Raw genomic sequence first — 72,089 nt, 5'->3', positions numbered from 1 at the left:
CAAACTTGATATATTAAATCAAATACTTTTGTGGTGATATATTAGTCATGATTTATTAAAGCTTGCCTGAGGATTCAGAAAGCAAAGTCAGCCACAAGCTACAGAGGTCAGGCGGTAGTGGCACACACCTTTAATCCCAGGTTCTGGGATCGAAGGCATGAGCTCTGTGACTCTTCACTCTTGAGTAGCCATGGTGGCCTTGAACTCACAGAGATCCATCTACCTCTTAATCCTGAGTCCTGGGATTAAAGGTGTGTACCACCACTGCCTGATCTCTATAGCTTGGGGCTGACTTTGCTTTCTGAATCCTCAGGCAAGCTTTAATAAATCATACATAATATATCACCACATACTTTGAAAGCAGACTTTTAGGTGACTATCAAAATGAGATCCTTGCTAACCAACTCAGAAAAGACAAAATGAACAGTCAACAAAACCAAGATCCCAGGAGGAAGAAGTAACACCAGTCAGTCTGGACTCACTGAGTGGGCCCTTGCAGGTACCTGGCTTCTGTTCATGTGACTCTTCAGTGGAAAGTGGATCATTCTCAGGGCCCCAAACTGGGCTCCCTAATTGTCAGTGCAAAAACCATAGCTCTAATCTTACAGGGAGTAAGAGATAGTGTATTCTGGAGCTGTTATGAGTGACCATAGCTCAGGAACACTAAGTTAGGTCACCCAACATTCTATGTCCCAACATGGAAGCAGTTTCACGAAGTTTTACACTTTTACAGAACCAAGACAGTCATAAACCAAGGAGGGTTTAGAATACATTGGAGGGTACATTAGAGACACAGGCACAAGAAAGATGGAAGAAACTTTTCTATAGGCCTAAGATGCTGTCTGGTGACGTTCTTAGCTTAGGGGCTGGTAGAAACTAGTGGTCTGCTAAGTTGATAGGTTCTAAAAAAATTGTCTATTAGTCACACACAGTATGTTAACTCTGACACTGAGGCCAGCAAGGAAGGACTGCTATGGGTGAATACAACTAGCTCAGGAGAAGGTAATCAGCTTCTAGACTTGCAGTGTTCCAATCTCTCAACAGTACTAAAATTTTAGTCAATCTCTTCAGGCACAACTATTTTTTAGGGGTTCTCATTCACAGAAGGAAGATTATTGGCTCACCGGGGAAGACATATATAAGGGATTGGTCACCCCTTTTCCTGAGCATCTTTATATATATGAAAACATGCAGAAGACAGTCTCAGGTAAAAAGCTGAGAAAGTCAATCCCAAAGGGACTGACCCAAAACATGTATTTTGTAGCTCGCACAGACAAGCAATCTTTCAGTATTAGTCAGGGTTTCCTAGAGTAACAGAACTTATAGAACATATCTCTCCCCTTTCTCCCTCCCTCCCTCCTTCCTTCCCTCCTTCCTGTCCTCCCCCCTATAATATACATATGACTTACAGTCTATGGCCCAGCTAGTCCAACAATGGCTGCCTATGTACTGAAGTTCCAAGAATCCAGTACTTGCTCAGTTCACAAGCTGGATGTCTCGGCTGGTCTTCAGCATGTGCCAGAATCTGGAAGAAGTGGGCTTTAATGACAGTGAAGGAATGGATGTGCTGGTTAGTGAGAGAGGGAGGAAACAGTCAAAGAGAGAGAACATCCGTCTTCCATGTGCTCTACATAGGCTGCCAACAGAAGGTGTGGTCCAGATTAAAGGTGAGTCTTCCCACCTAAAAGATCCAAATTAGAAGTTGATCTTCTCACTTCAAATGATCCAGTTAAGAAAAAAATTACCCCTCACAGTTGTGTCTGGACATTTTTGGGTTTTAGTTAATTCCAGATGTAGTCAGGTTAACAACCAAGAATAGCATCTCAGAAGGTATCCAAGAGGGAGGAAATGTTTGGAGATAAACTACAATCTGGTATTCTAGCCAGTTTTATGTGTGACAATTACTAACTTGCCAGTATCTGGAGAAATGAGGAGAAACATTTACTACCTCCACACTGGCTTATCTTGCCTGCTTGACAAAGTCCTAGGATTGTTTATTTGTCATAATATATGTAGTGCCAAATTGGCTTATAAGTAAGTGCTCATGTAAACTAAAGTTGTTAACTTTATCCAGATTTATTTTGGCTCATAGTAAAACTAAAATTTGAAGGGACAAAATAATGATAAAAGACAACGTGAGCACATAGGTAAATAGAGATGGCGACAATTGACTTGGGTTTTTAAGTTATAAAACTTAAATTGACTTTTAAGGACAAGGTACACATACTCACACAGTTCCGGTCAAGAGGGTGTTATTTCCTTGATCCTTATCCCAGCTCTGGTGCTACCACTCCTTTTGCTTGAGGAAGTAATTCAACTTTAAGAGATGTTGCTGTACTTACTGCAGGATGTGTTCTTCCTATGGACAACTGCCCTTGCTTGAGATGCTAAACTCTATTCCAAAGATTAAGAAAATAACTTATGTCTGTGCTTTTGTACATGCTTCATATACATATGAATGTGTATATGAATATAAACATTTTAATTGTTTTAAGGATTTTTTTTTACCAAACAAGTTTTTCAAGACCCTTATTTTAGCAAGGTCAATGTAAGGAAAAACCATAAGTATATTTTTAATTGTCATTTTAAAAACCTATTTTGATGCTTATAAATACATCATAGAGTTTGCAGATTAGCTTAGTGTTTTATATCACAAGGATATGTTTTACATTTTTTATCTCCATTTTTCATTTAAAAATGAAAATGATGAAGTCATAAATGACAAACTTTAGGTGCTCCATAAAAACTAATAAAAGTAAAATTTTTAACAAAATATTCAAGGTACCTGTAATAATAACTTAAATCTCTAGCAAGTAATTAATTTAGTTAAAAACAAAACTGCAAATGTACTTTACCTCTGTTTATAACTGTTATATATCTAAAGTACTATATGTCCTTTGTATTTGCATGTATGTGTGTGTGTTTTATATAGGCCCCCCAGCTTTCATTTAAAATAACCCCATTAAAATAGTTTCCTATATTTAGTACCCTTCTTCTAAACGAACTTTTAAAACCTATGGTTAAATTTTAGTTTTTTAAAATGGTTTCTCATTGTACAAAGTATTTGATTTTTGGATAGTCATCACTTTAACCAAAAACAAAACATAACAAAATCAAAACAAAACAAAAAAACAAATTCTGTTTAGAGAGTGATGCCTACTGTGGACAAAAATTCCTGAGAAATATCTGTGTCATGGGCTATGAGTGAAAAATTCCTGAAAGGAGATTGTGTCTGCAGAGGCTGATGGACCAATTGGAATTTCAGATTGGAATTTTGCAGTTTCAGAGGCTGTTTTATCTGGGACAGTGTTAGCCTCCTGGAATAGCCATTTATTATCCCACCCAGTTTTGGAACCAACATCTTGTGATAATAAATAAAAAAAAACCCTTTAGAACCTATTGACTTAGCAGACTTCAGCCGATCTAAAGCTAAGAATGTTATCAGATAGCACCTTAGCCAACAGAATAGCTCCCCCCATGCCATTGTACCTGCCTCTCAAATGTACCTATGTATTTTAAATTTACTTTTATTTATGACTTTCTTTGTTCTTTAAAACTATAAAAGCTTCATGAAACTGCTTCCACATTGGAATGTGGCATTTGGGGTAACTAGATCTGTGTTCTTGCAGCCACGGTCACTCAAAAGGGGTCCAGAATAAACTGTCTCTTATTCCCTTTAAAATGAGAGCTGTAGTTTTTATGCCAACATTACTTAGAATATTCCTTTTAAGTTACATAGTGACTGTAAAACTTGTTTTAATGGTTAAATACTTAAATCTGTTTTGGTCTGTTTATAAACTAATAATGAAAACTGATATTGTAAAAGACTTTTAACTTTGGTTACTAAAATTCAAAATTACAGAGTCTTTCTCAAAAAAAAATATTTCACCAGTTCATCAATTAAAAGGAAAAAAATGACATCACATCAAAGATTCCATTCATATTAAAAAAAAAAAACAGGGCTGTGTCCAGTTCCCCTCACCCCACTCCTGGGAGGCCAAGAACTTCCTCACATTGTCTGAGAGCACAGGTATGTGGATGTCAAGAATGCTGGGTGACACTCCTCTTTGTGCTGCTGACAATGTACCCTGAGTAACCAAATGTCTCTCTCACTGTTTCTTAGATTCCTGTGTGACCAGATTTAAAAGTGTTGAGATATTCAAATATTCCACCAATAAATTTTTAAGTGATAAAATAACCCTTGTCTTAAGAGAAGTTACAAGTGAAGATATTATGCCCTTTCATTTGATCATGCTGTTTGTTATGACCCTTTGTTTTCCCTAAACCCCTCTTACTCAAAACAAACATTTAAAAGATTAAAGTTAAACAAAATAAGAAATAAAAAAAGCTGGGCAGTGGTGGCTCACGCCTGTAATCTCAGCACTCCAGAGGCAGAGACAGGCTGACCTCTGTGAGTTTGAGGTCAGCCTGGTCTACCGAGTGAGTTCCAGGACAGCCTCCAAAGCTACAGAGAAATCCTGTCTTGAAAAACCAAAAGATTAAAGATTTTTCATTGTCTTTATAAATACATACACATGTACATACAAAAAATTTCATTATTCAGTATAATTTGGATAAAATTTTAAAAATCTGGTTTTTAAATTAAACGTTAATGTCCTTTACTCTAGCTGGAGATAACTGGTACTGGCTGGTCAACTTGACACAAACTAGAGTCATCAGAGAAGAAGGAGCCTCTGCTGAGGAAATAGCTCCATGAGATCCAGCTGTAAGGCTTTTTCTAGTGATCAGTGGGGGAGGATCCAGCCCATTGTAGGTGGTGCCATCCCCAGGCTGCTGATCTACAAGAAAGCAGGCTGAGCAAGCCAGTAAGCAGAACCTCTCCATGACCTCTGCATCAGCTCCTGCCTCCTGGGCCCTCCTTTCTTCCCTCCCTCCCTCCCTCCCTCCCTCCCTCCCTCCCTCCCTCCCTCCCTCCCTCCCTCCCTCCCTCCCTCCCTCCCTCCCTCCTTCCTTCCTTCCTTCCTTCCTTCCTGATGAATAGCAATGTGGAAGTGTAAGCTGAATAAACCCTTTCCTCCCCAACTTGTGTTTTGGTCATGATGTTTCATCTCAGCAATAGAAACCTAAGATATAACCAAAGTCTTGGAATTATTATACAAAAGGTAACAGTCTTTAATAATAACAACATTCATGTTGTTTTGTACCTTAACTACCGTGTTTCTGGATTTAATTAGTTTCTAAAATATTCTATAGTACAATTACCTAGGACTTTAAAAAATTTATTAAACAGTCTTTGTATTTTACAAATAAAAAGGGGGGCAATACTACAGTGATTCCTTCAAAAATTCCATGTCAAACAACTTAAATATAGGTTAGATAGCTTAAGCAGTACAAATAACTAAAAACATGGGAAATATAGTCAATCAAGTTAAAATATGTAAATTTTTGTTATTTTTAAATACATTGTTCCTTCATTTGTTTTTGCCACTCTGTGTATTCTTGATTACTCAATTTTAGGAATAGTCATCTTACTCCACATGTAAATGATACTTCAAATACAGAGAGTATAAGAAATCAGATCCAGATCATGAGCTAATTGTTTGGATGTGATCCAGGATTTTGAGTCTTTACGGCCTTTCCCAGCTGTTCCTCTCTCCTGAAGATTGCTGTGCTGGCCTCCTCAGTCTCACCCATATCAGATCCTAGGAATGAGCTTCCTGGTTGTAAGGGACATCATATTTAACAAATAATGTGTGGTCCCCACATGTGAAAAATGTGATTCTTGGCCAACAAGGAGATCTGTGAAGGGGAATTCCCCAAAAGCAGCTATGTCTGCAGAGACTGACTGACTAGAATTTCTGTGCTGTGGAGAGATTGGAATGCTGTAGGTCCAGAGGCTAATTACTTTATCTTAAGCTAGTTCTAGTCTCACCTTGAAATCAAAACTAACATCTTTCGACTAATGGATAAAAGCCTTTTAGAATTTATTAATTTACCGGACCACTAACTTCTACCAGTACCAAAGCTAAGAAGGTTATTCAATAGTATCTTGGGCCTACAGAAAAGATTTCCCCATTTCCATGTACCTACTACTCTGATGTACCCTTCAATGTATTTTAAACTTGCCTTAATTTATGACTGTCTTTTTTCTATAAAACTATAATACTTCATGAAACTGCTTCCATGTTGGAACACAGAATTTGAGGTAATCTAAACCTGTGTTCATGGTCCTTTGTCACTCAAAATGGCTCCAGAACAAACTATCATTTATTCCATTTAGAATTAGAACTGTGGTTTTAAGTCAATACTTCTGGCCCAAGAAAGAGGTACATTTGTTGGGTTTCCCTATGAGGCCATTGAACATCAGGAAGTATACTCCCTGATACCTCCATATTAACAGTTGGGAGGAACAAATGCCTCCTATCTTCAGTGTCTTTCTGATCAGATGTTCATCAAATCCCTATGCTAAGACTTATGGAGAATTAAGAATTTGAGGAGTGTTAGGAGACAAGAACCAAATGATTATTATATTAGACAGGGTTCTCTAGCCTAAGAGAAGTTACATAATGAATCTATCTATAGCAAGGGGGTTTATTAGAATGACTTACAAGCTTAGGTCCAGCTAGTTCAGCAATATCTGCCTATTAATTAAAGGTCCAAGAATCCAGTAGTTGCTCCGTCCTTGAAACTGGATGTCTCAGCTGATCTTCAGTGTATTCAGAATCCCCCCAAAGTAGGCTTGAATGCCAGTGAAAGAATGGGCATGGCAGCAAAGGTAAGAGCAAGCAGGCAAAGAGAGAGAGAGCTTTCTTCATCCATATGAAGGCTTCCAGCAAAAGACGTGGGTCAAATTAAAGTTGGATATTCTCACCTTAAATCTTGATTAAAAGTTTATACTCTCACCCAAAAGATGTGAGTTAGAAGCGGGTCTTCATACTTCAAATAACTAAATTAAGAAAAAAAATTCCTTGCTTGTATGCTCAGTCATTTGTGTTTTAGTTAATTCTAGATGTAGTTGACAATCAAGAATAGCCACCACAAGTCCACCCCTTGACATCTTGACACACAATCATATATCCTTATGTCATGCCTAGTTTCCAAACTAAAACAACACATAGGCCATAGTTACCCTAAACATGATATAACTATCCCTTGTACAATTGCAAACACATTATATATTTAACCAGGTCATAAATTATGCCTATCATGTTATTACTATCCCTCATACAACTGCAAATACATTATAAATTCAGAACAGGTGGCAATGTCCCTTGAGGGACAATCTTTTAGTATCTCAAACTTAAATATAACCACTGATAATCTCTTAATTAATGTTACATTGTATGATAAAGAAATTGAAGAAAGAAAACACATATTTGGGTAAACACATTCTTAAAAAAATACAGAAACACTCCTGTCAGTTATAATCCTCATTTCTGTAACTGGCCACAATAGCTTTAGCTGGTATATATAACTGCCTTCCTCTACTACCCATTCTGTATTTTTTTTCATCCTCAGGAGGTCTTAGCTTGTTTCCGGGATGAGTGACCATACCTTTATTACTGAGGGGTCTATGTCCTTTGTCATCATGCCTGGATTAGGCTATTATAACTTCCCATTGACTTTAATCATAGGCTATGGTAACATGAAGAGATGCACTCCAGAAATAATCTTACCACCATTGTGGAGGAAGAATCAGTTTCCACTTGGTAATCTGGATCAATAACCCCTCCTAACACTGCTGTTCCTTTCTTAGCCTGTGGGTTTAAGGGCATCAGAAGCTCAAGGTGGCTAGGGATAAATCTGAGCTTCCAGCTCAACAGAATGTTTATTGTGCCTTCTGGCAGGAGCACTTCCCTCTCTTGAACCAACATTTCTAGGTCAGCAGAACTTAAGCACACAGAGAACAGGAGGCAAAAAACATTTCTAGTGAGTCACTAGGGGTGGTAGAGAGTGGAACTATTTCTGTTTCCACCTCTTGATTCCTAATCTATTGATCTTGGACATGGGAGAAAACCATTACATGCAGGAAGGGCAAATCTATAATCAGGTTAAGTGTCTACTCCAGTGAGTATGAAGTGTTGTCCTTTCCATGGAGGAAATGATCAACCTGTTACCAAGTCACTGGCTGGTCACCCCCAGAGAATGGTGCCATATCTGGGGCTCAGTGTTGGTAGATCTCTGCTGTTGGTAGATCTGGCACTCAGCTGTGAACAGAAGTTTCTGTCCGTCCTGGTTTTGCAGCTTTCTAGGCCCAAATAAACAAATTAATATAACAGAGGTTATATTAATTATAAACCATTTGGGTGTTGGCTCAGGCTCTTTATTGGCTAGTTCTCTCTTAATTATCAACCCATTTCTACTAATCTACGTATTTCCATGTGGTCTTGGCTTGCTGGAGAATTCCCTTATGTCCTTCCCCATAGCTACATGGTGTCTCCCTAGTGACTCATTCTTTGCATTCCTCTTCCCAAAATTCTCCTAGTCTGGTAGCTCCACCTATACGTCCTGCCAAGCTATGTCCTGCCTGTCTATTGGCCAAAACAGCTGTATTCATCAACCAATAAGAGAAACATATCTTCACAACATACAGAAGAACATCACACAACAGCAGCTGTAGCCAGTTCAGCCTTGGTGAGTGGAAGTCTATGTTGTCAAGCCCATGAATAATCCCCATCTCTGCCATCAGGGCCACTTGTTTATGGGCCCATTGAACAATGACAGGAATGGTTGGGCAAAGAGGCTGTCCACAGAACAGGTTATCCTATCTACGTGATTACCGATCTCCTCCTCAGCTGAAGTCACCTTTTGATGAGCATTTACATGGGACACAAGTAACTTGATATTCTTTGACCACTTGGACAGATCTATTTAAATTATTTCCCCAGATGTCTTTCTCACCAATTTTCCATCACGTTCTTTCTGAGTACCTGAGTATCCAGCCAATCCATTGGCTACAGCCCACAAATCAGTGAGCAATCACACATATGACCATTTGTCCTTCCAAACAAAGCACATGACTGTGTGTACTGCTGGAAGTTCTGCCCACTGTGAAGATTCTCTACACTATTGTCTTTCAGGGTTATCTTAGAAAGGGGTTATAATAATGCTGCAGCAGTTCATCAGGAAAACAGGCCCTAGTCTTCTCTTCCTTAGCCAACTGATGAAAGAGCACACCCCATGACGCTGTAGGGGCATACTTGGCAGTAGAAACTATAGGCATTTGGCAAATTTCTACATGTAATTTGTTTGTACACTCAGGACCCACTTGGGCCCAACCAGTTCTGTTTGATAATGTATTGCTGCTGTATAAATCCACTCATGACTTGATGGGTCAGATACTACCCAGCTCGTGATGGGCAGTTCAGGTTGCATGGTAACTTGGTAGTCTACTGATAAATTTTCGGATTCCACTATGGCCCAATAGTGGGTCAAGAGCTGTCTGTCAAGGAGAAAACAATTTTCTGTAGGTATTGGTAGAGTCTTGCTCTAAAATCCTAAAGGTCTTTTCTATGGTTCATCTACAGGGGCCTACTAAAGGCTCTAAACAGCATCCCTATCTGCCACTGTCACCTCGAGTACCTTTGGGTCTGCTGGATCATATGGTCCAAGAAGTAGAGCATCCTGCACAGCAGCCTTGACCTGTTGAAGAGTTGTCTCTTGTTCCAGGCCCCCCTACAAAGATAGCACTTTTCTGAGTCACTTCGTGTATGGACTAGAGTAGTATCCTAAGTAAGGAATGTGCTGTCTCCGGAATCCAAACAGGCCCACTGAATATTGTGCTTCTTTCTTGGCAGTGGAGAAGTCAGATGCAATAACTTATCCTTCTCCTTATAAGGAATATCTCTGCATGCCCCACATCACTGGGACTCCTAAGAGGTAAAAGAACCTTGAATTTTGGTTGGACTTATTTTCTATCCTCTCATGTGCATTTTTGTTAGCAATGAGTCCAAAATGGTTGCTACCTCCTGCTCATCTGGTCCAATCAGCATAATGTCATCAATATAGTGAACCATTGTAATATTTTGTGGAAGAGACAGGTGATCAAGATCTCTTCTAAGAGTGACACAGGACTGGAGAGTTAATATATCCTTAAGGTAAAACTTTAAAGATACTTCTGGTCTTTTCAACTCAAAGCAAACTGCTTCTGGTGGTCCTTGTGGACAAGTACCAAGAAAAAGACATTTGCTAGACCAATAGCTTCATAATATGTGCTAGGGTATGTGTTAATATGCTCAAGTAAGGACACTACATCTGGTGCAGCCGCTGCAATTGGAGTCACTACTTGACTGCATTTTCGACAGTCAACTGTCATTCTCTGTGATCCATCTGCCTTCTGCACTGGCCAGACAGGAAAGTTAAAAGGAGATTCATTCAGACAAACTTCTGATAACTTTTTAAAACTATGAGACCTTCATTATTAAACCTGGAATCCCATTCAGTGGGCCCATATCAATAAACTCAACCTAATCTAGTTTTATGTTCCTTTCACCATTATCCTACACCCTTAAAATCCATTCCCACATGTGTCCCCTAGATTTCTGCTTGATGAGTCAGAAATCCATTAAGCTCTTTAATAGAGTAGTGTACTTCCTCATGGACTATACTTTCTACCTCCCCTCTAGGATCCCAGTTAGCCTTAAGTCTGGTTATAGGTCTAGAGACAACTATTGGTGAACCCCAAAGAACATTATCTTGCCTGGCCTTTTTATTCACAGAAATTAATTGTGGGCTTAGCAGACAATGAAGGATTAATTTCCTCACCCAAAGTCAAAAAGGGCAATATTTCAGGGGCTAAGAGTGTATGTACATTTCTGCTGAGTGTAGACAGGCTATTTCCTCTGGTGAGATAAAAACTTAAGAATCCCAGGGTTAGCTGGGCAGTGGTGGCACACGCCACTAATGCCAGCTCTCAGGAGCTGTGGCAGAGGGGGTTGGGGGCAGGAACTGGGAGGAGAGGAGGGAGAGGAAACTGCAGCTGGGATATAAAATAAATAAATCATTTCTTTTTAAAGAAAAAGAATGGGGTCCTATAACTTGGGATGCAGATGTATGAGAGGACCCTATTGAAGCTGAGAACTTTGAACACTCAGATTTTGTTTGTTTTGTTCTGCTTCCAAAAAAGGTTTCATTATGCAGCTCTGACTATCCTGGAACTTACTCTGTAGAAAAGATTGGTCTCAACCTCAGAGATCCAACTGATTCTGCCACAGCCCCAACCTGATCACTCATGCTCCCGTCCCCACCCACCCTCAGTCCATTTACAAAATCACTTGTATTTCCCATTCCAAGGGAGATCTGGGTGTCCCTACCACTGTTACCATCACAAACCCTCCTCGTTACCTAGCTTCTCTGGGTCTATGGATTATAGCATGGTTATCCTTTATTTTATAGCAAATATCCACTTATGAGTGAATACATACCATTTGTCTTTCTCAGTCTGGGTTACCTCACTCAAGATGATTTTTTTTCTAGTTCCATCCAATTGCCTCCAAATTTCCTGGTGTCCTTGTTTTTAACATCTGAGTAATACTCCGTTGTGTAAATGTACATTTTCTTTATCCGTTCCTTGGTTGCAGGACATCTAGGTCGTTTCCAGGTTATGGCTATTACAAATAGAGCTGCAATGAACATAGTTGAAGAAGATTATGGGAACCAACAGAATGGATTTTGTATCATTTTGACTTAAAGTCAGAAAGTTTATACCTGCCATTGCTCTTTTAAGGTCACACTGCAGAATGTTTGCCCTAATATGTGGATATTTCGTATCTTACTTTGATGTCTGGCCTAAGATGTGAATGCAACAGGACACTTGGCATAGGATGTGGTCACTGCATGTCCTGCTTGAACATCAGAATACTTAACTCAGGAGATAGTTACTTGATGTTTGGGGTATTGAGAAGGCAATTAAGCTTGCTTGTTCTTTGTATCTTGGTAAGGAAGTCTTTTGCCTTCTCCCCTTCTTTTGATGGTGGTATAAAAAATAATAAACATGGACAGTTCAATATTCACTGGATGCCCTCCTGACTCTGTGCTGTGTCTCTGTGTTTTCTTTAGTATCTTTAATTTTTCTGCCTGCCATTTATTAATCCACACACTTCCCTCCAAGCACAACCAAATGAATAAGCCGGTGGGACCCAGCTGTCGTGGTGTCCCAGACAAGGGATACTACAAAGATGAAGAAAACCCAAGGTAATGGGAATACCAGAAGATGTCACCTGAAGCCATGGAAAGAAGCAAGGGAGGAATAGGGAAGTATACTCAGTGTGTATATGCACTGCTATACTGGAAGGGCATGGAGAAACTATAACAGAGAGGGAAAGGAAGAAAGGAAGGAAGTTAGGGAGGAAGGCATTGTATGTACACTCCATATTCTGCCCTTATCCCTAGGGAAGGGAGGCAGGGATAGGAGAAAATAGAAACATTTTCTTCCTTCCCAGGAGACAAAGAAAATCCAAAGGACTTATGTACCTGGGGCAAGACAGAGTGATAAAGCCTGGTGATTGAGTCCTCCAAAGAGGGAACCTAGTAAAAAAAGAAATCACTGTAGGCTCGAGCCACCAGTAGGTGCTTACCTTTTATGGTTGCACATGTTACTGGGGACACTGGATACCTTTTCTGGGTTCTTGGTTTGCTAATAAAGTGAATTAAAAATGAACTTATTAGCAAACTAAAGGACCCTCTATTAGAGTTTGAGAGACACATAACAGGGCAAGCAAGTTGTACATCCCAGTAGTTACCAGGGAAGGAAAGTGGAGAGAAAGTCATACTTTTCACGATTGACAAGGAGGTCAGCAAGTGATTTAAAAGAATGAAAAGTCTGGAGATTGGGTAGGAGACTGGGGGGGCCTGGTGGGGAGGGCGGGGAAGGAGAGGAGGGAGAGAAAGCTGGGATTGACGTGTGAAACAAGTTTGTTTCTAACTTAAATAAAAAAAGAAAATCTAAAAAAGAAAGAAAGAAAATGGACCAGAATTATGAAGAAACAGAAAAAAAGAATGAGAAGTCCAATATAGAAGAATGCAGCTAGATCCATACCTATCACTTCCTACAAAACAACTCCAAATGAATCAGCATAAAATCAGATACACTGAACATGATAAGAGAGAAAGTGAGGTACAGCTTAGAGCCCATTGGCACAGAAGACTTTCTGAACAGACACCATCCACACAGGCAGTAAGATCAGCAATTAACAAATGGGACCTCCTGAAATATATAAAGAACTCAAGAAACTAGACACCAAAAAATAAATAAATAAAACCAAGTAAACAAATTAAAAATGGGAAACAGATTTAAACAGAATCTCAGTACAGGAATCTCAAATGGTTGAGAAACACTTAAAGAAATATCCAACATCCTTAGCCGTCAGGGAAACACAAATCAAAACTACTTTAAGATTCCATCTTACACTTGTCGGAATTGAAGGTCAATAACACAAGAGACAACTCATGTTAGCAAGACTGTAGAACAAGGGAAACACACCCCCATTGCTTGTGGGAGTGCAAACTTGTACAGCCACTGTGCAAAACAATATGATGGTTCCTCAGGAAGATGGGAATCAATCTGCCTCAAGACAAAGTTATACCACTCTTGGGTATATGCCCAAAGTATGCTTCATTCTACTATAAGGACACTTGCTCAACTGTGTTCATTGCTGCTCTATTCATAATAATCAGAAACTGGAAGCAACCTAGACGCCCCCCAACAGAGAGTGGATAAGGAAAATGTGATACATTTACACAATGGAATATTTATTACTCAGATGTTAAAAAAATGACACCATGAAATTTTTAAGATGGATGGAACTAGAAAAACATCATGCCAAGTAAGGTAACCCAGACCCAGAAAGATAACTATGGTATATATTCACTTATAACTGGATATTAGCCATCAAATATATAATAACCATAGACCCAGAGAGGTTAGGTACAGAGGAAGGAACTGAGGGGGCACATGGATCTCTCTGGGATGGGGAAATAAAATATATTTTCTGGGTGGGTTGGGGTGGATCTAAAAATGTTTTCTATCAATCTGCATTTTGCATTTCTTCACTTCCCTTAGGATTTTCTTCAAATGGTAACTTTTTGGTGAGGCCTATGACCTACAAATTTGAACCTGCAGTTCTCTTAGTCAGCATTCATGATCTACTGCATATTTTGTTGGATTATATTACTTACTATTAGGTTTCTCGTACTCTTGCCACATGAGTGGGTTCTTTTTCATGGACATAGGTTTGTATTTGCTCTGCTTTCCAAGGAATCCTTAGTCCCTTGGATTGTATTTAGCATGCTAATTGGTGCTGAGAAAAATATGCTTATCAATTCATGAGTCTTCATGACACTGGATTCACATATTTAAAAAATAAGACTGCATTTCAAATACAGCTGCCAATTACATAAATGGAATATTAGAACAAAATGTATGAGGAGCTTCTGGATTCTACAGAACACAGTTTGCAGACTCCTGCTCATTGCTGAGTCAGGTAGTGCTCACAACCCAACTGCACATTCGGTTAACCTGGAACATCCATTTTTCAAACAGCTAGGAATAAACCAGTTCTTGTTGGGAGCAATGGAAAGACAAGAGTCATTATATTTCTCATGTGATAAAGGTGAAAAGTCAGAGAAAAAATGTTTATTATAGGTCTTTATTTTTTCCTAACAGAAAATGCATAACCCTAAAAATGTGGGCGGAAATTGACACTGAAACTTGTTTAAGGAAAGGAACAATATGTATAATCTATCCATGTAAAACCAGGGCATGGGAATAATTCCTTTCACAGGTCAGGATTTTAGAATAAACGCTGGTGCTTGGCAATTATTCACCAAGAGTCAAGGCGTTCTAATTACCAATTGCAACTTGTAGCACTTAAATTTGGCCTTTTCGGTTTTACCTACTCTATTAGAAACAACTCATGATTAAACGCCAAGTCTTGTGTTTTTATATGGTGCTGTTCTCACAGTAACTATTGGATCCAGCCTTTATAATCAGAGTTATAATCTAAATGAAAGCAGAGCTATAAACATTAAACAGACCTATAAATTTAAAAATGCACTATGGCAAAATGCTGAAATGCTAGGTCTGCTTCTTGAGATTTTTATTATTAATTTAAAATTTTTAAACATTTAAATGTCTTACTTTGCCACGTGTTTTGCTTTGTCTTTGTTAAGTGGTCCAGGCTTGCTTCCACTCAAACAGCTCCTTTTTTCAACTTCCCGAGTGCTGGCTTTGCCGGTTTGTACCACCACAGTGGGCTGTCTTTGAAGTGTGTGTTTTTTTTAAAGTTATAATTTGATTACAACATTTCTCCCTCGTCCTTTCTCCCTCCAAACCCTCTCATAATACCACTCCCTGTTCTCCAAATCCACAGCCCCTTTATTTTCCGACCGTGATTGCATGCGCGTAAGCGTATGTGTGTACATATCTATCTACTTATCCATCTATCCATCTTTCTCATTGGCTTCCTACGTGGGTCTCCTGGGGGCTAGCTTTACAGGTATGTACCACAACACTAGGCTTCCTTTGAAGTTTTCAAAGCCAAACATGAGAGCAGAACTGGAGGCGCTGGCGTGGTTTCCTTGTTAACACTTAGATTAATTATGTTTGAACCAGTAGACGGGCAGCTCAAGGGCAGGAAAAGAGTGCAGCTATGTCAAGTGCCTGGCGTTGGAGGCAGCAAAGCTTCTGACTCATGTCTGGGATCAGCACGGTAGACAATGAAGAGGGCAGGCGTCACTTGGTGCTTTCTTCTCTCTTGCTTGCTGTATCACGGGGAGGAAGATCTAAATAACACACCCACATTTTGCATATTTACTTAGTAAATTGAGACGTTTGCGTATAGCCCTTGTGGCAGAGAAAGTGGTACAAAGTAAAGGGAGACTTAAAAATCCTCGAGATGAAGAGTGTGGCTCTGTGCTGGAACTCTGATCTAACATGCAGGGACTCCGAGTTTTACACCTAACACTGCCAACAACAAACATAAAATCGAGAAACAGCCAATGCGCTACAAAGAGGAGAATGTAGTTTCCTTTGTCTAACATAATTTGGATAATTCACATTGTACTAGCTTCTTACTTCTCTGAGAAATGCCTGATAAGCAACTTAAACAGAAAGGGTCGTTCTCATGTATCTTGTTGTTGCTGTTCTCACTCACAACGTAAGGAACTCAGTCCACCACTGATGGGGGAAGTTCTGTGTATATGTCAATAAAGCACTGTTGGCCAATAGGGAAGCAAGATAGGTGGGACTAGGAGTCCAGGAGTATGCTGGGAAGGAGAAACACAGGGCGTCAAGATGTAACCGCCATAGGGATAAGAAGTCCGGAAACTTTTCCGGTAAGAGAAATACTTAGATTAACAATTATGGGACAAATACTTAAGTCAGAGCTAGCCAGTAAGAAACAAGCAAGGCCAACAGCTTCATAATTAATATAGCCTCCTGTGTGTTATTTGGGGACTACAACGCGGCAGAGCCCAGGCGATTGGTGGTGAAAAACCAAACAGCTGGCAAGAAAAAGTCTTCTCTCTACACACCACTTCAGTGAAGGCAAGGCAGAAAAGCAGGCGGTCACACTACATCCACTGTCAGGCCATGAAAGCCGCTGCTCTGCCTTGTGGTGATATTTTGTTTGTGATCTAACAAATAAAACTTGCCTGAAGATCAAAGAAGCAAAGCGACCAGCCACTAGAGAGTTCTCACCTCTGCCAATGCTCAAACTGGAGGGGCGATCCACCGAACCTCAGACTGTACTGCTCTCCGCCAGACCTCAGAAGGCAATCAGCTCCCGTCTCCTCCCTTCTTATATTCCTCTCTAGTGCTGTGATTAAAGGCGTGGGATCCCAAGTGGTGAGATCTTCTCTGCGTGAGCTCTGTTTCTCTTTTAATACTGGGTCAATTTTGTGTAGATCAGGGTGGCCTTGAACTAACAACAGAGATCCGTCTGCCTCTGTCTCCCAAGTGCTAGGATTAGAGGTATGTACCATCACTGCCTGACCTCTGTGGCTAACTAGTATGGCTGCTGGGGTTAAAGGTGTGTGCCACCGCTGCCTGGCCTCTATGGTTGTGGCTAGCTTTGCACTCTGATCTCCAGGCAAGCTTTATTTGTTAGAGCATAAACAAAATACCACCACTCTTCCCACTTTGTCCTCTTTGTTCAGTGGGGAGCCCCATCTCAGGGCTGCCCCCACTCCAGGTAGGCCTCCTCGCAAATCGGCAGACACTATTTTTGCAATGGTTAATCTTCATTGACAACCTGATTGGCTTTAGATTCACCACGGAGGAACACAGCTCTGGTTACATTTAGGTTTGTCTGGACAGGTTAAATGAAGAGAGAATACTTACCCAGAGTATGGAGAGCCCTGGCCTGGGGCTCCAGACTGAGCAAAGAGGAGAAAGTGGGCAAAGCAGCATTTGTCTTCTAATTGTGGATGTGATGTGACCACCTGCCTGCCTTTCCATCCTACATTCAAGGATGGACTGCATTCTTTAAGCTGTGAGAACATCAGTAATATTATGTAGCCAGTCTCGTCTCTGGCTATCAGCCTCTGATGATATGGCATGGTATCCTGGTCCTTGAAGGAGTCCTACACTTGTTGTGTGACCAAAAGCTCAGTGAGTCCTGGCTGGATCTTTCTTGCTTCAGCAATCCAGGTGGTCACTGTTGCCTTTCTGTACATTACATAGGAGAAAATGAATGCTTGTTACTGTAAATCTGACCAAGAACCCATGGTTGTAGAGCACATGGGCCCAGGAGTGAACTTACTACTATTTTGCTAAATGGACATAGTGTCAACTGCTCCCTAAATTCTTACTCCTTCACTCAGTGATGCTGTCAGATCTCATCGGATAAGCTTCTTCGTGAAGTGGACAGTGGTAAAAGAAGCAACTGTCCAAAATGCAAATAAGTGTGAAGCGTTCATCCACCAATGGGACATCAATACCCCACCCTCCCCTAAGGCTCAGAGCCTGTCTTGGAAGAGGGGATGGAAACCCTGAAGGAACCGCAAGACAGGGAGGACCAGAATATAGCTATCTTAGGACTTGACAAGATGACTACACCCAGGGACTCGTAGCAGCTGTGGCTATCTGCACAAGACCAAGCCACACGTCTCTAGCAGAGGGGCTGTTGATAGTTGATGGCTTCCAGGGGTAAGGGGAGTAGGTGTTTCTTATGGTTTCTAGTGCTGTGAGGAGACACCACGATTATGGCAGCACTCATAAAGGAAAACATTTAATTGGGATGGCTCACTTACAGTTGAGAGGTTTAGTCTATTATCATCGCTGTGGGAAGCAAGGCAGCATGCAGGCAGGCATGGTGCTGGAGGTGAGAGTCCTTACATCTTGGTCCAAAGGCAACAGGAAGTGAACTGAGACACTGGTGGTATCTTTCGCATATATGAGACCTCAAAACCCACCTCCACAGTGACACACTTCCTACAACCGGGCCACACCTACCTCAACAATAATAGTGCCACTCTCTTTGGGGGCTATTTTCTTTCAAACCATCACAGGGAGTGTGGCTCCTGGAAGGCCAACAACCTTCCAGGGGATTCTCCACATCCATGAGTATATGGACAGCACAAATTGGATTTGGTGGGTTATTAAAAAAAAGAAGACATGAAGTTGGGAGAAATACAGGACAAATATGATAAAAACATATTACATATATGCATGTGTATGAAATTCTCAAAGATTATTAAATAAACACACATAGTAAAGACTGTAGTATAGATCAATGATTAAGAGCACTGATTACTTTTTCCAGAAAACCTGAGTTTAATTCCCAGCACCCACATGGTGCCTCAGAATTTGACAACTGACTGTAACTGCAGTTCCAGAGGATTTAGCGCCCTCTTCTGGCCTCTGTGGGCATTACACACATGTGGTGTGTAGACACACAAGCAAGAACAATATCCATACACTTAAAATAATCATGTACTTACTTATGTTTTTCTTTTTTTAATTTCACTTTACTTTCCAACCAAAGTTCCCCTCCCACCCACCACATTCCCCCAGCCCATGCCTCCCAACAGGTAAGGGCTCCCATGGGGAGTCAAAAAGTCTGGCCCATTGAGGCAAGCCCCTCCCCATTGTGTTAAAGCTGAGCATGTCATCCCACCATAGGCAATGGGCTCCAACAAGCTGGCCCAGCTGATAAAGGCTAGACTCACAACCAAAAATCATATATATTTCTAAAAGGAGAAAGGCTTCTCCTTGTGACACAAAGGAATCTCATGCATGTAACACTGCTCCTTTAGGTTTTTTACTGTATTTAAGTGGGGGCTCTGAATGCATTTGTACCTTACAAATGTGTATTTGGTCATTGTATGTGGGAACACTAAAACAGGACAATTGGTGCAGGGACTTAAACACGTCATCCAGTCGTATGGTGCATGCCATAAATCCCAGTAATTCGGACGTGGAGGCAGGAAGGTCAGAAGAAAGTTCAAGGCCAATCTCAGCTGCATAACAAGTTTGAGGCCACCTTGAGCTACACAACAGATAAAAATAAAGCAAAATAAAACACAGCAAATTCATAGTTGTATTCCCCTAGAGTAAATTAAAGTAGAATTCAGTGTATTAATTTCTCATGTAAGGGGCTTGGGATGTAGCTCAGTGCTTGGCTATTGTATATGAAGCCCTGTGTTCGATCCCAAGTCCACGTAAAAACTGGGTGTGGTAACATGTCTACAATCTCAGGCTTGGGAAAGTGGAGGCAGAAGGATCAGAAATGAGAAAAAAATCATTATCAGCTAGACCCCAAGTTCAAGGCTTGGACTATAAACCCCCAACTCCAAACAATTAAAAAGGAAGGAAGAATTGCTCTTTGACAAATATACCAATTACAATGCTGCTAAGCATAAATGAAATGCTCACCATAGGCATCTCCTCCAAGGAACACAGCCTAGAGAGATTCTTATGTCTTTGGAATGTTAATGCCTACATCTTCCTCAAACAAGAAATTTAAAAGCTTCTGTGATAAATTATAATGTTGAACTCAGTATAATGGATGAACATCTGTTTCCAATTTCTATATTACAAAAATGCTGCCATGAAATATAGCACACAGTTTTTTTTTTGTTTTTTTGTTTTTTACGAGACAGGGTTTCTCTGTATTGTTTAGGAGGCTATCCGTCCAGCCCGGCCTCAAACTCACAGAGATCCGCCTGCCTCTGCCTCCCGAGTGCTGGGATTAAAGGCGTGCGCCACCAACGCCCGGCTAGCACAGTTTTTAAGTTACAGGCAAATCGCTACGGAAATCATCATGACCCTTTCTCTAAGTTAGCTCAAAATACTCTGGAAGATGGAAATAAAAAAGATGATATGGAAATAAAAGGAATGACAGGACAGGCAAGAGTACATCTTGTTGAATCTGGTAGCACAGATGCAAATCCCTGCACTAAGGAGGCCCAGGTAGGAGGGCCACTTTTTCAAAACTGTGTTGGCAATTTAGTGAAACTCCGCTTCAAAATAAAAAGCAGTGAAAACTGGTCTGGAGATCCCCTTAGTGGCAGGGTGCTTGCCTAGACTTTGTGAAGCCCTACCTTCAATCCCCAGTATAAAAATTAAAAGTAAATTTTTTTTCCTACAGCTTCTTGACATTAATTGGCAAATAACTAAATTTTACTACTGTGGTGGTTTGAAAGAAAATGGCCCCCCAAAAGAGTAGCACTATTAAGAGGTGTGGCCTTGTTGGAGGAAGTGTGTCACTGTGGGGGCGGGCTTTGAGGTCTCCTTTGCTCAAGCTTCCTCAGTGTGACAATCAGTTGACTTCCTGTTACCTGCAAGGTGTAGCACTCTCAGCTCCAGCACCATGCCTGCCTGCACGCCACCATGCTCCCCATCATGATGATAACGGACTGAACCTCTGAAACTGTAAGCCAGCCCCCATCAGATGTTTTCTTTATAAGAGTTGCCACAGTCATAGTGTCTCTTCACAGCAGTGAAAACTCGAACCAAGGCAGCTACTAAGGAAGTCCCCAAGTCTTAAGTGACCTTAATTAACCCCTTTATACCATTCAGGTGACAGACACAATAAACACTGAACAATCTGGATGCCAAATAAGCAGAACAGGAGTTTAGGAGGAGTTCAACATGTGCATTTTATTCGGCTGTTTTCACCACTGAGACAGGTGACTTTAGTTTGTTCATTTACTCTAGCACATACATTTGAAACAATAGTCAAATTCACCACAAAGGGACCGTACCAAGTAGGACTTCGGAAAATTACAAAACAAATATCCACAGTCGTCCTTGGCGGTGCCGCACATCTACGTTCACATAGCCCAGAATTCTATAACACCATGGACCATTCCAACCATCCCGCAACCAATGGGAGCTGCCACAGAACCAACGGGCTTTATTCCACCTGTCAAGCGCAGCAGGCATGTTTCCGTTTCGCTTTGCTCATCTTGTAAAACCCAACTTGTTGTTCCTGCTTAGGTCATTCTCAGAATGAAACCCAGGAAACTCAGTGTGCCACAATCTCATGGTACCGTGTTTTACAGACCCAGGCATGTGGGGAATCCTGGCAGTGAAGGGAAACACAAGCGCTTGGCTGCAGTTGCTAATTCTAAACTTGAACTCCTCAGGTCCCACCTGGGAGCACTTTCTTACTGTTTTGTTATGATGAGATTAGTTCCATATCCGTTCTTAGAAAAATTAACTAATAATAAAATTTAAAATAATTTAAAAATTCAAATAATTTCCATATTTTAGATTACATGTATGCTGCTACCTCTTCAAAGTAAAAATTTAAGAATGCTGTGATATGGGAAAGTTCATATCATGTAATACAAAGAAGCAAAACTGATCCTTACTAAGGGACCTTTTGACCCTTGGGGGGGGGATGCCTGGATTTGAAGCAGTCAAAAGACACAAGGAATTCTAACAAATGAGCAGCTGACAGAGAGCATGACTATGTTTACTTCTGAACTGATAAAATGTTTATATATTTAGAATTGTAAAATATCATAATACTTTAAGGAACATTTCACCAAATGACTGGTGGCAACACAAAAAAGATTTTTTACATACTGCATGTAAATGAAAGGCACACATAAATATAACCAATGCACTTCCTGTATTACATCATTTATATCAAGCCTACACCCACATGGCAAACTCCCAGCTAAATTCACACTAAAAAGCATGTAAGAACAGTCCCTTTCTTTCCACTATTGTACCATTCGCAATAACAGAGGCATGTGTGTGTTCTTATCACTTATGATTATGATAGTATATTCTGTAAATTATATTTTAATATTGAGACTTAGAAAAGAAAGACAGGTTTTTTTTTTCATATCGACTTGTAGCTTTATTCAGGTTTGATCTTGACAAATGTGTGTAAAGAAAGCCTGTAGGAAAGGACACAGCCCAGCCCCTATGAGACCAGCACCTTTATCAAGCAAGACTGAATTAGGGTTTTAAATTTCCTCCAGGTAAAACCAGGTGTGGGAGTGTATGCCTATAATCTCAGCACTCAGGAGGCTGAGACACATCTATTCACACACACACACACACACACACACACACACACACACACACACACACCAAACCTCACCACCAGCACCAAAAATCTTTTCCAGCTGAAATAGGACCAAGTGCACCCAAGGCCATCATCTACAGATTCCTCCTCATCATATCTGGAATCCACCCCAATCTATCATTGACCATCAAGCCTCTGAACTCCACGAGTTCACTCTCAACCCTGGTTTCAAAGGCAAATAAAAAGCACGGGTGGCGGGGTGGAAGGTAGAGGGGTGTAGTAACACAAGAATTTAGAACAGAAACGTAGCCTACACACCAGAATGTCATTTTAAAGCTTGAGAATTTTGCTGTGCACATTAGTTTACAAGTTCTCAGTGCTCTTAAAAGCTGTTTTCATAATTCTGTCCCAACAACCGATTCAACAAGACAGCGTCTCAGCTCTGCTGGTCTTCTGTGTGTCTCCATTTCAGACAGTGAACACAGACTGCACTCTTTGCTGTGGGCTTTGCTTGTCTCCTGAGACAGGGTCTTGCTATATAGCTCATAGCAAATTCCAGATTCTTCTGCTACAGCCTGCTGCATGTTGGAACTGCACATGTAAGCTAACAAGCCTAGCAAATGTTTTTCTCTTCTCAACTAATGTGCACGAAAAGACCTTAAATTCTCTATTGAGCCTGTTCTAACTAGTATAGGCAAGTAAAGTTAAAATGTATTTTCTTCCATTCCCCAAAGCAAGAAGATGAGAAAATTTATTTGCCTCCCACTACATATTTAAAACAAAAGTTAAAGGAAGAAAACACATCAGACTTGAAGGCATACCTATTTAATTATTTTTCTCGTTTTTTTCCTCAAAATTCCAAGTCATTCTCAACATTCACTAATCTTTTCATAGCCCATAATTTTATATTCAAATTACTACACAACGTGGTTGCTTCTGTTCTTTGGTTACCCACAAAATAAAAAGTCTCTTGTAGACCTTTGTTGTTGATATTTTGTTTGGGGGAGAGATGCTGTGGTTCAGACTTCCCTGGAACTTGCTACATAGCCCAGGCTGATCTCAAAGTCACCATCACCATTATCTTGCCTCCTCCTCCCAAGTCCTGAGATTATAGGCACAGGCCATTGCATCTGGCCTCCCACACATACTTTTAATCCATAGTGGTTATCTACTAACTACCATTGATTCTTGACTACAGAAAACCACTCAATTTATTGAGTGTCCTTCAGGATAAATATATCAATAATTTAAAGCGAACTGATAAAGGCTCTACAAGTCTCTTCCCTTTAATTTTATATTACTTCAAAACATTTATACATTCATCACACATATACCAAATTTACATGATTTGTGAAAATAAACTATTTTAGGGATTCACAGTTTAACAGCAAATTTATATGTAGGTTAAAAAGGAGTGTAGTTTTACATTCCTAATTTATGTACCAAGCTGACATGCTTGAATATCCCTTTTAAAAAGATTTATTCTTCCTCATAAATCTCAGAAATGAGGAAAATAGAGAGATTAAAGCTCAAGCTATGTCTACAGCAGTGTGAGTCATTGTAATATTATCTTTACTAACAAATGACCCAACTTGCTTACTATGTGCATAAAATGTGATATAAACATACCACACACAAACACACAACAACCAACTTGCACACACAGTCAACAAACACAAACACTGTCAGCATGTCACTGTACATGTTTTGATCAGAATCTATACATTCTCCTCAGGGGATTAAGGGGTAGTTGGAGCTATATAGTATATTTGACTATAGAAAACAGGACTGGATGGGGAAAGGCCTAAAAATAGTTAAAATACACAAGAGAGCTATTTACAAATATGTATACACTGTAGCCATGTCTTCTGCCTGAAGAAGTTTCTTTTGCAGGGTTAAATTTACTAATCTGTGGTCCAGAGTACAAGGTACAGTAACAGGGAAGTTATCTCTTACTAGTTTTCATTTTCACTCCTTGGTACATTTATTAAAAAAAATAACACTTGTGCGTATTCCTCCCTTGGAATTCCTGCATCTCCCAGGAGTACTTTTCTGTAATAAATCTATGCTTGTTCTGCTCTAAACAACTAAAAACGAAAACAGAAAACATTTGTAAGTTGGAGCATCCTACAGTCCCAGGTATTCAGGAGACTGAAGTAGGAAGACGTTTTTAACCCAGGAGTTCAAGGCCAGTCAGTGAGAACTGTTTTAAACAAAGAGAAAGAAGAAAGAAACACTTGCAAATAACACATTGACTAGCTATCAAAATTCAGAAAACCTGTCCAACTGAATGAAGAACAAAATTGTTAAAAGAAACGGGATCTGCCTGGTAATCTTAAAAACTAGAAAGCCCGGATTCAATCTCCAGCATCACAAAACAAAAGGCATATTTTGTACATCATCAAGTGTACCAAAACCACTCTCTCCCACTCAGCTCAGAGTCTCGCAATGGCTTCACAGCTTTGCCGTGGTGCTTGCACTGCTGAACACATACAGTTGAACGTAATGATGAGGATTTGTGAAAATACTACCATGTACATAGCTGGCAAGCTTGCATTGTCCTGGGACTCATGGGTACAGGCAGCCTTTTGGCTATCATCAGTTTCTTGACATGCTCGCTGACACACTGCCGCTTAGGAACACTGAGTCCCGGCTGGAGATCAGGCCCACCGTCCGCTGGAGGCAAAGCTTCTGCTGAATGAAAAGTTTATTTCAGAGTTCTTGTATTTTCCCCAGGCGCCAAAGGGCACCACTACTGCAGTGCTGTTGTCTTCTGTACCATACTGTATTGCCTGCAGGAGCCACAGGGAGGAGAAAAGAAAAGCTCTGAGTCATTGGACTTCTGTGCAAACAGACAGCATCCTTTCTCTGGAATGCCAAGCGGTTCTATGCAGTTAATAAATTAAACTATCTAACAAGGTTCGTGACTGTCTCCAACCCTGTATCTGTGTTCCATATGGTTATTAACTGCATATGAATAACAGATGATCTGGCTATGTCCTATCCTCCACTGTAGCAATCTTGGCAATAGAAACACCTGTGAGCTGAGACGCACCACTGAGTAGCTCCCAAAGAAGACACACCTGAAACCCTTAGCATACAGCCAATCGTGGAAAAGCCTTACTACCTGCTAATTCTTACCAATAAAACTGCTCATAGGAATTTTGCCCAAGAAATTAAAAAGCTTTGGAGAGGGGTTTTAAAAAAAGAACAAAATATAACATTCTTGTCTGGAAACACTGCTAGAAATCTGCCCCTTTGCATACTAACTCAAAATTTAAAATCTCACAAGCGGGGATGTACAAAGTTATGACAGAAACGTTTATAGTACTCCTTCTAAAATGGTTAAGTGAGCATAAACTAGATTGCCTGCAGCAGGATTGTACATCACTTCCAGGGACCAGTTCAAATAGCTGAGTGCTAGAGTCATTTCTCTTCAGAAGTGCTTAAGGCTGCAGTTAGCATCAAACAGATCAAAAGATCCCAGCCCCAGGCTAAAAGAAATCTGGTATAGATAGTTTCAAGGAATGTAAAAGGTTTATAGATAAATTGTAAGAGAAAAACTTGTTTAAAATGTATCAAGTATGTATCAAATGTACCATTACACTTAATATGTAGTTTTTAAAATAACCATTAAAATGGTGATAAAATAATAGGCAAAGAGGGAAAAAATAAGAAATATCATCTTTTTAAAGATTATGAATACCATGTTCTGCCTGCATATATATGCCTACACACCAGAAGAGGACACCAGATCTCATTAAACATGGTTATGAGCCACTATGTGGTTGCTGAGAATTGAACTGTTCCTCTGGAAGGGCAGCCAGTGCTCTTAACCTCTGGCCATCTCTCCAGGCCCAAAATATGAGTTATTAAAATACCATTCTTGATGTTAATTCCACTAACAAAAAAATGCAAAGCTGCACAGTGTAATCTGTTTTCGTCAACGATTTGTGCCTCGTTCAGTAGGAGAATGCTCACCCAGCATTCAAGAGACCCTGTGTTCGAATTCACCATAACCCTCAAACTAACGCCCTCCACCCCTCTGCTGCCCTTCACCTTCTCTCTGGGAATCCCCCACCAGAAACTCTAAGTCACCTGTTCAGTCACTGCATGGGCTGCTTCATTAGGGTCATGGCACTGGTTGACAAAGTCACAGATCTCTTGACTGTTCACCATGAAGTTAATCCCATCTGTGGTGAGGACCAGGAAACTGTCCTCCGCATGGTAGAGCTGCAATCATAGGCAAACATGTCATCACAAACTAGACTGGGCCTTCGCATGACTCAGTAATGTGGGAACTCTATTCTGCAGGATGGTCATCTGGGTCGGAGTTCACGGGCAAACTGAAAATGCAGGTGAGAATCAATACCACCCAGGATAAGCCAAACTTTTACCCAGCAATAGCAAGAAAGAGGTCAAACAGCCAAATGCTGCATGTCTGGGCTTAAATGCTGCTTCTAGTATCTGGCTAAGTGATGTGTTACTTGATAGTGTCAGCCCCTTTATGCTTTAGCTCGTGTTGCTATTTCAATTTACTTCCTTTTAAAGTGAAGATAGTTGTATCTATTTTGAACGGAGGCTTCCACACAGCAAATCCTATATAAGTATTTGTTTCATAAAATGAATATATATTGTAATGAGCATTCTTTCGGCCAGCCTGGTCCCAGAGATTCGCGTTAGTCCCAAATGAACACATGGGACGCTACATTAATTTTGAAGCTTTTGGCAGTTTGCTATGGTTTCTTGTTGGCTACTCTGACTTAATTATTGACCCATAACTGCTCATCTGAGTATTTCCACGTGGTTCTCTCTTACCGGAGAAAGGGTCTGGACCTCTTACTTCTCTTTCATACTACATGGTGACTGACTATGCCTCTGTTTCCCAGAATCCTCCACCTCTCCTAGTCTCACCTATTTGCTTCCCTATTGGCCAACAGTGCTTTATTTATCAACCAATAAGACAAACATATACACAAAAGGACTTCCCCCATCAATATATATATATATATATATATATATGTCTGTTTATTTATTTTTTTGTATTTTTTGAAACAGAGTTTCTCTGTATTGTTTTGGAGGCTAATCTGGAACTTGCTCTGTAGACCAGGCTGGCCTCGAACCCACAGAGATCCGCCTGCCTCTGCCTCCCAAGTGCTGGGATTAAAGGTGTGAGCCACCAACATCCGGCTGTTTATTTATCTTTGAGACTGGGTTTCTCTGTGTAGCCCTGGCTGTCCTGGAACTATCTCTGTAGTCCAGGCTGGCCTGGAATTCACAAAGATCCACCTACCTCTGCCTCTGCTTCCCGAGTATAGGGAGTAAAGGCATGCACTACCACCACCACCTGGAGTGAGATATCCTTTTCAGGCCATAAATCCTTCCTAGAATTCTGAACATTCATGCTCGACTGTTTGTGGCAGTCCACACTATACCATGCTGACTCAAGAGCTCTAGAGAAGCAAGCAGCAAACGCGTATGTATCATGCTGGGGTCAGTTTAGAGTAAAACAGCTGTTCACACAGAAATGGCTGGCTGCAGAGCTCAGTGGAGAAAGCAAGACGAGAATGACTCCCAAGCAGAGAAAATGCCTCTGAATGACAGGCTTGGGAAAGGATGGGCCACAGAGCTCCTCGACTAAGGGAAAACAAGAGCCAAAGACTTCATCCTCCTCAGGCTGGAAACTCCATCTTACTTAAAAAGTTTATTCTTTGCACATTAGCCCTCCTCTAAAAACACCTTTCTTTCAGGTACATCTTCCAGGACAGCCTGCAGCAGGAGGTGAGTCTTTCACTGTGCATGACTCAGTGTTTCTGACCCCTTCTTACCTTAATCCTTGTTGTCTCCGGTTCTGCTATTACACCACTGGCTTTAAGATCCAAATCTCCAATACTCCTTGTCATTGCAAGTCTGCCATTTACATGGGGCTGTCCCAAACTATTCCAAGCTACAAACCCACCACATTTCTTGATCCTAGTTAAGAAAAAAGTAAAATTAATAATGACGATGATGATTATGATGATGGTTACAGTGGTATAGGAAGTTAAGGCACTGGTTTAAATATCCTTTTTACAAATTGAAATTTGGAGCCTGGTATGTCAACACACACCCATAATCCAGGGACTTGGGAAGGCTGAGAAGCCCATGGTAAATGCCAAAACTTTTAAGTCCTTATATAAATAAGATAAAAATGAAAAAGCTAGGCCACATGGTGTACACACCCTGATAACCCCAGCACTTGAATGACTGAGAAAGGAGAATACAGCAGCTATGCCAGACTGGGTTGAACAGCAAGATCCAGTCTCAACAAACCCAAACCCATCAAAACGAGAATGTCTGGGATGTGCTTGCAAAGAGGCCCTGCTGTTTTACACCAGCACAGGGAGGGAAATGTCACACCCCATTTCTATGGCAACTATACCTATCACCCCATAAAATGGCTGGTCACAGTGGCAGTACCTTTCTTTCTCATCCTTTCTCTCTGGGGTATGGTCAGTGGTCAGCTTCATGGGTTTTCCTTTTCTACACAAAAGAGCCCGGCTGTCTCCAACACTGGCTACAACCAGTTCAATGCCATCTCTCAACAAGGCTACCGTTGCAGTAGTCCCAGAAGTCAGGAGGCTTGCTACAAATGTTATAAAATGGAGTATCAGTTAGCGATAGAAGTGTTCAGTTATGGAATTTTTATTCAGAATAAGACAGAAGCATGATAACTTAAGGCTGGCATGTACCATTCTAACTTAACAATAGCTATGCAAGCAAAATGCAAACAAACTGTAAGTAAGACCATGCAGAGAAACAATTATTATTTAATACAGTAACAAGGCTCCATGCAAACAGAAAGGTTGGTAAACTAAATTGGTGAGCAAAGCATCAGTGTCTCCAGGTGTTCTGTGTGTGTGAAGCAGGGCTGACTGAAACTCACAATGATGATGCCTTCATATGCATAGCAGGTGTCAAAACAAAACAGGAAAAATGTCACTAATCTGGCTGCTATGACAGGCTGGCAGATCTGCTGGGCCCATTAGGTGAGCTGCCTTTCTAAAATCATGAGATTTGGATTACTCTCTTCTATTCCTTACTCCTGTCCAGTCAAAGTAGTACCAGTTAATAGGTAAGGAGAGAAATGCCAAGTAGAGACCATTTGCTATTCAAGTACTGCAGTATAGATTCTTACCTTCTAGAACCATGTCAATTTATAAAAATGTACACACACACACACACACACACACACACACAGTTGAAGAACCATACCTTTTCTGGTTTGGGTCTTTGTTTGCTCTATAACTGAAGAAAAGTTATAGCTCCCCTTTAGATTACAGATCTGAGTGGTAAAGAATGAAATTAGTTCCAGTTCCTCATAAACATGGCATTCTTAGCACTCTTAGCTCCAGAATCTGTAGCCAAAAGCAGACCAGCATAGCCAGCTGCAACTCCTGCAGCCCTGCCTGGACCAGATTATTCTAGCAATGAGAATCTTCTCTGCCATCAAGGAAAGCCCAATGTTACTAGGCTTGAGGTTGCCACTCTTTTTCCACCAAAGCTAAGCACATTTGTGTGTCTTTGATTTAGTCTAACATAACATCATCTATATTGTTTACCACTTATTAAACATGTTTAAGGTGCATTGAGCCTTGTGGAAAGTGGGAATACTATGAAACTATGAACCAAAGAACAATATAGCAAAGTGGAAGAAACTGAGCAGTAAAGCAGGAATTACCTCTAGTAACACTGTAAATTCCTTAAAGCATTGTCAAAACTTCAACTGAATCATTTTTATATTTTGTAGTAAGAATTTCACTTCCAATCGCTTGACTGTTGCTCTATATACTAGTATTTGTAAAAAGTCTCCTGACCATTCAAAAGTGACTTTTACTCTATAAGTTGATTCAGAAAACTGTAATTGACAGTCAAGTTTTTCCAAGATTTTTTTAAAAACTTCACCAATAATGCCTTTTAGAAAGAGATGAGTACATTTTCCACTCATTATATTAAAATACCTGCTTTATTCAGAAAAGTAAAATGGAAAGGCATGGATAAAGTCTACTCAATCTTTTGTAGTCATGCTAAGCTTACTCTATTGAGAAACAGCATCTACAGTTGTACTATCTTCCCATTTATCCCTTGATTTTGGAATCATTAGGTCAAAACAATGCTATCATATCACAGCAATGTTAGGATGTATGTCAGTGCATGACATAAATGTGTTAACAATAAAGACTAATGGTGATTATCCTACAGGCGTTCTAACTTTTAACTTGATATTAGTCAAATGATGACAACAATGGAACCTTCACAGTTCAATCAACTATATTATTTTCAAATGACTGTAAAAGGCAAAGAGAAGACAGGCATTTATTAGATGCTGCCAGTCCAGAGGATTCTGTACTCTTCATATTAGCTGTCAGCAACAGCTTTCTATAAAGGAATCTTTAAGTGAAGATGACAAAAGGACTAACATTTCGTAAACACAATTTCAGTTTGGGTTGTAGTTCCCAGCTCTCTCATCTCTGAATTTAAAAGAGCTTGGGCTTTTATCAACTCACCTTCACAGTTTCAAAATCTCAGGATATATGGGGAAAGTTTCAAAACTAACCGTTGATTCTGGTTTGCTATGCATCTAAGAACATGAATCAGCACTTATTTCCATTTAGCAGTTAACACAGAGATAAAAGTACTCACTGTGTGCCATAACAACAAAACTAGAGAAACTAAGACTTTTCAGTAAGTCTTCACACTCACTGGTTACTTTCTACTGCAAGTCGCCTCAACTACCGGGCAAGGAGGAAGTGGGAACGTCCCGGTAGTTTAGACTAGGAATGGCTGGACTCTTTCACCTGAGACAAAATTAAGCAGATCTCTCTTTCCACTGGAGCCCAGCATAGAGTGTCCACAGGCTCCAGGTCTAGGGCCGCTGAGCAGGACAAGTTCTCTGCCACAAACAACACGCGCAGAGGCAAATTTCTAGGAATTTCACCCAGAAATTACGCTCAAACATAACAAACCTGCAACACAAAGGGGCGCAGAGAAAGAGCTGCAATAGAAGGGGGAGGGGTTTCTACTGGTCACTCGCAAATTACAGAATATTCTAGAAGATGCCAAATCGATGATTTCAAAACTCAGTAGCTTCAAGTTAACAATATCTGGTTGTTGATCTATTTTTCCATCAAATTAACATTTCTCATAGTGTTCTATGAAAAAAACCTATGCACATATGCATCTGTACCAAAACACACCAGTGGTGACACAGACATGTACGTGCACATGTACATGCACACACAAAACCTTAATGCAACAAATTCAATACTTTTGAGTCAGAAAAAAATGCTCTGTGAATTTAGCTCGTAGCAATATTGAACTGCCACCTAAACAAAATAATTTGTATTTTACAAGTAGTACATAGAGGATGCATGTGAACTACAGTTTCCACTAGCTGACTGGGGTTTCAATATATATGGAGAAGCCATCAAAGTACTTCCTACAGCAGACAAAAGACACAAGACACTTTTCGTCATATGTAATGCAGGAATTTAGTATGGGGAAGAATTGTTTCCAGTGGTGTGGCTTAAATTCATTGTTTATATGAAGGCCAGTGTGGCTTTTGAATGATAATGCATGTTTATAACTTCATGTAATCATAAACTGGTGTTTCTGGTGCTCTCTTTCTCACCACAGAGCTGCAGGTTGATAGAACAGAAGAAAAATAATCACAATTTGGAACAACAATATTAAGAATAAAATCTAACACCACCCCCAGTGATTATTAAGCTGTGTAAATAATAATTCATATAAACCAATATTAATGCAAAATTTATTTAAAATGGGTGGGTTTTTTCTGTTTTTTTTTCTTTCTTCCTTCCTTTTTTTTTTTTTTTTTTTTTTTTTTTGGTTTTACGAGACAGGGTTTCTCTGTATTGTTTTGGAGGCTGTCAGTCCAGCCTGGCCTCGAACTCACAGAGATCCGCCTGCCTCTGCTTCCCGAGTATTGTTTTGGTCCTGGAACTCGCTCTAATGGATGTTCTCCACATGTATGACTCATGAACACCAAAGTCAAATTAATGACCTGACGCAGTAATAACACAATAAGAACAACTCTTCTGAGCTGTTATTATTTATTTTCCATTTGGTGACCTCCAACATAAAATGGGTATTCTAAACTACTGTACATGGCTAGAGGTGTAGCTCAGTGATAGAGTACTCGCCTAGCATACCCACAGCCCTGGGTTCAATCCCAGCACAGCAGGCAAATTTGCCTTTACAACTCTTATTGTCTTGGAGCTTAGTTCTCTACAAAGAGACACATCTGAAGAGCACAGAATTTAAAGCTCACAGTGGTGCCCACTAATACCTCCAGCTTAATCAAAGCAATGTACCTTGTTCTGACACATCATCCCCTAGGAGCATGGCTGCTTTCAAAGTGTAACCCCCGTGTAGTTCCAGTAGTTACAGAACACACAGCATCATAATCTGTGTTTCCTACCATCTGTTTTGTTTTAAGTGGCTGCTTGTAAAAAATAAAGTGATGGGGTATTTTAACTCACTGGTTGGTTTCATTAAGTATAAAAAAACACACTGATAGAAATTGAATTTAAAATTTAGAAGGTGATACTAAAAGGGTTGGTGTTCTAGCTCAGTGCAAGAACAGTTGTCTAGAATGTACGAGGTCTGTTAAAAGAAAGAACAGTTCCCACTCCCTGGTCTCGCAGGAAGGGCTCAAGAGAAGTGAAAGTAGGGCAGATGCTAAGACATGAGAAAAGACAGGAAGTAGAGAGGGTGACTGCTGTCCTATAGAATGTTTGCTAGCTAGCCCTGGCTCTACTCTTGGACACACACACACACACACACACACACACACACACACACACACACACACACACACCAAAAAAGTACTATCTACTTTTAAAATACCTTTAAGAAACACTAAAATAATGTTTCAATTCAATATTCCAGTTAAAAATTTAAATTTGGACAACTTTGAAACCTTATGTAAGATAGATCTAATTTTCCTTTAATCCAATCCTGAAAGGCTAGCACACAGTATTAAGTCTTCAGTAATTTTAATTTACCATCTGAAAGGTATCTACAAAAACGTCTTTGAAATAGTTCCCCAAACTCTGGTTTTTAAAAAGCATACAATACACACAATAGTGCACAGCAATTCTGTTATAACCTTTTTAAGCAGTGCTCTAGGCACCAGCATATCCTATTTCCTTACACTTTTAATTAGTTCTTCATTTAAAAAAAAGAACCAATTTTGAGACATCTTTATGAAGTTCTGAAATGATCCCAAAGGATGACAGAGCAACTAAATTAAACAATATATCTTAATTTGGTTATTAGAAATAAATGATATTTTATTTAAAACTTGGATTGTGTGGGTCATCTAAAGAGTCTCTTTAGGACATAAAAGTTAAATGTTATAAATTCAAAACCTCCTGAATTATAATATTAGAAACAAATTTTTTAAATTTTGACACTAGTCTAATAATGGTGGTTTTAATCACCAGGAATGATTATATCATTTTTAAAAAGCTTGATTGATTGCACTCATGAAGGGTTAATATATTTTAGTGTTGACCATATGCTAATGTTCTTGAACATTGTGTCCTACAAACCACAGGCAGTAAATATAGCTGAGGCATAATACTGACACTACATCCCATAAACATTGTGTTGGTGATGCAGCCAAATTCACAGCCAACTTAGTAATGGATGAAAACACACCAAAATGATTATTTTTAAACAGGCTGGGCATAGTGGTGCATACCTTTCTCTGAGTTTGAGGCCAGCCTGGTCTGCATAGCCAGTTCCAAGCCATCCAGGGATGCTTAATGAGACTGTGCCCCCACCCCAAAAAAGTAAAACCACGAAAAAGTGTTTCACTTCCTCTTCAATGCGTTTTACTCTTTAAGCTAAATCTTAAGCGGAAACGTCGCTGTCAACGCCTCACTTAATGGAGGGGAGTGGAACTTTGGGAGGAGTGGTGTGAAAGGGAGAAGTCAACATGGCTCCAGATAACTTACCAAGTGGAAACTACTCTCTAGACAAGTGGAGAAAGACTGGGCCACAAGGTGCCCCTGGGAGTGTGGTGGTAAGGTCCTCACAGGGAGCGGGAAGGAGCTGGAGAAGTAGCTCAGTGGTTCAGAGCTTGCTGGCCTAGCATGTTCCAAGGCCTTGGGTTGAACAAGGATGGGCGTAGGGAGGCTGACACACTCAGCTTTCCCAGGGTCACCCTTTGCCCTGTCTTGTTATTGAATAAGCAAATGAATAAGGCTCTAATCTCAAGGAGCCATTTCTTCTCTTTGAATGGAAGCTCCTTGTGTGTGTAATGGGGGAGAATCTCCATGCAACTGGAAGTGGCATTTCTGTGGTGTACTTTTCTTCTTAAAGGAGAAAACAGAACTAAGATAAACATTCCCACACAATGCTGTTTCCAGTCAGTTAGGAGGCATATATTATATATATGGCTGCTACAGAAGTTTTTGAGGTTAACTTTATTAGAAATATATTTCTGGTGAGCGAACTACAACATATTAGATTTATATTCCTGAAATTATTTTGATAAACTTAGTCAAAACAAGAAACATTTTTAAACTTATACACAATACATGATTTTTTAAAAATTAACTTGCCATGTCCTTCCTTATACTTAACAAAACCAAACACATCACTAGTTACCACAGGAAATCTGCAAGATTGAGAAACAGAAGACAAATATCTCCCTTCTGACTATAGAAAAGGATGTCAATTAGCCATTTTCTATCATACTTAGGCCTATTGCTAATAGTCTTCTTTTTTAAAAAAATCCATACTCATTTATTTTGCATGTGCATGCATGTTTTTAAGTATATGAGGACATGCCACAGCACATGTGTTAAGGTCACAAGCTAACATATGGAAATCGCTTCTCTCCTTTCCCCATTTGTGTCTCGGGGCTACAACTCAGGTGGTGAAGCTTGGTGGCAGGTGCCTTTACCCACTGGACCATCTCTCCGATTCCTATAGCACATGCTGAACAATTATCAGCCTTGCAAATGGGATTGTCCTGTAGCGTTTACACTGCTGGCATGGCAGGGGGATGGATCCTCTTAGTATGGACCTCTTGTCCATAAAAAATATCACAGATTGAAACATTTAAAAATCTGTGTAAAATTAAAATTCAGTAACGGACCATCTCGGTGCTTCCCCTTCTGAAAGGTCATTATCGTTCATAAAAGTGGGACACTGACATAAGCTCAGATTCTAAGCAGCATTTTAAAGGATCCTCTGTATAAAATTATTTCTATGACAACTCCCCACAAGTAAACACGCATTAAGACTCCCACCACTGAGGGCCTTCGTGTCCTCTTTCCCCCACAATGCTCGAGGGTCAGAGGCATGCGCAGGCTCACTTACCATCAGCAGACAGGTGGGCATAACTGGAAAAGGCTTTATCTATTTCTAGAAAGGCCAAGGTCAGTACGGTTTTCAAGTCTTTCTCCCGAGGCAGCAAATCCCTTTGTGGAGGGGAAAGAAAGCTGTGATCATTCTGCAAGAGTTGTCTCTTCTCAGTCAGTCCCCCAGCACCAGTTTATACAACAGACCTCACGGGCCTTCCTCTCAGACACTTTTGCCGAAGATCCAAGGTTTAAGGGACATTTATTGGTCCATGAACCGTGACACTCTTAGGATGAGGATCATGCCATCGTGCCGTGGGTATGTGGTGTTGGAGGTGCAATTCAGGGCTTCTTGCAAGCTAGGACTAACTGAGCTATGGCAAACCCGAGGCTTTTTAAAGGCATGAAAATATAGGTCTGGGGAAGTGGTGCTGGTGATCTGTATGCAATACTAAGACTTAAGGAGGTGAGGGCAGGAGGATCAGGAGTTCAAGGTCATCCTTGTTTTTATATAGTCAGTTCTAGCCCAGCCTGGGACATGTCACTCTATCTCAGAAAAACAAACAAGGCTGTCCGAAGACACAGTTAAGTGGTTGGGTCATTGTCTCACATGCAGAAAAAAAAAAGTCAGCTCTGTATCCTTAGAGCCATCTCTCAATCCCCAAGTTCCTGTCCCTGACTGGTTACAGGGTCCTTCACAATGACTTAAATCACTGAGTTTGTAGAATGAGGTAAAATCAACTGACAAACTACCTTCAGCTATACATTGGAAGGTAAAACAATAGTCCATGATCATAACTGCCATGCTGTCTCCTTTGTTTAATTCTAGCAATAGTGTGATTCTCAGAAAACATGGTAAGAGTGGTGGTTTCAGCGAGAGCGGCTCCCACGGGTGCATGTACTTCAATGCTTGGTCCTCAGCTGGTGGAACTGTTTGTTGTTGTTGTTAGAAAGGATTAGGAGATGCGGCCTTGTTGGAGGAGGTGTGTCACTGGGGTGGGTGTTGAGGTTTCAAAAACCCACACCATTCCCACTTAGCCAGCTCTCTCTCTCTCTCTCTCTCTCTCTCTCTCTCTGCATTTCCTGTTTGTAGATAAGGACATCTCTCAGCTGTTGCTCCGGCATCATGTCTGTCTGTCTGTTGCCATGCTCCCTGCCAAGATAGATGGTCATGGCCTTTAACTTTATGGAACTGTGAACAAGGCCCCAAATAACCTTTCTTTTATAAGTGCCTTAGGCACTGTGTCTTCACAGAAAAGTAACTAACACAGTAAGCAAACCTCCCTGTGCTGACAAGAGTGAATAATTTTTCAGGACTACAGAGGTATAGCTCTATGGGTAAAGTGTTTGCTGTATAAAAATGAAGACCTGCGTTCAAATCCCTAGCTCCTACATAAAGACAATGCATGGGATTACAAAGAACCCTAGGGGTCTAGCTGAAACAGTGTGAGCTCTGGGTTCCATAAGAGACTCCATCTCAAAATGATATGGGAAGACACTGATGTCAACTTGTGGCCTCCACACACAGATGAGTACATACACATATGTATGCATACAACATATATACATACACACAAACACAGGTGAGCACACACAAGAGTAGACTTTCTCGCAAATTATCTTTGTACATTATAATTTACTTGAAATGGAAATCTAAGTCTGTAGATTTTGAAACACATTTCTGAAATGGAGATAACCACCAACTATAAATGCCACGTTGACCACTGCTCACTGATGAAGGGGCATGTGATCACTGGAGTAATTTGGTCCACACTGGATATCTTAGCCTAAGGGATTGTATTTCAACAGAAGGCCTAGAGGAACTGCTAAACCAAGGTCATTATACATACATCACACATTTTTTCATGTGCGTGTGACAGAAGTCGGCAGCTGCAGGGCCCCCGTGCCCATCATACACTGCAAAGTACAGCACCTCCTCTGTCAGCTGTGCGAACCCAAACCGGTCTTCATTTTCTTTCCGTTTGCCAATGAGGGAGGCACAGCCCACGTTCTCCAGGCTGATTTTGGGGATTGGCTTGCCATACTTGATGCTAGGTGGCAGCAGAATTGGCTCATCAATACGGTTGTCCCAGATCCCAAAATTGTCCCAAGTAGCGGGTTGCCCACTTCCGTCTGGATCAAATCGAGAACACCTGGGCTCCGAAGTGGAGCTGTAGCAGGTAGGAGTCACCTGTCTGTTGTCCTGCAGAAGGACAGAGCTTAGCAGTACTCTCTTCTTCACCTGGTTCCCACCGCTTCTCACCAAAGTAATTAGGGCCGCTGATAACATAATGCAAGTCCAAAGGCCTCAGTCACAGGGAAAGGCAAATAGAGCAATAGCAGAATTCCTTGAAGAACTGATACACCTAAGGGTGGGGGCAAAGATACAGTCACAATCAGCAATTCAAAACACTGCTAATACATCATCAGATGCCAGCAACAAAGTCATAATCTGGCATCGTGTGTGTGTGTGTGTGTGTGTGTGTGTGTGTGTGTGTGTGTGTGTTAGGAACCCTACATCCTATTCTTGAGAATGCTGGATCAAAAGTCTACCTACCTTCACAGTGTTTGAATTCTATAAACATATACAAACAACACATGTGTCTCCCATCTAACCTGCTATCACTGTGGTACCTTGTTAAAACAAACATTTTTGAGTCAGCTGGTATGAAGTAAGGCCACAACGTATACTTCTACTCAGCTGATCACACAAATGCTGGTCATCAGGCTACACTCTTTATGTAAATATCCTTTCCTCACAAACTCAGTTGTTCTGAAGACAAGGTAATGTAAATGTCAACAATAATGACAACCTCTCCTACAGATGGAAATAGGAAAAAAACAGCTGGCTACTAGAATATTTGCAATAATTTTGTACTCAAAGGGTTTTGATCAGAGTTTCCTTTTTACTTTAAATATCTGTACTCACTCTTCAAGAATTTAATACAATGTATTTTTGTCATATACATCCCAGTTCTTCCTACCAGTGGCTCCAAGATCCACCCTACTTCCTACCCCCACACTGTCTTCTTTTTTAAAAAATAACCCATCAACTCCAATTTGAGCTTCTTAAGTACTCCTGGGTATGGGACCATCCTCTGGGGCACAGTTGACTTTCCAGAAGTCACATTCTTACACTGACTCTCCCTCTCCCGGAGGCCATCTACTGTCCATAGTTTTGTTTTGTTTTGTTTTTTTGTTTTTTGTTTTTGTTTTGGTTTTTACGAGACAGGGTTTCTCTGTATTGTTTTGGAGGCTATCGGTCCAGCCCATCCTCGAACTCACAGAGATCCTCCTGCCTCTGCCTCCCAAGTGCTGGGATTAAAGGCGTGCACCACCACCGCCCGGCCTGTCCATAGTTCCTTAGTTGGGGACTTATGCACCCCTTTCCACTCCATACTGAAATTCTGACTGGCTCTTGTGCAGGCAACTGTAGCGGTTCTGAGTTCCTGAGTTCAGTAGGCCTGTCACATACAGAAGACACTGTTCTACTCTGGTCCTTTTCCCCACCAGTGACATCTAGCTCTTACAATCTTCCCACTTCCTCTTCTGAGATGGTCCCTGAACCTTGGAGAAGGGGTGTGATACAGAAGTCAAATCTGAGTTTTACGATCTATTAAACTTTGCTTTCTATATTTTAGACTGGTCAATGTAAATTGGTTCATGTAAACATCCCCTAGCAAAATCGGCCGGTTCCATTTGCATGATAGACGCTCTGAAGAGCATACGTGAGAAATTGGGCACCGTGTTAATAACAAGCAGCCCAGATTTACGGGCACATGGTCTACGCGTTTACATCAATAGTGCATATCTCCCTCCACTGCCAGCAACTCATCAACATCCAAGACAGTGAAAACTCTGCCCCCTCTTCTCCTAAACAGGGCCACACTGTGCAGCCCTGGCTGGCCTGGGATTCACTATATGTACTAGGCTGGCCTTGAACCCCCAAAGTTCGACTTCCTCTTCCTCCTGATGCTGCCACACTTAGGTCAAGACTTCTTGAAACCATTATTCTGCATTCCTACTTCAATCCATTCCTAAAAGCTTTCTGGGCATTAAGTGGAACTCTCAGGGGGTTCTAATATCCCTGTGATTAGGGCTGTGTTTCTGACCTCTTACCATGCATACCAAGTTCCAAGCGGAGATTCAGCTCCACAGCAATTAGTCCTGTTACTTTACAAATGAAAACTTAATTCATGAGGTTAAGATAAGACAGTGCTGGAAGAAGGTGGTCTGTTATTCCCAACTACACCAGCCAGGATTGTGTTTGTAGTGGCTCTGGTCTGCAGTCCTAGCTTACTGAGGGCAATGAAGTCAGAAAGATTATTTCCATCCAGTTCAGATTAGAAATCATGATGGGAGGCTAGGTGGGAGGAGGGGGCAGCGAGAGGGATAACTAACACTAAGGTTGTTTGAAAAAGCCATATAAGCTGCCTAATACATACACAGATATAGTATCCTCTGGGGGTCAGAGGGTGGGGGAGAGGGATACTGTACACAGATGTCACTCCTTCTGGAAGCCATAGGTAGCCAAATAAAACGTCCATTGCCAGGTGTAGGATGGCTACCCTTCTTCCAGCTGTCTGTCAGGGGTGTATTAGAAACTCTTTAAACAATATGGGCTACTGTGATTGCTCTTGGTTGCCCACTAGAACTATATGGTAAAACCCCGCAGAGACTGTCTTGTAAATTCCTATCTCTATACCCAGACATTAGTGCTACCCTCAGACCTCATCCATGGTTCTTGGTGTGGACTGTGATTAATGCAGAAACTCACACTGATCAAAGGGACAAGGGTAGGTGTTTGCAGAGCACTCAAGAGCACTCAAACAAAAGTGGGACACTGTGCCGGGCGGTGGTGGTGCATGCCTTTAATCCCAGCACTCGGGAGGCAGAGGCAGGCGGATCTCTGTGAGTTCGAGGCTGGGCTGGACCGACAGTCTCCAAAACAATACAGAGAAACTCTGTCTCGTAAAAACAAAACAAACAAAAAAAAACAACAAAAAAAATGGGACATTGTGCTACACCTCTCCCTTCAAGGTTCATGGACCATTTAAGAAGATGGAGAAGAAAGTTTATAAGAGCCAGCTGCTGGGGAGGAGTGGTGGGAAACAGCATCTTCTAAACTTGATACCATGGCTGTACTCTCCAACTCCCAATAGCTGTGGTTGCTTGCACAAGACCAAACCAGTCAACATTGTAGGATGAAAGGGCTCATGGGCACTCCCCCAGCTGACCCCTCAGGTGCTATGGACAGCTGGTAGATTCTGGGAGAAGCAGAGCCAGTTTTTCTTTACAGGTGTGGCAACTGGTCAGTTGACTATGCTCAGGAAGGCCACACACCCATGAACAGATAGATGGATGATATAAATTAGAAACAGTGGTCAAGGTGGGGGGCATAGAGGTAAAAGTGGGGACTGGGGAGTAGATTTTAGAGGAGTTAGGAGGAAAAGTGTGAGTCAAATACACTTTATGAAATTCTTTAAAGAAAAGTAATAAAATATCTTGATCAAATTTTGAGATACACAGAAAACTGGAAGTACATATGTTGGGTGTATCTGTGAGGATGTTTTCAGAGACCATGAGATATGAGTTAGTGATTGGTCAATAAATGGAGAGAAAAAGACGCATCCTAAATACGTGTGACACCATCTAATAGGTGGGGATCCCTGGAACAAAGAACAGGAAGGGGATGTTCCCATAGGACAAGCTAGGGTCTTCTTAAGGGGGTATTTTTTACTCCTGGTTCAATGAACACCAGATCCCAGCTTCTTCAGCCTTTGAAAGAAGATTCACACTAGCGATTCTCCAGGCTGCTTACAGATCTTCAGCCCCACACTGGGCTCAAAAAAAATCAAGTCTTCTGCAGCCCATTAGATCCCACTAGAACAAATTATTTGGAAGGCCCGGGCCCAGCTGGTCCCTGAAATCGCTCCCTGTAGAGCAGTGCATATGTTCCCCTCTCGAATGTCCTCCTGCTGTTATGATGCCATGTGCCATGGAGTCATCAGAGCACCGGCTGGCACCATGTCCTTCAAGACCCAGAGCAGCATGAACTAAAGTCACCTAAACAAACTTACTTTGTTTTTATTTATTTTCACACTTATTGATTTATATATGGGCATGGAGTGCATGTGTCTTGCTGCATACATGGAAGTCAGAAATACTTGAAGGAGCTGGCTCTCCCCTTCCACCATGGAGGTTCCAGGGACGGAACTAGAAATATATATAATTTCTCCAAGTCACAGGTTTCAATAAAAATGTGTGAGTTATAGGTGACATCAATGAGGAATTTCAAGCTAATATAGCACATATTAGAAGTAATAATCACTAATGGATCTTATTGGCACAGCTGTAATTATTACTTTTAACAGATAAGTCAACAGGTGTGAAAAATAAAAAAATAACATGAGTTTATTTAGGTGACTTTAGTTCATGCACACTTACTTATCAGGAATGCACCTACTTTAAAGTTACAGGACAGCAGACAAGTGACTCAGAGTTTGAAACAGCCCTTCTAGGCTTCTCCCCTATCCCCTTTATGCTTCTCTCTAAACCTCAAAAAAAAAATCAAATGATAAACACAACTGCATTCTCATCAGAGAACAAATACCCACAAGATAGATTATTGAATGATAACGTAAATGCGGACAGTTCCTTTGAGCCCATATAAACTAATATTTATCATCAATTTGACCTTCCCTCATATTATCAACACTCTCACTTCAGAAAGTTAGCAAAGCAGTTATAGAGAAACACCTGCTGGAGAGCATTTTTCTGGCTGAGATTCAGTGCGAGCAGCTACAGAACTAGGTCAACACTACCTAGGCAAACAGATTTAAGTGGTTCCATCTCTTTTGCCAGCCACACCAAAACTAAACTACACAGATCCCTTTTAGAGCCTCAAGAAACCTAATCAAAGGCAAATTGTGTTCCCAGGCTACATGACAACTCTCAATTAAACCTGCATATGACCCACAGGTCTAGCTTAATGGTGGAGCAGAGCTTAGCCTGCATAGGACCCTCAATTCAAAAATCTAACGAGTTGACAAAAACAGCAAGAGAAAAGCAAACATCCTCACTCCAGACCAAACAAAGCTCTGTTCATCAAGAAAGACATCCCTCCCCCACCACCTGCTTCAAGTTTGGATAAAACCATCATCAGCCCCAGAGATCTTGGAATGCTTGCAGAAACGACCATGAAATGAGAGCAGATGAGGGGAGCAGAATGGGCGTGAGAAAGACAACAAACACTTAGAACAACAGCAGAAAACCCAGTGCCTTTAGACAGAGTGGAGAACAGCCTGACACAGGCCTTAAGAAATCTCTTTGTCAGACTAGCAAGCAAGAGCTAGCTGGGATAAGCTTATCAGTTGGTCCACTAAGAGCAGTTACTTAGCAAGTTGTTACTAATCAGGGAGAATTATGTAAATCTGTGGATTAGAACTCTAATCTAAGCTAAATAAAGTTAGTAAACCATTTAAACAATTATATTTACTCCTTCAAAGTGAAATCACCCTTTATTGCCTTTACTACACAAAAGTATCCCAGAAAAGTAAAAGGACTATATAGCGTATTCACAAATGCATATGACATAGTCTACTAACAATAAAGAAACTTTAAATTATGGTAAGAAAATAAAGATAAATAATTTGTTTGGAATCCTAGATATACACCTTAACAATCTTGAATATATTGGTAATTATACATAAATGGAAAAAAGACTATTGTCTGAACTATTCCAAATTCTTTATTTTCCAATCAAAACAAAAATGCATACAATGTGTGACAATTTAATCACTTCAGTCTTTAAAATTATATTTGTGCGTGCATAAAATTAAAAATACCTTATGTACTCTATCTGCTGGAAGTAAATATCTGAAAATATGCCTCTACTATCATTTCCACAATGATTTGTGTGACTAAGCCTTTCTCCCTACTTTCCTCAACAGCCTGATACTTCCAACTGACCAGAAAGAAAGGAAAACTAAAATTACAGTGTTAGAACAAAGTTGTCCCCGAGTAAGTAATTCTATGTAGCAGGACTCTCAGCCAAAGAGGTTAAAGAAGCTCTGACATGTCGTCCGCAGAGTCATTTCAAGACAGCACTGGTGAAACTCGTTTCTACAGAGTAGCTATCTCAGGCCAAAGAAGTCGGGCAAGTAGCTTTGTGGGTGGGACCACCCCCTAGAATCTCAACACTTACTGGGAGGAGGCAGGAGGAACAGGGGTTAAAGACCAGTGTGGGCTACTTGAGACCCTGTCCCAACAACAAAAACATCAGGATTGAAAAATGCATCTGCCTTGTAAACTTTTTTAATCCACCCTTTGATTTTCATAGCACAAGGACCCACACACACAACTGCAAGACCTCTGCACCAATTTTACTCTTCATATTTCTCCTATCTTATACTTGCCCAGCAGTTTAACTACCAGAGCTGCTCCATTTTATTTTTAGAAAAAGGAGGCACTATCTCTATCGCAGGTTTTGGCACTTTTAACTTGAGTTCAACCGCTGATGAGTGTCAAGAACAGTTCTGAAGGGAGATTTATTTGGACCACTTTAAGCAAGCACCTGGCAGACTTGGGAGTTCTGGCAATGAACATTACTGATAAGGCTTAGATTTTCCTCTCTCCAGGAACCCTGTGAGGCAACTACCCATAATGTGACACTGTGATATCTTCCCATAATGGAAACATGGGCAATTTTTAAATGTTTTTTTCCATTTTACTTATTTACTTGTGTGTAAGGGGGTGCAGTCCTGCAAAGGTCAGAGGACATGTTAGGTGCCCCTTGTCTTGCTATCGGTAGGTCCTGGTGCTAGAACTCAGGCAGCAGGCAACATTACCAGCCAAGGCCAAGTGACATCACCAGCCCGATTTTTAATATTCTTAATCTCCATCGTCACCAACGAAATCCCACTGCAGTCCAATAAACAACTACAATTATCTGAAAACCTCTTAGATGTATTTTAGCAAGTCGGCACCCAATGCCTTTACCTCCTTTTAGGTAAAGGAGGAAAAATAATGTATCGGTTTACAGGAAGGAGAAAAGAAAACAAACCCTCAGTGAACTTCGGGTGTATGTGAGCGTTTGTTTAGACAAGTGAACTGAGAGTAGTAATGAAAAGTACTTATTACTCAAGTCTGTGAAAGGGGTGCTGATGGTGTTAAGGAAATAGAGACTCGGATTGCAAGAAAAACAGTTATTAACAAGAACTCATTATCCAAAGTTTCAGTATTTAATGGCATTTGTCATACAGCGGTGATCTGGTTTCCAATTTCTACAAGCTACAACGCACACTAGCAGGGAGGGCAATACCTTCCCTTCCGCTCAGCCTTGCAGATCTCTGGCCGCTCCCAACTGTTTTCTCCAGGGTATAGGTCCCACAGAGGTCACATCTACTCTCCCCACACGGGGCACCTGGGGTGGGGGTAGTGGGCTTCGCTGTTACTATTCCTCCAACTCCTAGGAAACGCCAGCGGAACTTTTGAGACTCGAAATTTCCTAGCTGTTTTCTACCCATAGTCTCATCTTTGTTTCCTCCGGGTGAATTCTCTCATCTACAGAAATCGGCTGCGGAAACAGGCACCACGAGCCACACGGCCTTAAGATACAGCGCTCTCCTAGCAAAGCGAAACACGAGCCCTCAGATCCGAATCACTAGGGCTCCTCTACACCCATCGCCATATAAGCCCTGCTGGACAGGGTCCTGAGCTGGTTTGCTGGCCTTGACCTAAAATCGGACACGGCAGGACAACACTCTGCGGGCAGCGCAGCCCAGCAGATCTCCGGACACCCCCAGGTCTTCAGGCCGGGAAACCGGTCCAGCCGATTCTTTCCAGCTGGTACGCACCTGGGGGGCCTCGCTGCAGGGAACCCAGGGTGGCTTTGGTTTTGCCCTCTTTCTCTGTTCCTTCCACCGACCCTGCCCATCCTACTGGCCCCGCTCCCGCGGCGCTCACTTCCAGCCTGAGGTCAAGTTCAAGGCCGTCCGAGGCTGCATCGGAAGAGCGGATGCCGGGGCGCAGCCGCCGTGGGCCTCGGCGGGAACAGCTGCTCTCCACCTCACACACATAGCTCGGAGAGATGCGCGTAGGGCTCGGCCTCAGATGGAGGAAGCTGCGGGAACCCATCCCATATTTCTCCGCCTTTCTGGGTCCTCCCTTAGTGCTCCATTCCGAGGGCCGCCAATAGATACTCGTCAACAACCTAGGGGGAATGAGCGAATTGAACTCTTCAGTCTCTTACCTCGTGATGGCTTATGTGTCTGTAAATTTCTTAACTGGCTAATGGAAGGAAAGAGAAGGTTTTCTTGGATGGTAAATAAGACTGACTTCTCTTGTAGATTCCGATCTCTAGAAGCCACAATCTCCTCTCTGGAAATGCTCGAAATTTTTTTTTCAGCTGCTGGCCAAATGGAGACCGGGTGGAGTCTGCTCTAGATGATTGACGGCAACTCCGACCAGTTGATGTTCTGCAAAGCTCCATGCCTTCCCTCAATCTCAGCCAATCATAGATCTAGATGGGAACGAGCCTCCCGCATGGGCAATTTGACCTCTCAGAATGCCAACTGAGCCTAGCCGAGCGATGGTAAATTGGACCAGTAGCTGCTCGACATGGCGCCCCGCCCTCCCGCGGTGGCTTCGGATCAGAGGTGCCAGGAACCTTGTTCTTTGCCAGCCACAGGAGGAGGGAGTGTTGTTTCAGCCAGATGAATCTTGGCTATGTCCCAAGAAATCGAGAACCGAACAGCCACGCTTTGCTAGTGTATGACGCTTGTACGTCTCCCAGTTTTCTTGCCCATTCTTTGACAAATCACAGAACAGTGTTTTCCAGGCTGCACTAGCAGGCATCTCGGGATGGCTTACAATTGTCCTGCATACCCTAGGGATTTCCATCTTTGTGAAGGAAGCATTGCCTAGGACCTGGAGGTCTAAAATGCCTCGGGAGTCAGATAACTGCCCTTAGAATCTTTGACTAAGTAAGGAAGAACTGGAAGCAAGTCAACAAATAAACAAATGAGTTAAAAATAAAACATGTCTAGAGAGCGAGCAGCTGAGGTGTGGATTGAGGACACTGGGGAGCAGATTTGACACAGGGATCCGAGTCCCGCTGGAACTAGTCTACTCAAGGTTCTAACAAGAAGGCAACAGCAGATACCCATTGGACTGTAATGCCACCCTTCAGGACAGATCCCAGGCCCAGGAGTGTTAACCAACACGAAACAGACTCCATGCTTTTGTGTGTGCGCATTTTGTTTTGATATTTTTAGTCTTAATTGGACTCCTTTTGTTTTTGAGAGAGAGAGAGAGAGAGAGAGAGAGAGAGAGAGAGAGAGAGAGAGAGAGAGAGAGAGAGAGAGTTGGGTGAGGTGGGGAGGATCTGAGAGGAACTGTAGGAGGGGAAAGAATGTGCCTAAAATCTACTGTGTGAAAAAAAGTTTTGCTTATCAATATTCTTAAAATGAATGATTAAGTTGTGTTGACTAGTGCATTTTATATTTATCTGTTTAGACAGTGATGCTCACGTTGATGATTCACAAACTCTAATGATGACTTGAGGATTATGTTGGGTAGAGTCAATTTTCAGAAACTCTTGGGATTGTTACTGGATCTAGCCACATTGCGTGTGGCTCAAGGGATCCTCACAACCTGCAGCCTGTCTTTGCATCTAACGCCAGATCAAGAAACTGTCCACCCTGCCACACAGTTATTCCTTTCTTCTAGGGGTAACCTCTGTGCTGACTTTTAACATAGGAGATGAATTTTGTCTCTACTCTATGTAGTTTTACACCCTAACCTATAAATTCTCTTTTTGTTTGACTTCAACAATGTTTTTGTAAGATCTTCCACTTTGCTCTGCAGTTTCGGGTCTTCATATTTTTCAAATTTGCAATTTTATTGTAATGTATGCATTTGTTTTTGTGGTGGATATTGAAGTAGTTCCCAGTTTGGAACTATTACAGTTCGTGCCTACCATGCACAATGCCTTTAATTCAATCTCTAGAACCAAAAACTTGGAAGAGGGATGGAGATGGCTCAGCATTTAAGAGCTCATACGACTCTTCCAGGATACCCTAGTTTGATTTCCAGTACCCATTTGGGCAGCTTATGACCTGTAACGCTAGGGGACCCAATGCCTCTGTCTTCCAAGGATGCCACCAATTTATGTGCACATACCTTCACACAGACAAACCCATAGATATAATTAAAAACAATAAATCCTTTTAAAAAAACAGAAAGAAAAATAACAACTATGGTTTGAATTGTGATTAAGGAAATTGGATGAAGAGGCTGAGAAGTGACCTGAGACACTCAGTTTGTAAGTGGTCAAACTAGCACTTAAAGGGCAAGGTTTCTTCACAGTCATGCTGTCAACTGCTATATTATATACTTTCTTATAAGAGGTGTGATGACCCTGAACTCATATTCAGTGTGCAGTGCTACCCAGTGCTGTTCTCTCTAGAGCATCCTTTGTATCCTTCCTCCAGTGCTGCAGAAGCAATGCCATCTCATTCTGAAGCCTTGACACAACATGGCTTTTCTTTTATAGACTCCCTGGTGATAGTTGCTGCCTGTTTTAGGGCTGATGTCTGTGTGCTGTGTGAACAGGTATGAACATGGCTTATTTCAATCTGTGGTCTCAGCAGATTCCTTTTCCTCTTGGGGACTGTTTTTGGTATGTTTCAGAATGAAAAGGAGGGGGGATTTCTGTGTGCAAATAAATGCACACTCAGGCTCTGAACCTTCATAGTAACTCTGGACAGACTTTACCTCTTCTAACATAAGAACCTTATCAGAGGGCTTAGGAGGAGGAGGCAAAATTAGGTCACTATAACCCTTATCTAGAGTAAGCTCAGTATACTCTGCCTTCTCTTGGGCTCCTTTGGGAAACAGACCCATGGCATAAAGCTTTTTACATCAGTCACTTCAAAAACAGGCTAAAGGTAACCTTACCTAACTCCAGTGTAACAAGCCAATTGCAAAACCCCCTGTTTGTACTTTGTATCTCCTTTTCTAAGGAAAGAGCTTGCCAAAAGCCAAATCTGGTCAAACTCATCTCACAGGCATGGTTTATATTCTGCTCTAACTGAAACCAATGCTTATTTCTCCCATGTCAATGTCTCGGTAGTAGTAAGCCTTTATCTCCCAGCTTTCACTAAACATAGCTGTTCTTTGTGTCAGAGATTCTCTACTTTCCTAATACTGTGATGCTTTAATACAGTTCCTCATGTTTAGTGACCCCCCACATAAAATTATTTTCATTGCTTCTTCATAACTGTAAATTTACCCTAGTGTAAATATCTCTGTTTTCCAAGGGTCTAAGGCAACCCCTGGGAAAAGTCATCAGACCCATAAGTTGAGAACTGATGTGTTGTGTAGTTTTCTGTCTCTCCCTCTGCTCCTTTCCCCCTTCCCCCTCCATCCATCTCTCCCTCTCCCTCCTCCTGCCCTCCATTCTTTGCATTCTATGTTCTTTCCGGAGGCACAAAGTGGTCTGAAACTCATGCTGTTTGTATGATCTCTTTTATGGGAGAGACACAACATAACAGAAAGCCAAAGTTGGCTAAACTAACTCAAGATCTATAAAACATATTATCAGGAGCATGTTTTCAATATTTGGCATCAATAACTGTGCACAGAGAGGCAGAAGAAATGAACTTCAGAGACTGAGCCAGGTTTCAAATCCTATCTGTTCCACACCAAGGCCTGCAGCAAATCACTCCTTCATAGTGTGTCAAAATCTCCTCAACTGGAAAAGCAGGATGAGGCTGACTGTACCAAGGGCTATTGTGGGAAGAGTAAAAGTTGACATGTGATATGTGCATTATTGGTAGGGCAAGGATGTTTACAAGAATAGACAGAAGAACACAAAGAGTAAATGAGTTCAGTTTTCATTCTTTGAGGAGGGAATAGTATGATATTTAAGAGTCAGTCTGAAAGTTTCAGTGTGAACTATCTACAAGCAGTATGACCTCAAGGAAGTTGCTTAACCTTTCTGTCCTTTGTCTAGTAAAATGAGGTTGACTGTTGTGGGATATTTGTACACTATGTGAAGATGGATTACTGTGATTGGTGTAATTAAAAAGTTGAATGGCCAATAGCTAGGGAGGAGGTATAGGTGGAACTTCTGCACAGAGAGAAAACTTGAGAAGAAAGGTGGAGTCACCAGACTTTGAGGAAGGGGGATGGGCATATGGAGATGAGGTAACACCACATGCAGGATATAGATTACTATAAATAGGTTAATTTAAGTTATAAGAGCTAGTGGGACAAACCTAAGCTAAGGGCAGGTTTTCATAATTAATAAGTCAATTTTTGTGGACTGGCAGTCCTGATGAATAAGTACTACTACAGTAGACAGTAATGAGACTACCTCATGGGACTGTAAGGTAAATATTAAGAAAGTTAGAAGTCTTGCGTCAGTGCACAGAGGGAGTGAGTGCTTGCAAAGCTTAGCATCATGGTTAATTTTATGTCAATTTTGCTACACTGGGGTGCACAGATATTTCGTAAGACATTATCTAGAGATCACCTTATCTATTTTATGTAATGAAGTGTTTCCCAATTCCAGAGTAGCCAAATCTGTTAAATATTATATAACAAGGAAACAAGCATGCATCTAGCTGTTAAATTTTAAGATGGAATTTACATTTAAGTTTCATCTTTGTGGATCTAAAATTCACTTGAAACAGGGTGATGGCTGTTGTCTAGGAGATTTCCAGTGCTTTCCCTGGCACAAAGACTCAAGCAACTGAGAAAGGCAGAAGACCAAGCCTCATAGAAAAGTAACACCTTCATGTATTCAGGTTGTGAGAAGCTTAATGCTGGAAGTCCAGTAGCCTAGTGCTGGCTTGGGTTTTGTATAGGGCCCCTGGGTCCTCCCCTGTCCTGTTCAGACAGACACCTGATCCCATGCCTTTCCACTGTTTCACCTGGCAATGTTTTCTGGGACCAAGGAACAGCCGTCTCAGGAACCCTGCTTACATTTTCCTTATCTTCCCAGGTCCCTCTGTTTTCATGCTCCATCCCCCGCCCAGAGACTGACCAACTTGTGCCATGGAAGGGGGAAAGAACATTCCGAGCTGTTTCATTTAGTCACGGGCATTTGTCAATGGGGGAACTGGCCCATGAGAGAGGAGGCTTCTATGAGGCAGGCTCCTGGGGCCAGTTGAGGGGGGTCTATGCTAACCCTCTGGCAGACAGTGTGTCTGGAGCTCCGTCTTCAGGACCATTTGTATAAACAAAGGGGCTGAACGAGTGGAGAGAAGAATACTAGAGGACACAGTATTACATCCCAGGGTACAATGACGATTCCCAGACAGGTCCCACACAGGAGCAGTCCTGACGAGGTTGGCCTGGAGAGTGATGGGCCCACAGTCCACTTTCAAGCACATTAATTGCTGTTGGTGTGATTGTCTCTGTGTGAGGCACTTCCTAGATGGCTTTCTAGATAGGGAGAAAGAGGAAATTTAACTACTGTTTGGTTTTTAGTTTAAACCAAGAGTGGGCCATTGATCTTGGTGGCAGTGAGGCTCTACAATGTCAAATTCAGCCAAGGTCCTGTAGTCCTATCATTCGGTCAGCATTCTTCTTACCAAGAGGGAAATCCTTAATGAGAAATGGCTGTCTAAGCAAGATCTCATACAGTTTTAAGCCTAATGTCCAGGGGGTGTAATCTCTTGAACCATTAAAGAAAAACAACAGTCATTTGAGACTTTGGTTATCCTTTCCTGCTGGGTGTTTAAGGCCATGCTGGTGGCCAAAATTAGTGATTTTTATTTAAATGTTTACTGTCATGGTCATTTGAAGATCTTGTTCTCGGGGGTCAGTTGGGCATGAGAAGAACCTCTGGCTTCTCTAGCCTTCCTTTTATCAATTGTCCCATCTATGTGAGGGTAATGCAAAGGCCTTGCTTAATCATGGCTTCACTTGAAACCATGGAAATGTTCCTCTCTATTGACCCTCCTCTTTGTAGACTGGGTACTGGCTATAGCTCACCAGGTTGTGTCTCTGTGGTCTCTCTGAACAAGAGAACAGATGATTATCCACAGTAATGACTTTTGGAGAGAAGCCCCACAGTCTGCTGGGATCCACTGGACCTTGGAGGGTGAGGGAATATTCTCCTTTTTAATTCCTCTGACTACATTAGCAAGCCTCCAGGTGTGGGTATTGGACACCAAAAGGTAAGTTATGTCAGCCTGCTACTTTTAACTACTGTGTGATATTTAGATAAAACTTGGGCAAAAAACCAAAACACTTAAGCATTAGTCAGACAAACATTTTTTTGTTTTTTTATTATAATTCAGGCTCATATATTTCATGGGACAAGGCCCCAATGCCAAAAAAAGAACTTAGTCTCACAAATTATGAGCTTGCCACTACTGAGTAACAATAGTAACTTTGGGCAGGATATAGTTATCCCTATGCCTTACCTGGCCTGCTTCATTAGGCTACACTTTCTGCCACTATATTGAAGTTTCTAGATAAAAGGAATATGTTCTACCTTGATTTGTTTCCTGTCACTGCGAAAACATTGACCAAAACTAGTCTGTAAAGAAAGGGGCTTATTTCATCTTTCATTCCCAGGTTATAATCTATTACTGAGCAAAATCAATCAAGCCTGTATCATATTTTGGTCACATTTTATTTTAAATTCACAATTTTAGCCTTCCTATGATTTTGCTCCAAATTTTTCAGTTAGGTAAAAAGTGACTGATAAAGGAGAAACTGATGATTCTATTTCAGCCACTTTCTTTTTATATTCTATTTCAATTCTCTCTCCTACTCCATCAGCTCAGACAAACATTTTTGTTCTTTAGTCTAGGCTTCACAGTTCCCATGGAGAGTGTTCCAATAACTCCATTGAGTCAAGCAGAGGTTTCACACCACTGCATTGAACTCTGAAATTTTCCATACCTTATATAGCTTTCTCAGACCCTTATAACTCTCTAAAGCTTTATAGCTTTCTTGTGCATTTGGGGAAAATATCTATTTTATGAAACATAACATCAATACCACCTTAGCAAAAGAAAGTTGAATTCAAACTGCATACATAATAATTTAATATTGCCTGTGAACACACTGTTAAAGCATAGCTTTGGATCTGAATCTACTGGTTCACACTGAACAGGAGACTCACCATTGAGTTCAGTGGCCACTGGCTAGACCCAAAACATCTGTCCTCCTTACAACCATATCATTTTTTCCCCAGATGAGTCCCATCTATTGGTGCATGCATTAGAAGCAAAACTTGATTCCGTTTGGAGTCTGTACTCTTCGTAAATCTGTGGATGGGTGGGTGGCAGTGCCCACCCACAATCAAGGGGCATCACAGTATCTCTCAGCAAGTGGTAGTTGCTCTCCCCTGTAAGCCTCATAAACAGTATTCCCAAAATGCTTTTAGTCAGAGAAATGAAACGAAGGAATGAATAATTAGTTTTATGTAAACACATAACAATAGAAAACACACACACACAGTATTAAGAAAAGCTGCCATCCTTTTCAATCTGCAGTGCTAGAAGCCTATGTGTTTATAATGTATTGGAAAAGACACCTAGTTTTCTAAACTCACTATTCTATTCTGGGTCTCGTGCAAACTACCCTTTGGAATGCGAAGGTAACATTGTAAGAGACGATGAAAGGCATGTTTGTGGCTGGTTGTCAAGCAACCAAAGGCAGAAGTTACTGGCACTCAATCCTTTATTTTGCTCATGGAGTGGGTGTAGGTGCTGAGCTGCTTTTCTATTGGTTACATTCTCTTCCAATAGCAAAAAAAAGAAACTGTTATTTTTCCCAGCTGATTAGCATACTCTGGGGGAAAAAACCAACTGTGTTTTATTCTCTGCTAGTGTCAAATATAGATATAAAAACCCAGTGTTTTAAGGAATTGGTTTAAAAGGACTCCAGAAAAGAAAAAGTTGATAAGATTTAAATAAATGAACACCAAAAGGTGGTTATGTTCTGCTATAAGAAGTATGCAAATTCTTCCTCTCTTCCTCTCTCACTCCCTCTGTGTTTGGAGCCAAAGTTCTTCTGCATCGTAGTCTGTTGTAAAATTCTGGTCTTCCTGCCTCCAGCCCCTCTTTCCATCCAACTTCTGGAATTACAGGTGTGTGCCCTCAACAGTCTTTACTCTCACTACTTTTCTAAATGGACCCTTTCTCCATTCAAGTTCTTAATCCCCAAACCTGCCAGGAGCATTCTTGCCTCTTTGTTACCTTTCCAGGAAACAATCTTTATTTTCTACTTAGGTTTTTTAGCCCCGTAATCAGAGTTGAGAAGAATAAAATGAAGGGTTGTCTTATGGTTATTGATTGCTTGTGTTTAACAAAGAGCCAGGATAGAGTACTGTTTAATTCTGCAAACAGAAATAACAGTTGCTAACTGTCTTAGTTGAGGTTCTCAGAGAAATAAAAAGAGATTAAAGAATTAATAGGAGACAGATCTCTAAACTCAGCACCTGGGAGACTGAGTTAAGAAAATCTCAGACTCCAGTCCAGCCTTGACTACATAGCAAGACTTTATCTCAAAAATAGGAGGGGGGGTTAATGATTGTCTGGATTAGTCCTTACAAACCCTATAGGGAAATCTAGTATGCACCTGAGTACATTCAACCTAGTAGGGGCTACCCCCTTAAAAAGTACTGACTTTCCCTTCTTCAGAAGCTCAACTGTTCATAGTTCCCCAGTTAGAAGTGAGGGCTCATGAGCTTCTCCACTCCATTCTGGACTGTAGACTGACTTGATCTTGTATGCACAGGCAACAATGGTTGCTGTGAGTTCATGGATGCAGGGGTGCAGAAGACACTGTTCCCTCCAGTCTTCCCTGACCTCTGGACCTTATAATGTCTACACCCTCTTTTTTGAGATAGTGCCTGAGCTTTGGGTAGTGGGTTTTATATATAGGTGTCCCTTTCTGGACTGAGCACTCAGCCCAAACTTATTTTCTGCATTTTGATCAATTATAAGTTTCTGCATTAACCCCTATCTCCTTTTCTAATGAGGTCAGAGAGCTGTACTGATCTATGAAGTATCAAAATATGAGTTTATAAAGCAGTTTGAAACCATGTCACTTTAGCAAAAGAATAGCAATAGCTTTCATCCATGGGAGCCCTGGAGAGCTCAAATCATGGGTTTTGCACAGATCAGTAGTAATAGGCATACCTTTCCTCCTAAGGAGTGACTCTGAAGTCCAATCATAAAGTAGTTGCTTACTTCTAAACCATTTGAACCACTATTGCACCCATGACATATCTAGCCACACCAATCATTATGAAGGGTCAAGTAATATACAAAGACAAACCTATCAGAATGACTGTTGACTTTTCAGTGCAAACCCTGAAGGCAAGAAGGATTTGGACTAATGTCTTTGGAACTCTAAAAGACTGCTAACCCAGACTAACACACTCAGAAAAATCCATCTATAAAAATTGAGAGTGAAAGAAAAAATTTTCATGATAAAAGCAAGATAAAGGAATTAATGACCACCAAACTATCCCTAAAAAGAACAGTGGACTGAATACTTTAGTCTAAAGAGAAAGATAAACACACTTAACATACTACAAAAAGATGCTATGACACTCATTAGAGAAGACAAGGAAAGTCCTAAGCACTACAACATCAACAAAATGATAGGAAGCAGCACATGTCTTTCAATAACTCTAAATGCCAGTGGTTCCATTTTATTTTCTTTTGTAAAAGTTCTTCTTCTGAGTTACTGATTCTCTCACCCACTTTGGGGAATTGTCTCCTTTAAGTCCTGATCAACTTCATAACTTTGAATGTACTATTAGATTGGTAATCCTTTTTAAAAGTAGGACTTTGAAATCTTTTTCTTGTGTTTCAACTCTCTTAATATCTTTGTTTTCCAGTGTTTCGAAGTCATCATCCTGTGTGGGTATCATAGTAGAATTTTGTTCATTTGATGTTGTTCCTCTGTTGTATTTTTACTCTTATGCTAGAATGTATGTGCCCCCCCTTTGACCTTTATCACTATTTTTGCTTAGCTTGTTTCGCCTGGTAGGTCGCCTTCATGTATATTTATGTTCAAAGAAACATTAACTATGAGAACTGTAATGATAAGACAGCAGTGTTGTGTGACAGACTTTTCCTAGGGAGCTGCAAAACACACACACACACACACACACACACACACACACACACAGACACACACACACAACTTCTTAGCACAGACAAGGAGCCCATATCATACCAAAGTACAGATACAGACACAAAGTACGAATGTCAAACAAAAGTCCAGGTCAGTGAGCCAATGAATTTTATTACAGTTGTTCACAAGAATAGGGGTGATGGATTACTTATTAGAGCAAAAAGGACTCAAAGACAGCTGCACCAACTAAGCCTGCCCTGCATGTAGGACAGCTCACAAAGTCTGGGAACCTGGCGCACACTGTAGGCAGTTCAACGGGTTAGGAAGTGTCCTATCCAGATGGCTCAGTTGGTCCAAACCTCTTCCAGGCAACTCTTTTGGTGCCTGCCTTCTTCCAGGCATTGGTTTGGTCTGGGAATCTTCCATTTTATATTTTTAAAAGAAGCAGGTGTTCACAGGTGTGTGGATTGCTATCAGGATCCTACTGTGAACTCTGATAAACCCCTAAGTCCTCTGTCCAGACTTAAACTTCCATCGCCTTTTCTTAACATTTAAAGATGGTGGATGGCAAGATGTGGAGGCACACTCCTATAAACCCCAGCACACAGGAGGGAAAAGCAAGAGGTTAAGGAGTTCATGCCAGTGCAGACCACACAGAGAGACTCTGTCTGGTCAACATTCCTCCCGCTAACCCCAAGAGGAAAAACACAAGCATACCAACATTTGGTGGGTGTTTGGGGATTGTTTCCATTTTCTGCTTGCTCCAAATATTGCTGCAATGAGCATCCATTCATGACAACTGCCTGGACTCTGTATTTGCCAGGGTTTACTTCAGACTGTGCTTGCTGGGTTATCTAGTAGCCTCTATATACCATTTCCCTTTTTATTTGTACAAGGATATATTTCCTGTGAACTCAAATTTCTGACACACAATTCAGAATATCAGCCTCTCTTGAATAATGGAAGGCATTTCTTTAAATTTTGGCATGGTTGAGAAACCGTAAATACAGTCTTGCATTATTTCAGAGCTCAGTTGTTCCAGGAGTAGTGTATGCCTTTAACCCCTTAAGGATCTAGAACTGCAATCCGGCTTGCTCTATATGATAAGACCCTGTTTCAAAATATTAAGAAGGCTCAAGTATATCAAATAAATCATAAAACAGAAAAGATGCCAGAAACAGAAAATGTGCTAACTAAATGTCATTTGTTTCCTCAGGCTCCTCTCTCTCTCTCTCTCTCTCTCTCTCTCTCTCTCTCTCTCCCTCCCTCCTCCCTCCCTCCTCCCTCCCTCCCTCCCTCCCTCCCTCCCTCCCTCCCTCCCTCCCTCCCTCCCTCCCTCTCTCTCTCTCTCTCTCTCTCTCTCTCTCTCTCTCTCTCTCTCTCTCTCTCTCAGAGCTCTTCATTGCAGGGCCTTGATCTCTGGAAGTAGCTGGAAGTGCTGGAGATGAAGTCAGCTTGAGAAAATGCTTGTCTAATCTGTGGAAAACACTGATTTTGATACTCAGCACTGAATAAACAAGGCATTGTGATGTATACTGGAATCTCCCCCACTCTTGAGGGGAGGAAGTAAGATCAGGAGTTCAAGGTCATCTTTGGTTCTATGATTTCAGCCTGAAATATCTGAGACCCTGTCTCAAAAAAAAAAAATCAACTATAGAAAACACTCTCACTTTCTTTAGGTATCCATCACACACAAGGTATTTGAAGGGTGCAATCTGAAACTCAGGGCCCTTATGACCTATTTTCTTGACTATCTATTTAGCTATTTATCGTGTATTTACTTATGCCTGTCACTTTCCTAAGACGTTTGCTATGTTAATGGTGACATTCCAAGCACCTAGAACAGAACCCAAGGGCTCAAAAATCTTTGTTAAATAAATAAGCAAATGGAAGAAAAATCCTTAATTTCTGTACTTCCCTGGGGAAAATTACAGCAAGAAAAACACCATGCAAAGATGACAACACTAAGAAAATCATAAAGGACATTAGTGACTCGTCTCTGACCCATGAAAACAGAAGAAAACTGAACATAAAATTAACTTCAATAGTTCTGCTGTAAATTCATGGCATTATTTCATTATTTTTCTCAGGCTATATAAAGGAAAAACTAACATTTAAAATATGTAAATTTTAAGACTGGCTTCTTTATTCAGCATAATGCTTCTCAGACCCCAACACTTTGTTTGGTCTTTTTTAAAAATTAAATTCTTAAAAGTTAAGATGTTATTGTATGGATTCCTACTTCTCTCCTCCCACCAACACATCCCATGTGCCTCCTCACTCCCACTGTGTGTGTGTGTGTGTGTGTGTGTGTGTGTGTAGTCTGTCTGTCTAGCTGTGTATCACAAATATTTTTCTATTGCTGTGACAAAACACCATGACCAAGGGAAATTATAAAACAAAGTGTTTAGTTAGAGCTTTTGGTTTCAGAGGATCAAAATCCATGATGGCAGAGCAAACGCATGGTGACAGAAATAGATGAAAGCTTACTTCTTTTTCAGCAAACAGGAGGCCAAGAGAAAGAGTGAGCCATGGGAATGGCAGCAGTGTTTTGAAATCTCAAAGTCTACCTCCAGTAGCGCATTTCTTCGTACCTTCTATGCAAATAGATAAACCAAATGGGAATTAAGTATTCAAACATATATGGCTGGAGGAGGCCATTTTCATTCAAGCCACTTCAATACATATGCATAAACGTTGGGATAATCATTGTATATTCTGAGAAGATGTGTCTCTGCTAAGGCACATTCTGATTGGTTTAATAAAGAGCTGAACTGCCAATAGCCAGGCAGGAGAGGATAAGCAGGACTTCTGGAGAGAGATAGGAACTCTGGGAGGAATCAGAGGCAAGAGACAGACTAAGTGGAACATGCAGTGTGGAGGAGAGGTAACAAGCCAAGTTGCAGAATGTAGATTAACATAAAAAGATTAATTTAAGCTATAAGAGCTAGTTGGGAGCAAACTAAGGTCAAACTTTCATATTTAATAAGAAGTCTCCATGTTATTATTTGGGAGCTGGCAGTCCAAAGAAAGTCCAACTACATTTGGCACCGAATGAGAGATTCAAATATGCACATAGAGCCTGAGAAAGCTGAAAAACCTTCCAATCACAGAGCCAGTTTCTTAGCAACCATAATCTCCCAAGCAAGCATTGTGCTCTTGGCTTATAGAGGCATATCTCTTTTAAGAGGCCCCGCTTTGGAGCAGAGATTAGGTAGAAACACCTGTCTCAGAGCAGGTTCACCAACTTCCCTGTGCTGAAGTGGATAAATGCAGCTCCTGGTTGATGCCTGCGGAAATGAGGTTATGCTCTCATGGAAAGGCAAACAATGACTGTAGCCCAGAACCAGCAGTGTAACCTGCTGAACTGACCCTAGGTGAGACAGAGCCAGCCACCAGTGCCAAGTGCTAAAGCAACTGGTAGCCTGGCCCTTTAACACTTAGCACACACAGTCAGAGAAGGCTGCAGAAATGTAAAAAGCCAGGTCTAGACTGAGAAAATCTCTGAACATGTACAGTATTCTTGAAAACGTGTTTAGATGCTGAAGAAGGAAAAGAATATAGGCATAGACAATCATAAAATAAATTTAAAAATAATGAAATGAAGTTTTTAAAGGGAGAGTAAAAAGAATAAGCCACGTAAGGATGGAAAATATACAGGGTATCTGAATCCTACATAGTGCTTTATTAACTTTACATTTTTTAAAATGCTAATGAGCAAAGAGCAAACACTGCTGACATTGGATTGTAGAAAAAAACTGCTGAATGAAATCAATATATATATGGGTGTCTTAAATTCAGAATGGAAGCCAGGAATTGTGTTGCACTGGGGAAGAAGTTATACCTTTGTTTCCACAGGAAGCAAAAAGCTATGGATTCTTTCAAAATTAATAATGATCAAATTTGACTGGGGGGTGGGGCTCCTGAAAATCTTGGCTGCAGACAGACATGAAGGAAGAAATCAAGAAAAATTCCAAGAGACAACTAACTAATGTATACACTAATCCCTCAATATGGGAACAGCTCCAAGACTGGATGATTCATGATAAATCCTGTTGGTTACTTGGTCCTCATGACTTATTATTACATGCCATTCTTTCATATGTCATGGATGGAGATTTATATTACAATTGGTTATGCAATCTAAACAGACTTATAAAGTTGACAAATGCCTTTTATCTGCTCAAGCATAGAGCAGTGAATCATCTTTAGCTGCTTTGTGCATATTACACATCTCACAGTTGTGTTAATGCAGATATGGGTGTTATCTTTAAAAGTTTATGTGTTCAGAAAAAACACCAATGAAGACAAATAGCCTGTCCAAATGCCTTTGTTGCAGTTTCCTCAAAAATCTATGTTCAAAGCAACTCCAAAGCTGCTGGCTGAGAATGTCCAGCCTCACAGACTACTCCAGCCAGGACTTGAGATAAATCCTGCACTTTCCCATCACACAGACATTGGTCAGACAGCAAATGATACAGCTAGCTCTCCTGGGACTTAACCATTATCCCCTAAAGATGTCATAGCTCCCAGACAAGAGGAAGTAATTTTAAGAACATGAATTCCACATTCCCAAGAGGTGGGGTGGTTGGATTTTGGTCATTTGGTGGATTAGGGATGTCTGTGATAAGATGATTCTCTAATCTATGTTTGAGTCAGTAAAAGACATCCATCAATAATCTTATTGGCATCTGTTTATAAGTCCGTTTGGACTGAATAACCAAACTGTAACATAATCTTCATCCATGCCATTGTGAAAGGATGGCATGTAATGCTAGTGGGGTTACTTGCAAGTTGTTACTGGTTATGGTCAGGGAGGACACGAAACAAAGGAGGTTAGATTTAGGAATCTCTTTCTGAAAAGAAAAAAAGGGGCTATAGGAATGATAGGATAAAAGATTTGATCATTGAATCTACTTTTAAACTAAAAAGTAACTACTAATCTCAAATATTTTATATTGGTATGGATTTTATATATTGATACCAATTTAAGGTTTTTAAATTATAGCATACTATATACCTGTTTCTACTCTTTTTTTAAAAGTTATTGTACCTATACAGCTCATTTTAAAATGTGATTCAAAGTTCTAGTTCTTGAAAGCTATTATTACAAACTATTTAGGATGACTAAGAAATGCAGGTTAGTAGTTAGTCATCTATAACAATCAGCCTTGTAGTCATGCTAGGTGTGCTTTAAAGGTCAAACAGAGACACATTTTAGTTAGATGGTCTTCAAATATTTCAGAGATCCACAAAATATAGCATTTAAGATGTTTTAATAACATAAGATTTTTCATGACAGTAAAATATGCCTGCTCTTGGAAGCACCAATATACTTCAGAGAAGATGATTGACATTGGAAAACCTCCACATGGAGTTTGCTTTCACTGTGGCAAAGTTAGTTACTGGGTGAGAAACTGCCCTTGCCTCGACTGCTGACAGTATGCTGTTCAAATTGGGCAAGCAGATATTCTAGGCCTGTAGGCTGAAGATGAATGTCCCAAATTTGCAGAGGAATCTTGGGTGATTGTCCAGGTATCTAGTTATTTCTTTCATCTCTATAAGTTTTTAAGTTGTTTGCTCTTAACTTTCTTGTTTACTCAGTTAATATTTTATCCTTTTTAGATCTTGGATGAGGGTTGAAGACTATATAATTAGTTTTATTGTTTTCTTTGTTACCAAATTTAAAAAATTCACAAAAATTTCTAAGGTTGAGAGGCATAGTAGTTTATCTAAGTAAATGTTTTAATGTCTAAAAAGATATTTTAGGATGGTAATGCAAGTTACTATAGAAAGTGGTTTAGATATAAAGTTTTGGACTCATCAAGATAGGATAGATAATAGAGTACTTTCTCTAGTAGAAAGTTCAACTACACATAAATACATAAATATAACCTGCTAGGTTTATTTAGTGTAGCTTGTGTATATATAATTTCAGGGATGACCACTTTGCATAACCAACTGGAGGAATCATCCCTGGGGAAGGCTAAACTCCCTCACTCAGGTAGTCATTAGTTACCTATAGTTCTTTGTATAGGAATGTAACTCCATATTTTCTCTTTCCTTGTTATCATATCTATTGATGTTGTCATCATTGGAGTCTTGTTTAGGCAGCCTAAGCAAGAGGTGTCATAGGTGTTACTTCCCTGTCATTTCAAGGAGACACAATCTCACAGCAAACTTCTTGGTGGTGTAGACAAGTACCTGATCATTTCTGCAGGAGTGTTTTAAAAACTGAATTGTTTGGGGCTGGTAGGAGGCTCAGTGGGTAAAAGCAATTGCTGTGTAAGCATGAGGACTTGAGTTAAAATTCCAAGCACCCCTGTAAAAAGCTGAGTGTGGTCACATGCCTGTAACTCCAGTACTACGGAGGCAGAGACGGAAAGATTATTGGGGCTTGCTAGTTAAACAATCAGAAATTCAGTGAGAACATGGCAGAAAGTTGTTAAAAGAACAAGACAGAGACTGATGTATCAGGTCACTGATATCTTCATCTGATAATTCACATGTGCACACACATGCATATACCACACGTGTACTCCTCCTGTTTAGATACACATACCTCTCACATACCTCTCTCTCTCTCTCTCTCTCTCTCTCTCTCTCTCTCTCTCTCTCTCTCTCTCTCTCTCTCTCTCTCACACACACACACACACACACACACACACACACCACTTGTATATATTGTCTGCCCTCACAAAACCCTAATTTCCTTCAGGTATTCCCTCATTTCTTCATCTCAACATTACTCTTCTTGATTTGTTTTCAAAGTCTGAATTTCTCTATTTTTTCTCATCTGCTACATTTTAAATGGCATCAGCAAAAAATGTACCTTTGTATTATTTCTGAGTTTCTCTCCCATAGTTAATTTCTTCTTCTATTTACCATTAGTAAATATCAGTAGAGTTGCTACTGTGCTATTTACACAGCCTTGAAAACACTGAAACTTTACAATTTCTGCTTCTGACATTTCACCATTTTAGCAGTCTCTATCCACACTGCAAACTCGTGACAGCAAACTTCTTAAAGCTACCCTGTGGGCTAAAACAGTTTGCACATTGCTCTTTATATAGAATTAAAATGCCTTGAAAATTCATCTTTGTTTTCTCTTCTGCCTTGTCTTCGTCCTGAGTTTTGGCTACATTTGTTCCATTTTTGACATTTAATCTCTCCAAGGACAAGATTATAGTTAAAAATATCTTAAATGCTGTGAGCTTCAGTTTTTCACACAGTTAAAACTTCATTTCAGAAAACAGAGTAAGTGTTCAGTGAACCAAACAGAAGAGGTTGCTTTGTAGACAGATAAAGTCTGAAAAAAGTAGAAACAAAGAACAAAGAGCTAATTGATCAAAGTGACTGTCCTTGTAAAATGTGGAAAGAGAAAAGAGGGACAGAACAATAGACAAATAACTGAGGTCACTTCAGGTTGTCTTATGAGGATTAAGCCAGACAGAGCTTCATTATCATGACAACTAAAACTGGTTCCCTTGGGAAAATTGTCACCTCTCCCTGGTTCTGATAACAAGTTAATATAAAGGCATGTTCCAATAGCCGAGGTGACTCCATTTTGTTTTTTTAGACTTGTCATACCTCAAACAATGGGATAATAACAAAGCTGGGTTAAGGTGGAGTTTGCTCAACAAAATAGAGTTGACTTTCTATGCTGTCTGTTTTTCATCTGTGAATAGAAAATATTCAGGAAAAAAAAGTATCTGTCCTGGAGATGTAAAGGTGTCCTGTTTTTTATCATCATTGCCAAATTAACATAGCTATGAATTCATGCTATGAATTTTCATAGCATTTACATGGAAGTTGCTATAAATAATCGAGGTGGTATACAGAATATGAAAAAGACATAAAGGCTATTGGCAAGCACTGTTCTATTTTATATAAGGTATTTAAACATTTATAGATTTAGGTATTTCTTGGGGAATATTATCTTTAGAAATGATATCTTTGATAAGTGACTTATATATAAAACCTTTTTCAACTCAGCAATTAAACCCCAAGTAATCCAATTTAGAAGTAAATAAAGGGACCTGTCGAGCCAGAAGTGTCTTAGAACTTCCAGCTTCAACTCAGCAGAGCAGTGACAGTAAATCGCTCTGTAAGTATTTTTTACCTAGTTTTTTATTATTTAATTACCATTCTTACATGTTTGTCTCACAATGGTTTTGTTTTTGTTTGTATATTGCTTAGTTAGATTTTAGGATTTCTGTGTATGTTTCTACATCTAATCAACTGTAAAACAGTCTTTTGAAAAGTTATTTGTGTGTGTGTGTGTGTGTGTGTGTGTGTGTGTGTGTGTGTTTGGGTGTCAAATGAGACCAGAAGAGAACACCAGTTCCCTGTGCACTGGACTTACAGGTGACCTAATGGAGGAGCTAGGAACTGAACTCCAGTCTTCTGTAGAAACAGAAAGGGCTCTTAATTGCTAAGCTATCTCCCTAGTCCTCAAGGGTATTTTTATTAGACTTTTCATGCATATTTCATATACTTTTCCTATACTGTTCCATCTTTCTCTCATCATTATGTCCTCCCCTTTTTATCTTGAAGAAGATATCAGAAGATGAAAAGCTCTTCCACGCTCATGGATTAGTAAGATTAACACAGTAAAAATGGCTATCCTACAAAAATCAATCTACATATTCAGCACAATCCCCATCAAAATTCCAAGACAATTTTTTACAGACTTGAAAGGACAATTCTTAATTTCATATGAAAAAAAAACATATAGCTCAAACAATCCTGACCTGAACAATAAAATAACTGTTGGAGGTCTCATGTTATATTACAAAACTATATTAAAAAAACAGCATGGTATTGGCACAATAACAGACACATTGATTAATTGAATTGGAGATCCAGAAATAAGTTCATACCCCTATAGCCATGTTTTATTTATTTATTTATTTATTTATGCTTTATTCATTTTTACATATTAACCACAGTTCTCCATCACTCCCTCCTGTAGCTTCTCCCCACCTATCCCCATCCCCCATCTACTCCTCAGAGAGGATAAGGCCTCCCATGGGGAGTCAACTAAGACGGGCACATTAAGTTGAGGCAGGACCATGTCCCTCCCCACTGCATCGAGGCTGAGTAAGGTATCTCACCATATGGAATGGACTCCAAGAAAGCCAATTCTTGCACCAGGAACAAATTTTGATCCAACTGCCAGGAGTCCCACAAGCAAATCAAGCCACCTAACTGTCACCCACATTCAGAGGGCCTAGTTCAGTCCCATGCAGGCTTCCCAGCTGTCAGTCCAGATTCCACGAGCTCCCACTAGTTTGGGTCAGCTGTCTCTGTGGTTTTCCCCATCATGATCTTGCCCCCACTCCTTGCTCATATAATCCCTTCTCCCTCTCTTTGAGCGGACTATAGGAGCTTGGCCCAGTGCTTGGCTGTGGACCTCTACATCTGCTTCCATCAATTACTGGGTGAAGGTTCTATGGTGACAATTAGGGTAGTCACAAATCTGATCACAGGAGATGGCCAGTTCATGTATGCTCTCTATTATTTCTAGGAGTCTTAGCTGGGGTCATCCTTGTGGATTCTTGAGAATTTCCCTAGTGCCAGGTTTCTCCCTAACCTCATAATAGTTCCTTCTATCAAGATATCTCTTTCATTGCCCTCCCATTCTCTCTGTCCCTCCTCCAACTTGACCATCCTATTCTCTCATGTTCTCATTCCCCATTACCTTCCCTCTTCCTCCCCACCCCCAGTTTACCAAGAAGACCTTATCTATTTTCCATGCGTGTCCCTCTTTGGACTCTCCTTGTTACTTAGCATCTCTGGAGCTGAAACACATGATTTTTGATAAGGCAGCCAGAAAATACACACTAGGGGAAAAAAACGCAGCATCTTCAACAAATGGTGCTGGTCAAACTGAATGACTTCATGTAGAAGAATGCAAGTAGATCCCTACCTATCACACTGCACAAAAGACAAGTCCAAATGTATCAAAGACCTCATCATAAAAGTATACACAATGAAATTTGGCAAAAGAGTAAGTGGAGAATAGCCTTGAATGCATTGGCACAGGAGGCAACTTTCTGAACAGAACACAAATAGTGCAGACACTAAGTTCAACAATTAATAAATGGGACCACATGAAACTGAAAAACTCCTGTAAGACAAGGGACACTGTTAATCTGACAAAGAGGTGGCCTATGGAATGGGAAAAGATTTTCACCAACTCCACATCCAACAGAAGGCTAATATCCAAATGTATATAATGAACTCAAGCCAGGCAGTGATGGAGCACATCTTTAATCCCAGCCCTTTGGAGGCAAAAGCAGGTAGATCTCTCTGAATTTGGGGCCATTCTGGTTTACAGAGCTAGCTCCAGGACAGCTAGGACTATCACAACAGAAAAAAAGAAAAAAACCCTGTCTCAAAAATCAAAAAAAAAAACAAAACAAAAAAACAAAAAACAAATCAAACAAAAAAGTAACTCAAGAAATCAAATATAAAAAAACCAAATAATCCAATTAAAAGTGGGGTACAGATCTAAACAGAGAATTCTCAGTAGAGGAATCTCAAATGGCTGAGGAACACTTAGAGAAATATTTAACATCTTTAGCCATCGTGGAAATGCAAATCAAAACTACTTTGAGACTCCTCCATCTCATACCTGTCAGAATGGCTAAGATCAACAACAGAAATGACAGTTAATGCTGGCAAGGATGTGGAGCAAGGGGAACACTCCTCCACTGCTGGTGGGCGTGCAAACTTTTCAGTCAAATGGATGGAACTGGGTGAGATAACCCAGACCCAGAAAGACAATCATGGTATGTATTCACTTATAGGTGGATAATAAGTGTTAAATAAATGATAAACTATATTCCACAGATTAATGAGGTCAAGTAAAGAGGAGAGCTATAGGGAGTATGCATTAACCTCTCAGTGAGTGCACTGAGGTTGGGTGGGAATGGGAATAGGAGGGGTTGGGTTGTACTGGGAGAGACAACTAGAACTGGGGGGCTTTTAGGGAGTGATGTAGAAACCTAGTACAATGGAAACTTCCATATAATCTATGAGGGTGTTCCTAGGAAGGACTCCTAGTAACAGAGGATACAGAGTCTGAATTGGTTATCTTTTGTAGCCAAGAAAGGCTTCCAGTGGTGGGACTGGTTGCATTTGGTTGAGTTGTTGACCAAGGGGGTCTCATGGTGATCCCTAAAGAATCCAGACCAGTGCTAGGACAGAAGGTAACTCTCTGGAAACTGATGAGGGTGCACTGCCAAGGTCAACATCAATACAACTCATTGAACATAGAAAGCCTTCACCCCCATACACTAGTCTCTTTGGTGCAAGAAGATACTCTGGGGCTACTGAAAGAACAACATGGACACCAACCCAGCCACAAGACCCATGCATGGCCTATAATCTGACCTGCTTGAAAGATATTCTGGGGCAATGGTGATGCAGAACTTGTGGAAGTAGCCAACTGATGTTTAGTTTAATGTGAGAAGGAGCCCATGCCATACACTAGCTGGATGGCCAGAGTACGGCCAACTGGAGACTATATAGCCTGGAGACTTGGGATAGAGCCAAACATGACTGGCAGGAGGGTAAAAAAGAAAGAAAAGGAAAAAACTCAATGAAATGGTCCTAATAATATTCTGCAGTTGTTGTCAGAGAGGCTTGCTCCAGCAGTAGATGGAAGAGATACAGAGACTCACAGTCTGACATTGGGTACAGAGAGGGTCTAAATCAGAGGTCAAGTCCCTCCCCTCAGAACGAGGGGAACTCCACAGAAGAGGGGAAGGAAAGACTGTAGGAATCAGAGGTGATAGAGGATACCAAAGGACATGGACCACTGAATCAACTAAGCAAGGCTGACATGGGCTTGCAGAGACTGAATCAACATGCATGGGGCTTGCATGGGTTTGCGCCATCTCCTCTGTGCGTGTGTTACGGCTGTTAGTGTTTTTGTGGGACATCCAACAGTGGAAGTAGCTGTGTCTTTGACTCAACTGCTCTCAGAACTCTTTCGCTCCTGTTGAGTTGCCTTGTCCAGCCTCCATATGAGGGCTGGCTGTTGTCCTTTGGAGGCATTCTCTGTTTTGAAGAGAAAACAGGAGTGGATCAGGGGGAGGGGAGGGGACCTGAGAGGAAGGGAGGGAGGGTAAACTGCGATTGGGATGTATTATATGAGAGAAGAATCTGTTTTCAATAAAAACAAACAAACAAACTGGTAAGTATCATAGCTTTAACAGTTTCTAACAATTGTCTAACTTCCCCTGCCTCTAGCTACTTGACTTCACTTTTTCTTCCTTTAAAAGACAACCTGTCACTCATCTCTATCCTCACTCACCCCATTTCCCCCAGTCCCAGTTACTTTATTCCATTTATTTTCTTTTAAAGGATAATCTGTCACTCATCCCTATGCTCACTCACACTATTTCCCTCCCAGTCCTAATCTTACCAACTTAAATCTGAGTATACTTCATACCATCCTTGATGGTTTATCTTCCAGCAGTTATTGAAGTCAAAGGGGTCATTGTTATTAATTGACTAGTATGGCACTTGCATAGTGGGACTATCTAGCAGCCATGTTGTTCTCATAATTCATATTCTACTTGAGGAAAATATAAAGTTTGTACTAGGTATCCTGTGCTCTTGAACTATTTTCTGAACTGTGAACCTTGTAGGTAGAGATCTCACGTACCCACAGCACTGACCATGCCCATTTGGGCGTGATCACAAGTACATGGGGGGAGGCAGAGAAAAAGGCCAAGGAAGGAGGGGTCATGCTCTCTCTTGTGGTGGCAGTTGAGGTCAGAGACCAGCAGAGCACTGACCTCAGTTTTTGGCTTCTCATGTAAGTGACTTCTCTCTCTCTAATAAAGTATCATGTGACTTCCCTTTCCTGAATACTTGGTGTGGCTCAGTATCCCTCATCAGAACCTCAAATGTATCATTGAAAATTCTTCAATCAAAAGAGTATAACTGATAACTAAGCAGATAATTAACCCCTGAATGCATCAATCCTATTGAAGAAACGCAAAAATCCAAAGCAATAACTCCTCCAACGCTTACTAATCCTGTAGTAATGGAATCTAGCTACAGTGAAATCCCAGACAGATAATTCAAAGAATGATTATGAATATTTTTAAAGAAATAAAAGAAGAAAAATAAGTTCCCAATGAGGACACAAACAACTGAAGGAAATGAGGAAGGTAGGGTGAGATATGAAAGAGAAATTCAGTAAACACACTGAAATCTGAAGAAGAACCAATCTGAACTGTTGGAAGTAAAAGCAATACTAAGTCAAATAGAGAAGCTCCATGGACAGTCTCTCCAGTAGAGTGGGTCAGGAAAGTACCAAATATCTGAAGATGAAGTAGAGGAGCTGGACTGGTCAAACAAGAACAGAGGTAAAGTACTAAGAGATACTGGGGGAATCCCAAAGTTTACATACTCCTCTGGAAACACTGAATGTTGAGAAAGTAATACAGAAAGAGGATAATTTTGTTCTGCAATCATAGAAATCATTTTCAAAAGAGACACAACAACAACAAAATCCCCAGAGTTATAGAAACAGAAACAGGTTCAGATAGAGGAAGCATTAAGACACCATGCAGGCAAAGTCAGGAAAGAACCTCCCACTATCATAGTATAATTAGAACATTAAATACAGAGAACAAACAAAAAAAATGTTGAAAGTGACAAAGAAACACCAAGTCGCATATAAAGACGTGTCATCAGAGCTGGGTCATGATGGCCTGCACCTTTGATCCCAGTACTAGGAAGGCAGAGGCAAGCAGATCTCTGTGAGTTCAAGGCCAGCATGGTCTACAGAGCCAGTGCCAGGACAGCCTCCATAGCTACAGAAAAGCCCTGTCTTGAAAACAAAATAAACAAACAAACAAATGACACACCATCAGAATGACAGCATACTTGTCAACGGATACTTTAAAAGCCAGAAGGCTCTGAAGAAATTTATTTTCAGTTCTGAAAGACACAACTGCCTATATAGACTAGAAATGAAAACACAACGTACTCAAAAGTCTATGGTGTACAATGAAAATGGTCCTCTGAGGAAGGGTTAAAACATCAGAGCAATCTCCCATAGATAACTTAATAACATACCTGGGTGCCATGGTAAAAGAAGAGTAAGTCAAACCTAAAGTCAGAGGATGGGAAGAAACCATTGAGATTAGGGCAGAAATCTGTGCAATGGAAAAAAAGAGCAAAAATCAGTTCAAAGGAAACCACAATAACAGAAACAATATACAAAGATCAGTGAAACAGGGTGGGTTATTTGACAAGAAAAAACAAGATTGACAGACTCTTATCTAAACCAACCAAAAGAAAGGGAGCAAAGACCAGAATTAATTTAATTACGAACAGAAATGAAGCCATTATAACACATACTAATGAAATTTTTAAAAATCACTGGGTTTTACCTTAAAAAAATCTATGTCTACTAAATTAGAAAGTCTAAAGTATGGATTAGAGAAATGTATGGATTTCTAAATGCCTAGGGCCTGCCAAAATTAAACCAAAATGAGATGACTACTTCAAGAAGTCTGTAATGAGCAGTGAACTTGAAGCAGTATTCAAAAATCTCCCCACCATCACAAAAAAAAAGTTCAGGCTCAGAAGGATTTACTGATGGAATTTACCAGACATCAAGGAATTACCACCAATGCTTCTCAAAATACTCTGTAAGCAATTTAAATAGACCTATAACTCCTAATGAAATTGAAGTAGTCATCAAAAGTCTCCTAACCAAAAAAGCACAGGGCCAGTTGGTTTCAGTGGAGAATTCTACCAGAAAGTCAAAGAACAGCCAATACTAATTCTCCTCAAAGTATTCCACACAATAGAAGGGTCATTGCCAAATTCTTTTAAGTTGTGTTTTAAAAGATAGAAAGGTATCATTGCTCGGGAGAGACAAGGCATACCACAAAGTCGTACCTCATAACAAATCTCAGACAACTTATTTATTGGGAGGGATAAAACCAGGAGTGTGAATGTGTCTGTTCGTATAAGCAAACACAGAGAATTGTACAGAAGGAAGGGTTTTGGTAAATTTTCTTTGGAATTGCTGGACATTTTCAGGTTTAAGGTTTCCAGTATACAGCTTGGTGGAATTTCTAGTTCAGAGGCTTGACTTTTTCCTCAGTATCTCAGGGGCTAGGATGAAGGCTAGGTGCTGCCTTTAAGACAGGTAGACTGTTTTACGGTGGAACCTGGAATTTGGAGGTCCTCAGAGTAGGGGGTCTGGCCACTGTTGTGCCTCAAAAGACCTACAGTTTTGAAGATAGTTCGTAGAATACACAGAGATTTATGTGTGTCCTCTTTTATTTCAAAGGGTATCTATGCAAATTTTCAAGTTGATGTCCTCTAAAAACACATGCCCCTGCTATTCTGGCTTATTCCCAAGTAGTAACCATCTTGCCCAATTATTGTTTTTTTTATTTTAGATATCAGAATATGATTGTTAATTTCCCCTTTGTTTTGCCATCTCCAATACCTTCTATTTACCTGTGTTTAATCTCTGCACTGTGAATGAAATTTTCCCAGTGTTGACAATGAAAACATGATTATGAGTGCCTAAAGGAGAACATAAATCTGACAAATATGTCCCCAAATATATATGGGAAAATGCAGGAAGCCTTCACCCTACAAAGATTTCTATGTGAAACTCGGGAATGCTGACAATGAAGAAATAATTCTCCCATGACAGTGAACTATCTCTTCCTCACTGTAATTATTTGTTTCTCAGAATAAAATAAGATTGCAATAAAAACAGAATCACATATGCCAACATAAGCATGTGGATGCATACTTGTATTTTCCTGTCTTCATTAATCAGTAATTATTGCTATAAGCCTGAAGCATGTATATGAGACTATCCATCGCTACACAAATAAATATTACATTTTTGAAAAAAATACAAAAGGAATATTACCAAATTCAGTGAAGCTAGTATTACACTAATATAAAAACTGATAGATGTAATACAATTAAATACAAAATTAGTTGCCTTTCTACATATCAGTGACAAATATATTGAGAAAGAAATCAAGGAAAGAATTTGATGTGTTTTGGTTATCTTGTCACAAGCTAGGGTCATCTCTGAAAAAAGAGGGTCAATTTAGGAATTGATTCCATCAAATTGGCTTGGGAACAA

At 40.6% G+C, this 72,089-nt stretch overlaps 1 protein-coding gene across 2 annotated transcripts; it reads right to left on the bottom strand.

Annotated features, from left to right (window-relative positions):
* Positions 1 to 21,035: 21,035 nt before the first annotated feature.
* On the bottom strand, positions 21,036 to 46,211 carry Ppm1k (protein phosphatase, Mg2+/Mn2+ dependent 1K). 2 transcript variants are annotated; one of them, XM_005076048.4, is made up of 7 exons: positions 46,074 to 46,211; positions 37,672 to 38,187; positions 35,841 to 35,941; positions 28,905 to 29,070; positions 28,274 to 28,418; positions 26,544 to 26,678; positions 21,036 to 25,237 (listed from the first exon to the last, which is right to left on the bottom strand). In XM_005076048.4, exons 2-7 carry the CDS (start codon positions 38,109 to 38,111, stop codon positions 25,106 to 25,108), a joined length of 1,119 nt encoding a protein of 372 aa, XP_005076105.1. In that variant the 5' UTR covers positions 38,112 to 38,187; positions 46,074 to 46,211; the 3' UTR covers positions 21,036 to 25,105. The 2 variants fall into 2 exon arrangements, with proteins under 2 accessions (XP_005076105.1, XP_012973197.1); XM_013117743.3 differs by lacking the exon at positions 46,074 to 46,211 and adding an exon at positions 45,679 to 45,802.
* Positions 46,212 to 72,089: the final 25,878 nt, after the last annotated feature.

The sequence above is a fragment of the Mesocricetus auratus genome, unplaced genomic scaffold (genome assembly GCF_017639785.1).
Source record: "Mesocricetus auratus isolate SY011 unplaced genomic scaffold, BCM_Maur_2.0 Super-Scaffold_100676, whole genome shotgun sequence".
Lineage (NCBI taxonomy): Eukaryota > Metazoa > Chordata > Mammalia > Rodentia > Cricetidae > Mesocricetus > Mesocricetus auratus.
This window is presented reverse-complemented; position numbering and strand designations above follow the sequence as displayed.

Excerpts from the sequence above, each read along its gene's own strand:
- Ppm1k (XM_005076048.4), bottom strand. The coding sequence starts at position 38,111 with ATGTTATCAGCGGCCCTAATTACTTTGGTGAGAAGCGGTGGGAACCAG. Across the intron at positions 26,679-28,273 it reads CGGAGACAACAAGGATTAAG|CTCTACCATGCGGAGGACAG; the intron begins GTAAGAAGGGGT and ends CTATGATTGCAG. Across the intron at positions 25,238-26,543 it reads CCCATGCAGTGACTGAACAG|GCAATACAGTATGGTACAGA; the intron begins GTGACTTAGAGT and ends TGGCTCCTGCAG.